The 72,089-nt window shown below is 38.2% G+C and overlaps 6 protein-coding genes across 6 annotated transcripts; 1 reads left to right on the top strand and 5 right to left on the bottom strand.

Moving 5' to 3' along the window:
- Positions 1-4,207: 4,207 nt before the first annotated feature.
- LOC110902095 (putative disease resistance RPP13-like protein 1) lies at positions 4,208-4,831 on the bottom strand. Its single transcript, XM_022148833.1, has one exon. The coding sequence runs from the start codon at positions 4,829-4,831 to the stop codon at positions 4,208-4,210; it is 624 nt and encodes a 207-aa protein (XP_022004525.1).
- Positions 4,832-33,387: 28,556 nt separating this feature from the next.
- On the bottom strand, positions 33,388-34,011 carry LOC110902094 (putative disease resistance RPP13-like protein 1). Its single transcript, XM_022148832.1, has one exon. It carries the CDS (start codon positions 34,009-34,011, stop codon positions 33,388-33,390), a length of 624 nt encoding a protein of 207 aa, XP_022004524.1.
- Positions 34,012-42,050: 8,039 nt separating this feature from the next.
- LOC110902093 (putative disease resistance RPP13-like protein 1) lies at positions 42,051-42,674 on the bottom strand. The gene has a single exon (XM_022148831.1). The coding sequence runs from the start codon at positions 42,672-42,674 to the stop codon at positions 42,051-42,053; it is 624 nt and encodes a 207-aa protein (XP_022004523.1).
- Positions 42,675-49,181: 6,507 nt separating this feature from the next.
- Positions 49,182-54,275, bottom strand: LOC110899940 (putative disease resistance RPP13-like protein 1). The gene is made up of 2 exons (XM_022146839.2): positions 50,092-54,275; positions 49,182-49,488 (listed from the first exon to the last, which is right to left on the bottom strand). The coding sequence occupies exon 1, from the start codon at positions 54,139-54,141 to the stop codon at positions 50,122-50,124; it is 4,020 nt and encodes a 1,339-aa protein (XP_022002531.1). The 5' UTR covers positions 54,142-54,275; the 3' UTR covers positions 49,182-49,488; positions 50,092-50,121.
- Positions 54,276-57,648: 3,373 nt separating this feature from the next.
- LOC110899941 (G2/mitotic-specific cyclin S13-7) lies at positions 57,649-59,723 on the bottom strand. Its single transcript, XM_022146840.2, has 5 exons — positions 59,436-59,723; positions 59,018-59,232; positions 58,386-58,928; positions 58,109-58,290; positions 57,649-58,012 (listed from the first exon to the last, which is right to left on the bottom strand). The coding sequence occupies exons 1-5, from the start codon at positions 59,479-59,481 to the stop codon at positions 57,859-57,861; spliced, it is 1,140 nt and encodes a 379-aa protein (XP_022002532.1). The 5' UTR covers positions 59,482-59,723; the 3' UTR covers positions 57,649-57,858.
- A 6,178-nt stretch (positions 59,724-65,901) lies between these two features.
- LOC110899939 (cysteine proteinase inhibitor A-like) lies at positions 65,902-67,719 on the top strand. Its single transcript, XM_022146838.2, has 2 exons — positions 65,902-66,003; positions 67,537-67,719. The coding sequence occupies exons 1-2, from the start codon at positions 65,902-65,904 to the stop codon at positions 67,711-67,713; spliced, it is 279 nt and encodes a 92-aa protein (XP_022002530.1). The 3' UTR covers positions 67,714-67,719.
- The last annotated feature ends 4,370 nt before the right edge of the window (positions 67,720-72,089 follow it).

The raw sequence follows: 72,089 nt of genomic DNA, 5'->3' as shown, positions 1-72,089 counted from the left end.
CCTTCTAACCGCACTAGCAAAAGCCCATTTAATATCCATCAACTCCATTTCTTCCTTGTCGATCTGATCATAATCTTCATTGGTCATGTTGATGTTTCCAAGCTGACCAGCTACCAAACCACAGTAAGCACTGACCATGGTGTTGATAATTTCCATATGTTCCTTAGCAACTTCAATGCTAAGGTGTGAAAGATTTAAGTTGTCGACTCGGATCGTGTGATGACTTTGGGATTGAGGTTGAGGATTGCTTGTATAGTGAGCTTGCTGTTGTTGTTGTTGAGGTTGTGGTTGTGGCTGTGTTGGAACAGGAATGTAAGACCTCGGATCGAATTGAGGTTGTGGTGGAGCAGCTATTGATTGAGGAAATGGAAAGGAACTTGAACTTGTATTGGACACAAATGCAGTCTGCAGCTTAGGTTGCTGTTGCTGAGCTGCAGCGGATCTTGCCAAAGCATCGAATCCCGGAAGATACATTTCTGTATTCTGAGGAGCTGGAGCACGCCTTGCTTTCCTAATTTCTTCATCATTTTTATGTTCCAGCTTCTGAATGAACTCATAGATGTTAATCGTTTCTAGAGCTTTAGTATGCTTCAACAGCTCAATAAACGAACTCCATTTTGGGGGTAGGGCGTCAGCAAACCTATTCACCATGTCTTGTTGAGTAGCTGCCACTCCATAAGCACACATTTCACTAATCAAATGATAGAAACGTGTGGTCATATCATTCAGAGTCTCGTTTTCCAAAAACTGAAAGGATTCAAACTCTTTCTTCAACAAATCATGCCGAGATTTTCGAGCAGCTGCATTGCCTTCTCCTCTAGCAACTAAGGCATCCCACAATGCTTTCGTGGTCTTGCAATATGAAAACTGATGGTAGATGTCTTTGTTGAGTGCTTGAGTAAGTGTGGCATAGGCCTTTTTCTCCAATTCATAAGCCTTCTTGTCATTTTCAAGCATGTTGGCGTAACCTTCTGAAGTGGATGCTCTACTTTCAAGACTTTCATTGAATGCATTGACAAAACACATCCAAAGGTCGGTGCTTTGTCCTTGAACATATGTGTGAAAGCGGCCTTTCCATGACGGAAAATCGTTCATGTGGTTCAGCTTTGGTGGACGATTGTTACTGCCTGTTTCACTCTCACTAATCAGAAGATTCTGAAGACTTTGACTTTGATTGGATACCAAAGCCCATTGACATGAACTTATTGACTGTTGTTGTTTAGGTATGGCACTCGTCATATATTCAGCCATCGACATCTGTTTCAGATCTGGTTGTGGATCCGTACTCCAATCCCAAGGACTTGTGCAACTCATTTTGATCAAAAATTAACAAATAACCTACACACCACAAACTGTTAACAACAAACAGACAACAATTGAAAGATACAATCTGATCGAAAGATCAAGACTTGTTCGAAGGATCAACAGTGATCGAAAGATTACTGTTGAGTTTCGAGCAAAGTCTTCGAAAGGTTCTCAATGAAAGATCCTTATCTTTCGACTGATTATCACGAAAGATTCACAGTTCGAAAGATCTATATCTTTCGAATACTGATCTCGAAAGATTCACAATGAAAGATCCTTATCTTTCGAGATGTATCCTTATCTTTCGGACAACCAACTTTCGAAAAGATTCCAACTACGAAGGATAACCCTTAGACTTCGAAAGACTACTCGAAGGATGCTAATCTTTCGAGCTGTCTCCAATCGAAAGATGATCTTTCGAAATCGAAAGATATCCTTCGAAAGCTTACTGACACACTGACACGAAAGGACAGGTTGGTGAGAAAGGTGATAGGTTGGTGAGGTACTTTCGGCTGAAAGGATGGTCTGCCAACAACTTTTCACCAAACAATTTGACTTTCGAAAATTTTACCAAAATAGGCAACCTTATCTTCAAGTTCAGTCACCGGAGACAAACCGGAAGTATGGCCGGAAAGTTCAAAGTTTCACAAAAACGATTTTTATGTTACCCAAACCGACCCCGAACACTCCCGATAGGTTTAGTATCCGTTTTTCAGTTTCAAAATGCAAGGAAACTACCAAAAACGAGTGCTAAACCAAGTGTCCAAACACACCAAAGAACTCGAACAAACCGGTTTTAAACAAGGTAAAGAGCGAGGCTCTGATACCACTTGTAGGTCCCTTTTCTCGGAGGATCGAGAACAACCTAAACCTTGTTATACTAACCCACTAGCGAGTGCGGAATCCAAGCTAGTAGGCAAACCGGGATGAAGCAAGAACAAACACAAGAACACACAAAGTTCACCGATTAACACCACTGTATTAATACGTATGAAGGTTTACAGTTACAAGCACAATGTTTACAATCTGTTTGCAAACTCTCTAAAGTGTGTGTGTGTGTGTTTTTCAGCAGAGTTTCTCTAACTCTCTATGTGTGCATCTTTTTAACACTAACACACTGCATGAATATATATACCCATACACAGCAGGTCCTGTCCGAAGGATCCGATAGATGGTCCGAAGGATCATCTATCGATGACAACAAGCTCGAATGATCAACATGTACCTCGAAGGATCATCCTTCGAGGACTAATGGTCGAACCATATCTTTCGAGCACCTCGAAGGATCAACAGTATCCTTCGAGGCTATCCTTCGAGACAGACACTTATCTTTCTAACTGTTTGACCAAGTCAATCCGGAGGATGGTTGACTTAGTCATCTTACAGACTTAGGACATCGTTTATATACAGACCGAATACAGACAAAGTACAGACACAAGTGCACCAACATATTCTCATAGTTTTTACATGGTTAATGGTTAGTGTTATCTAACCTTCTCCGCCACAACACGGGTGGGCTTCTATCTAGCGTTTGTATACTTAAGCGTTAATTTGTAAGTCACCGGCCGCAACGCGGCAGGGGCTTCATCTAGTTTAATATTTTATTATTCAATCGGTGTAATACAAGTCTTCAACTCTTTTAGGACTGCTTTTTCAAGCATTTCATTTCGTGAATCATGTAGCTCATCACTCCATACAAGCTCTAACTCACTAAGCTTCTATTGTGAAAAGTTCGCCTCATGTACATAGGTTGCATTTTGCACTTTTTCCAAACCTACAACGGAAATTTTTTCATATAGATTCTTAAAGTCTTTAAGTCTGGCTATTTCACTTGTTAGAATATTATAAACATAATTTCGTATTTATATGTAACGATTTATTGGATATATAAACTTATATGTATGTATGTAAAATCAAGGAGGTTTGTCTTATGGATTGTGTCGGTTTCGAATGGTGGTTATTCCCGCCAAACTCAACCGTCCCTCCAACCGTTTCTCCTCCCAATGTATTTAAGTCTTTTGCCGGGAATTCTCTCGGCACCAAGACAATTATAACTGTTAGTAATTGTCCACATTTATCACATCATCGTTTGTCCAACTTTCAAGCCATTCTCAAACTGTTTATCGACATCATGAACACCAATTCTTGTGATGATTCCGCTGTGTCGAGTTAGGCCAACATCACTTCCGCTTAATCTTTCAATGTTGATTTTCGAGAGAGTAATTTGTAGGCTTTTCAACTTGCCAATCCCTGACAACATTTGAAACAAAAGCGGAGTGTCCCTAACATCAAGATGCCTCAGGTTTTTAAGCATTAGGAAGTTGTTAGGCAACTGAGTTAATTCATAACAACCAGATAGGATCAATGTTTGTAGATTGTAGAGATTGCAAACTTTTTCCGGAAGATGTGTGATACGAGTTCGAGATAGATTAAGATATCTCAAGTGACTCAAAGTACCAATGAACTCCGGTACCTCACTTATAACAAAGTGGCTCAAACATAAAACCCTTAACAACGATAACGAAGGAAGCAAATCAGTGAGAAACTTATTGGATAAGAAGAAATCTCTCCAGGTTTTTACTTCCCCAACGTACGTTGCCATGAATGTCCTCAAACTTTTCGCTTTTGTGAATGCCTCAAATTTCGTGTAAGCTACATATTCTTCACGAGCAAATGACATATGGCGGTATTTTTCCCACTGCTCCATCCTAATACTTTTCTCCGACTCATTGTCAAACCTTAAATAAAACTCGGTAGCAATTGATGTCGCCATGTCATTCATGAGGTCATGCATCACAAATAATGATTCATTATTAGGTGCATGTTGAAAAAATGATCTTGACAAGAGCTCGTCAAAGAATTCATGACCCAAGCGTTCTTCGGTTGATATGCTTGTAGTTGGCTAGTGCAAGAACCCTTCTGCCATCCATAATAAAACCAGCTCCTTCTTGTCAAACAGGAAGTCCTTGGGAAACAAGGAGCAGTAAGCAAACAACTGCTTCAAAGTTGCAGAAAGATCATGGTAGCTTAGTCTTAGGGCTGGGAGAATTCCACCTTCATCTTTTAATCTCCATATCTCACTGTTTAACACTTCCTTCCAGTGCTCTACTTCTTCTTTTTTGGTTCTCAACAGTCTACCAAGTGCTATTAAAGCCAAAGGTAACCCACCACATTTTTGCACAATACCTTCAGCATATGGTTTGAGTGACATATGTGAATCAAAGTTATTTACACCTAATGCATGTCGAGCAACTAAAGACAGAGCCTCGTCACCTAGAAGGCTGAGCAACTGCATGTTTAGAGGATTGTAAACCAACTGTTTGAGCAATTGATCCTTTCGTGTTGTTATGATGATTCTACTTCCAGGAGAACATGTATAAAACGGTCTAACAAGGGTTTCCCAATCTGCATAACTTTCAGTCCACACATCATCTAGTACCAAGAGAAATTTTTTACCCCTTAGGTGATCTCCAAGGGCTTCTTGAAGAAGGTTCAGATTTGTAAGATTCTCGTTTACCTTTGCCATAGCTTCAAAGATCTCTTTACTTATACGAAAGCTATCAAACTCATCCGAGACGCAAACCCACGCCTTGAGTTCGAAGTGATCCTTGACTTGTTTTTCATGATACAAAAGCCTAGCCAGCAGGGGCGGAACTAGCAATTAACGAGCCGTAGCACGGGCTACGGCTCAACTTCGTATCGGTAGTGTATTTTTTTGACAGAGGGCGGATTTATGTGGTGGTCAGGGGTTGCCCGGGATACCCAAACAAATATTAGGATACCCCTGAGTGTAAGTAAAGATAAAATAAAATGATATTAAGGAAACGAAAAGTTCCGGCGTACAGAAACTTGTAGCGGCTCCGGATAAAGAACGGAGAAGATGAAGTTTGTAATGAAAAGGAGAAGAATTATATTTAACTAGCAGGATGCCCGCGCGATGCGGCGGGGCGACACTTTACATTGCGGTACTCGTTATTATCCTGAACCAAAGTTCATAAGCGAAGTCATCGGTTAGTCTTTAACAAATGGAGTTGTATTAAGGTTACCAAAATATAATAAGCACCAGATAACACATGGTTTACATCAACAAATATTATTAAGTGTAAAGAATCATCAACCAACCTTACAAATTGTATCAAGTTCATAGAGTAGGACATGATAGAACTTCCCATCACTTGCACCATCCCTGCAAATTAAGAACCACAAGAGAACGTAGCTAAATGTTATCATTTTGATTTCTAAATAATCTACCAATATAAATAAAGATGTTCTTTTAACTATAGAAAATGATCCAATGCGGTTTTTCCCAGTCGCCTTCTCGAAAGATATTAAGAGCTCTCTACACTTAGCATTTCCAAGTTTTTGCATCAACTAATTTTATAATAGATATTTATAAAAACAAATCAATTTTTTTTTAAAAGTTGCATGAAGTTCACATGTGCACCTGATCATGCCTCTATTAACTTTTCAACGTTGAGGATCTTGCTAGGTTTTATACAACTCTTGTATAAAGTCTTGCCTGTGAGGTTATGCACTAACCAGTCCTGCATCCTTTGTAAGTTCTGGCCAATCTTGAAATGCAACAACCTTATTACAAGAACAGTGGTAAGTACAAGCTCAAAACTTCAAAGAAAGATTTGACGGTTTCAAACCAATAATCTAGGAGTTGGGGTTTACTTCTAACGATTCAAAGTGGTAAATTTTTTAAAACATAGACAACCTTTTATGGTTACCGCAACAATCGATGGGTTACTAACCTCCCCATCAACTCCAAATATTATCGTTGGGATATCACTAACGAGGGGTACTTTGGTGGCTTGTACTTATTAAGCATAATTAATCTCATAAACTAAGCTCACTGATATGAAGATGATAATTAAATGTCAAGGCCCATCAAGTATATAAGAGGCCCCATATACAAAAGGTTAACCAGCCGGAGACAGGACCGGGCTCACATGTTCCTGCATTTCATAAACTTTTAACACAATAACTACATATATATGAGTGTAAAATAACAACTACTTAAAAAATTATATTATTTCTTACCGAGTAAGAACTCCAAACTGTAAAGGAACCATGCCGTCTAAAAGTACTATTTAGGACCAGGTACTAATAGTGGCCTCACAACCCTATAGCCAGCTGCTGATAGACCAGCATACCGTTCCGGTGAAGGAGACTACACTGTTCGATAAAGTGGATTATCCCAAATGAGTTTGTAGTTGCCAACAGAGATTGCACAGATGTTACCCTACAAGTTATAATTCAACATTTGAGTATCTGAAATGCTACCCGGTGTTTAAAAAATAAAAAATTGAAACCTATAACAAATACATTACTTACTTGGTCTAAATTATACCATTGAGAAGGCAATATCAACAATGTAACATGTAATACATATAAAACCCAAATCAAAAACATAATAAGAATATCGCCAACCCACCTGTGCGAAAGGCAAAAAAAGTAACGTTGGAAGTTTAATACATTTGTAACTGAACTTATTGTTTTTGTCCCAGATAATTTGTATACTCTATGCCGAATCTAATGTCCTAAAAAAACAAGAAAGAAATATTAAATGGTATATATTTATTTGCACAAAAACAAAGGTATTCGTTACTCATTCAAAACAAACATATTATCATTTTGACCCGAACCCATTGAAATTGTTATCCAATCTACCCAACCCTTGTCTGTTTTACTCACGATTGATTATTCCATGACACGGTACGTATGACGTCTCTGTTTCTGTGCTTGGTTCACCTGAATGTTGAGATGTGAAGAGCATTCATATCGAACCCTTTGACCTACATGACAATTAAAAACAAACATAAACGTAACATGCTAATAAAAGATCTAAACTTATGTCATTATAGACCACCAGTTGAACCAAATGAAGGCATATGCTTAACATTTACATCATTGATAGTTTAACAGTTGAGAATCCACCTCTCAAACCATCAGCACCCGAGACATCTTTGACCATCTGTACAATACTCTTTTGCTTCTAGCCACACAAAAGCACTACACCACCATGACAAAATAGACCACAAATTGTAAGAGCATGTTACATGACCCAAAGTATAAAACATTACTAATGTAGTCAAACAAATTTACTTTCTAACTACACAGTGAATTTAAAATTGATTGTAAGCAATACATAACAGACATGTGTTTTGACTCAAAATAGCTCCACTCTGGATTCGAGTTTTCATAGACCACAATATCAATCAGGTGCATCACTCCTTCCCGAAAGCCACCGACAATGGCATTGGCTCCCCAAAAGAGCTATCTTCAAACTGAAACTATACACCACACCACACTCGGCATTATACAAATGAGAACTTTGCTTTTCTATGATCTCTGAAACAGATTACAGCAACGCACTTCAAATAATCATACACTTTTTATCCTTTGTTTAATAATAAGCGCCCTAACGTAAAACATGATTCCATCAACACAGATTGACTAAAATTTGTGTTGTCGAATTAAAAGTTGGGATTACCTGGACTCGTGATTGAAGACCAGATCAAGATGGGGAAGACCAGAATCAGCATTCGAAAACGACGGTGGGTGACTGCATCTGGTGATTTTCTTTCGTCTACATCACCACCGTCTCTGCTCTCTCTTCCGATGATGGTTTTCAGGCGGTTGGTAGACCGTCGTCGGCGACACGGAATTCCCGATCTGTCTCCTTCTCTCCTAGCCTATCTATCTATTTCTAATCAAGTTTATGGTGGTGAAAAATTGATATGTTTCCTTGTGAATGACAATCACAAACGAGATGGGCCGATTTGAGCGAGCAGAGGGAAGTCGGATATAGCCATTTAGTTGCAGATATATGGCTAAATCGGTTACAAATGGAGAGATAGTGTAGTGGGGAGAAGGAAGAGACGAAAAGCAATATGATTTTACAAATGGAGAGTGGTGGGTACGTAGAAACCATTTTGTTCTTACTGACTTCATTTTAAAAATCAAATTGTTTCTAGTTGGTTTTTTGCCACCCTTTTTCATGGAAGGTTTGTTAATATCTATAATAACATCTGAATATTAAGTCAAAGTGGTGCAAATAAAAATAGCATACATATCTAGTCATTTTTACTTTTTCAAATAAAATATCTATACAAAAATTAAATCTATACTATAATACATTTTATATTTTCTATTATAATCAAATCAAATACAAATATGACACAATTATTCGAAAATAGAACCAATAAATTTAACTCGCCAAATGATCGTGACATCAAACAAGACTTTGTATTGATACCAACTTTGTGCTAATCTGAAACACTACACGAAGTCAGAATTTGATTCTCACGGTTAAAACCCACTAATCTTTTATTATCAAGGAAAATTTTCTTTTGCAGTGGGTTGTATTCTTATTTTCGTATTTCTCAACTGATGGATGTAGTTTTAATTTCAATTTTTATTGTTACATATGGCAAAAATATGTAAAATAATTATAAGTTTGTTGTGGAGGAGGAATAGTCAAAAACTAATTATCTATAATTTTGTTAAAACTCAAGGATTTAAGTGTAATAAGTTTAGGGGTTAAAAAATAAATGGTGTTTAAAAGTCTAAACTACCCTCATTTTAGGGGTCTTTCTATAAATAAAGGGGGGGGGAAAGTTCTTATTTTTTGGGTATCTTAAAATACCCCTCCCTCATGCATTATAATATAGTATAGATATTAGCATTGGGAATGAAAAAGGGAAAGCAACACGTGCAAAGAAGTCACAGTCAAACTTTAATTAATATTTATTATGTTCTATATTTAATTTATTGTAAACATTTACTTCACAGATAAAATCTTATTATTTTTTTTTTCAATTTCTTTATTTATCATAATACCCGCATGAAAAAGATTCCTTGAAAATGTTAGACACCTACAATTTTCATGAAATTAAATTTTAGTTCTTTTGGTTAAAAGTTAAATAATACATGAAAAAACATTAAAATGCTTGTTTTGAAAAATATGATTTAATAAATTGTGTTTTTTTAATGTAAATTAATACTATATAATAAAGATTCTACAGGTTTATTTAATAAATATTCAGATTTCTTATATTAGTTTTGATGCAGTATATTCAGTTGATGCTACTTGCTATGCTCAATATTAAGTATATTAATTCTCTTGAGTTTATGGATTTTTTTGTCATTTTGTTATCTAAATGCTTGATATGTTTTTATCTTACAAAATAATTAATCAAATCTCAATGAAAAGGATGCTACAAAGAGATATTTAGAGTCTTGAAGCCTGTTCATTCATTTTCTGCATATAAGTAAGTGAGAAGGTCAATAGTATTTTTATTCTCATAGTTTTTACATGGTTAATGGTTAGTGTTATCTAACCTTCTCCGCCACAACACGGGTGGGCTTCTATCTAGCGTTTGTATACTTAAGCGTTAATTTGTAAGTCACCGGCCGCAACGCGGCAGGGGCTTCATCTAGTTTAATATTTTATTATTCAATCGGTGTAATACAAGTCTTCAACTCTTTTAGGACTGCTTTTTCAAGCATTTCATTTCGTGAATCATGTAGCGCATCACTCCATACAAGCTCTAACTCACTAAGCTTCTATTGTGAAAAGTTCGCCTCATGTACATAGGTTGCATTTTGCACTTTTTCCAAACCTACAACGGAAATTTTTTCATATAGATTCTTAAAGTCTTTAAGTCTGGCTATTTCACTTGTTAGAATATTATAAACATAATTTCGTATTTATATGTAACGATTTATAGGATATATAAACTTATATGTATGTATGTAAAATCAAGGAGGTGTGTCTTATGGATTGTGTCGGTTTCGAATGGTGGTTATTCCCGCCAAACTCAACCGTCCCTCCAACCGTTTCTCCTCCCAATGTATTTAAGTCTTTTGCCGGGAATTCTCTCGGCACCAAGACAATTATAACTGTTAGTAATTGTCCACATTTATCACATCATCGTTTGTCCAACTTTCAAGCCATTCTCAAACTGTTTATCGACATCATGAACACCAATTCTTGTGATGATTCCGCTGTGTCGAGTTCTGGAGGCCAACATAGTGGTATCAGAGCGACAGGTTACTCCAATCTTAGGGCAACATCTACAACTATTCCGTGTCAACATTGTGCAGACGAAAAAAGGGGAAGAAGGTGGCTAGTAAAACGATGTTACTACTGCAATAATCCGGGCCATCAAGTTTCAAACTGTAAGAGGAAAGAAAGTGATGAAGAAACTCAATTAATACGTCTTGCAATCAACACCGGGGTACAACAACGTGATGTGAAGAATGAAGAACACAGAAGTAGTTGGGAACCAGAATTCATAGTGACCGGAACAGATGGTGGCTTATGGTCGGAAATTTGGTATGTCAGTAAATCTCTAAAAAATCATTTCTCTGGAAATTTAAACATGTTCAAACGTATTAAGAGTATGAAAGGGGTAGAGTCAAACACGGGTGAAAATCAGTTTTACTTCATAAGGGGTATCGGTGTTACGGAAGTAATTTCAGGAATCGAAAGAATTCGGATTCAAAGTGTGTTTTACTCGCAAGACATAGATAGGAATGTCTTAAGTTATGATCAACTAATCACACAAGGGTTTACTGTTAAATTCTCTGGGGATAAGTGTAAACTTTATCCTACATTTAGTGTTCCTCTAATAAATGGTATAGATGCAAAATCTGGGTTAACTAAGGAAGAAGAAATGGGGATTTTAGAGAAACAGAAAGTGATGAATAAAGAAGAAGAGTTTATGGCTTTCAAGAACGATTATTGTTGATGCACTTGTGTCTGTACTTTGTTTGTATTCCGTCACGATGTAAACGATGTCCTTGTTATTGTTGTAAGTTGACCAAGTCAACCATCCTCCGGTTTGACTTGGACAACAGTTTGTAAAATGTTGTAAGATGTTCTGTGTCGAAGGATAGCTAATCGAAGGATATTGTAGATCCTTCGATGACATCGAAAGATAGGCTACGAAGGATACTGTGAGACTTCGAAGGATATGCAATCCTTCGAAGTATTTGTGGATCCTTCGAACACCTTGTCATCGATAGATGATCCTTCGATCATCTATCGGATCCTTCGGACCAGACATCAGATGCTGGGTATATAAATACCCATGCAGTGTGTTGAGAACAGATAGATTCACACAGACACTTTCGAGAGAGCTTGAGAGCATTCTGTCCGAAAACACACACACATACTTGAGAGTTTGCAAGTTAGATTTGTAAACATTGTGCTTGTAACCGAAACCTTCATACGTATTAATACAGTGGTGTTAATCGGTGAACCTGGTGTGTTTGTGTTTATGCTTGTTTCATCCCGGTTTGCTTGCTAGCTTGGATTCCGCACTTGCCAGTGGGTTAGTATAACAAGGTTTAGGTTCGTCATCCTCCGGAAAGGGACCTACAAGTGGTATCAGAGCTAAGGCTCTTTACCTTGTTTAAAACCGGGTTTTATTCAAGTTCTTGGTGTGTTTGGACATTTGGTTTTGCACCCGTTTTTGGAGTTTTTATTGCACTTTTAAACTGGAAAACGAGTTCTAAACCTTCGGGAGTGTTCTGGGTTGGGTTGGGTAACTTAAAAACTTGTTTTTAAGTGACTTGGTAATTTCTGGCCATATCTCCGGTAAGTATTCCGGTGACTAGTTCTGGATAAGGGGTGTCTATTTTGGGTAACATTTTCAAAGTTGGTGGGAAAGTACAACCTGCACATCACTTCTGCCGAAAGTTGACTTACCAACCCATCACCTTTTCACCAACCTGTCACATCTGTGTCAGTGTGTCAGTGGATCTCGAAAGATATCTTTCAACATCGAAAGACCATCTTTCGATCAAGGAAGGCTCGATAGATCATCATCTTTCGACCCATCCTTCGAAGTCCGAAACATATCTTTCGATCAGGGAATCTATTCGAAAGACAGTTATTCGAAAGATAAGGATAAATACTCGAAAGATAGGGATCTTTCAAATAGTGAATCCTTCGAGTTTGTGAATCTTTCGAAATCATTGTTCGAAATTCAACAGTGATCTTTCGAGCACTGTTGATCCTTCGAACAAGATTTGATCTTTCGATTGTGGTCTTTCTATTATTAACAAGTTTATGTGATTTCAGATCTTTCAAACAGGATCCTTCGACTGTGTGATCTTTCGGAATATTAACTTAGCATTTATTTTGCTTATCAATCATGAATCCGAATTGGTGGAATCCTGCCCCAGACAGTGGAAAATATACCAGTTCTGGTGTCACTCCCTCATGGTGGGGTACACCGGCGCCAGACAGTGGAAAATACACGTCTACAAGTTTATCGCCTTCATGGGCCGAGTCTCCGGTATCGACATCAACTCAGGGAAATCAATGGGCATTGGTGTCGAATCAAACTCCGAGTATCCAAAGTATCTTACTGAGCGAAAGCGAAACAGGAAGTTTGAATCGTCCTCCAAAGCTGATGCATTTAAACGAGTATCTGGGTTGGGCTGATAGATTCCGTACATATGTTTTGGGTCAAAATACAGAGCTGTGGATACGTTTCACCACAGATTTTGATCAAGCTATCGAAGTCGCCGCTTCAACAACTGCTAGTTTTGCCGATCTTCCAGAAGATCAAAAGAAAATCTATGATCTGGAAAAGAAAGCCTACGCCATTCTCACTCAGGCGTTAAGCAAAGACATCTATCATCAGTTTGTCAGCTTCAAGACTACAAAGAAGTTGTGGGACGGTTTGAAAACCAGGGGAGTAGGGAATGAAGCAACACGTCAATTGCGTCATGATCTGCTCAAGAAAGAATTCGACTGTTTCACGTGTTTAGATAAGGAGTCTTTGGGAGACATGACAAGTCGGTTTTATCATTTGCGTACTGAGTTGAATAATTTTGGTGTGACAACGACTCAAGCGGAAGTGGTGAAAAAGTTTGCTGATGCTTTGCCTCCCCAATGGAGTAGTTTCTTGGAAATCCTGAAGTATAACGGAGTGTTGAAAACTACAAATATCAACGACTTCGTGCAGCTTTTGGAAAACAAGGATCAGGAGGAAACATTAAAGGCGAAGAGAGTTCCATTGCCACAAAATCCAGAAATGTATTGTGGAACTTCCAATACTTCGTCTGCAAGAACAGGTCCACATGCTCCTTTGCAAACGGCGTTTGTCACAAGTACAGATATGTATGGCAATCCGGTGCAAGTTCCTGTTAAGCCACCTCCCACCACAGACATGTATGGAAATCCAATACAGCCACCTCCTCCTCCTCCTGCTCAAACACAACGTGCATGTTATGGAGGAACATCATCTGCTGGTCAACAATCAAAGCCAAGTACTGTACAGCTCGACACTTCAAGCTTTTCTAAAGTCAGTGTAGAAGTAGCTAAGGAACACATGGAGCTGCTTAACACTGTAGTGAGCGCGTACTGTGGGTTGATAGAAGGTCAGATTGGCAATATTAATCTGACACAAGAAGACTACCGGCAGATTGATAAAGAAGAGATGGACTTGATGGATATCAAGTGGGCCTTTGCGAGTGCTGTGAGAAGGGCAAAGGATTGGATGGAGAGTACTGGAAGAACCAGCTTGGAAAGTAAGAGAGACACCAAGTATGGGTTCAATAAACAAGCTGTTAAGTGCTTCAACTGTGGTGAACGGGGTCACTTTAAAAGGGAGTGCACAAAGCCAGCTCAACACGGGAATCAAAACCCCTTCAGAAACCAAGGCAACCAGCAGAACAGAAACAATGAGCGTACATTGGTGCCTGTCAACAACCAAACCAACCGGGCACTTGCAGTTCAGGTGGATGAAGGTTGTGACTGGTCAATCCAGTTGGGTGGTGATGCTCCCGATGGAACAGCATGTTTTGCTCAGGTTGTGAAGGAGCTAGTTCACACCAGTGGTGGAGAATCTTCTGCCAGTGGTGGTGAATCATCTGAAGATGAAGAGTCTTCTGGGTACAGCAGGAGTGTTGATGAAGAATCATCCAATTCTGGTGATGATCATGTGGGTGATGATCATGTGGGTGAGACATCAAACGCAACAATCGATGCAGATATTGATGAACTTTTGGAGGAAGCTGCAGCAGAAGCTCAAAGAAGATCTATTCTGGTGGATCAAGCTGCTTATACTTCGTCTTCTCTCCATTCAGCCTTTATGGCTAATGTGGACGGTTCATCAAGTCAGGTATGTGTCGATGAACCCACTGCTATTAACTGTGATGAATGTGATAAATTGCATGCTAGGTGTGCTGACTTAGAAGGAAACATGTCTGAGTTGCAAGCCAAACATGATGCTTTACAAGCTAGTTTGTTTGACTTGCAAGACAAACATAGTTCCTTGAGTGCTGAGTGGTGTGACTTGCAAAGCAAGCATGAGGCTTTGCAAGAGAAATATGATGTGACATTCATTCACAATCAGAAATTGACTGTGGATCTCTCAAAATGCACAGAAGCCAACATGTTTTATGAAAACCATGAAAAAAAATTTAAGTCAGTAATTGAGACCTTAAAGAAAGATAAAACTGAACTGACAAAATGGTTTCAAGAAAACAAACTGATATTAATTTGTATATATCTCGCCTGGAGATTATGCAAAAAGAGATTGCTTGTGTGAAAACAGAAAGCGATGCAATCCAGCTTAAGCTAGACAGTTATTTGAGCTCTAGCTATGTGTTGGATCACATCATTGATGTTCAGAAGGAAAAGAAGGATGTCACATGCATTGGCTACAAGAAATGTCCACCACCAGTTAGACACAATTATGATGCCATGCCTGATGAAGAGGACAGGGTGTTCTTTGAACCATCTGTGCCTCTAGATGTGAAAGAGTTTGCTGCAGGACTCGGATACCAAAAGGAAGTATCCTCAGATTCAGATGTGTCAGCAGATACATTTGTAAGTGCTAAACAGAATCAAGATCCTCCAGTTGTGATTGAGGATGCTGATTCTTCTGATGATGAATCTGATGATACTGTCCCAGCAAAGTCTGATGCGGTAGCCAAAAATGAGGACATACCTCTCGAGAATCACATTCTATGTGATCCCACTGCAGAACCCGCTAAGACTGTTGCTATCGAGTCCTCATCTGCAGAAGAGCCGGAGAGTGTGAATTTGCTGTACACTCTAGTTGGTGATGATAAAATTTACTCAGACAAAGATTTTCCCATTAAGAATGTTAATCAATCCTTAATCTGTAAAGTCTTTGAAAATTTGACAAGTAAGTTCTTGGGAAAGACAGGACCACGTGTTACAGTTACACAGTGTCCTCCTATTCCAAAGGCTGAAATTCGAAAACAATTTGGCAACAAGAAATTACCAACAGTGCCAAAACAGCAAAATCACACCAAGCCCAAAGGAAAATCACCGGCTCAAGCCCAAAAGAAGCCGGATCAAAAGAAGAAGAAAAATGTTAACTTTGTGAAATCGACGGGAACGGATAAACTTGAGACTTTTGAAAACAAATCTAACTTAGATTTTGTCAAGAAAGCCATTATACAGAAAAGGAATGAACCAAGCAGTTCAAAACCTAGTACCTCGGGTTCACAAAGTTCAACATCATCGGCTAATCGATCACATGATACTTCGGGGTTTGTAGAACGAAGATCATGTTTTGAATGTGGAACAATTGGACATATAATTCGAAATTGTCCATATCTTCATAAGCAAAAAGAAAAGGTTGATGTTCCCCGTGACCACAATGACCGTAAGCGATCTGTTTCTGTAAAACAAGATCCCCGCCTTGCAAAAGAAAGGGAGAAGAAACAGAAACGCCAACAGGTCAAGAAGATTGAAAAAGCAATTAAAACTGATGTGGTTCAAAAACAATCTGTTGCTGTAAAACCAGACAATTCTAAAACTTCAAACAATCAAGAAGTTAAAGTTTTAAAGAAAGACACTGGTAAAACAAAACAGACCTGGAAACCAAAATCGGTTACTGAATCAGGGGGACCATCACAATTCACCAACCATCAAAGACAAGAAGTTATTGTCATTGATGAAAATGGAAGACCCAAGACCACAATGGCTTGGGTCCCCATCTCCAACTAATTCATTTGAGTTCATGTGCAGGGTGTTCCAGGAGGAACTGTCAGTAGTCATTGGATTGTTGATAGTGGGGCATCCAGGCACATGACAGGCGACATGAAGCTCCTCTACGACGTCAAATCTATTAGAGGAGGTTATGTTGCTTTTGCTGGAGATAAAGGTGGATATATAACGGGTGAAGGAATGATATCTAACGGGATTGTCAGCTTTGACAAGATCAATTTTGTGCAACAACTTGATCACAATCTTCTTAGTGTTTCTCAAATCTGTGACAAGCAATTTTCTGTACACTTTGATGCTAATGGATGTTATGTGCTGAAACCGGGCTTCAAAATTCCAAAAGAATGGATTCTCTTGTCAGCTCCAAGGATAAATGATTTGTACGTCCTTGACATGAGCCAAGCTATTACCACGTCTGCACAAGCAACTTGTTTCGTTTCCAAAGCCACAGAAAAAGACACTATCTCTTGGCATAGACGAATGGGCCACATTCACTTACGCAAAATGAATCATTTGGTTTCAAATGAATTGGTGAATGGTGTTCCCCTCAAAAATTTCCATCTTCAAGACGTCTGCGTTTCGTGCCAGAAAGGAAAGCAAGCGAAGAAGAAGCACCCTACAAAGAAAATCAACACGGTGGCAGTTCCTCTTGAACGTTTGCACATGGATTTGTTCGGTCCTGTCAAGCACAAGAGTATTCGGGGTGATCAATACTGCCTCATGATAACTGATGATTATTCAAGATTTTCTTGGGTAGCGTTCATGGCACACAAGAGTGAAACCTTTGGCATTATCAAAAACTTGATCATTCAGATTGAGAATTTGTATAAGTTGAAGGTTAGGCGGATACGTAGCGACAATGGTACTGAATTTAAAAATCATTCCATGATGGAGTTCTGCACTTCAAAGGGTATTCTTCATGAGTTTAGTGCAGCTTATACTCCTCAACAGAATGGTGTCGCTGAACGTAAGAACCGCACATTGATCGAGACTGCTAGGACAATGTTGGTAGAGTCACAGTTGCCCATTCCATTCTGGACTGAAGCTGTGGCCTCTGCATGTTATACATTGAACAGAGTCCTTACAGTCAAAAGGCACAACAAGACCTGCTTTGAGCTTCTTCAAAAACGGAAACCAGATTTGTCTTATCTCGAACCGTTTGGAGCTCCTTGTACAATCATCGATCCTAATGGAAAGTTTGGGGCAAAAGCAATTGATGGATACTTTCTTGGGTATGCCACCCCTAACTTACGAGTCTGGAATCTAGAGACTAAAAGGGTCGAGGAATGGTCTGAGGTCAGAGTACAAAGGCACACTTTGCCAGTCAAAAATCCGGGTCAACCTTGGATGTTTGAGTACGATGACTTCTTCAATTCGATCAATGTTGAAGCCGTTGAAGAAAATGCTGCGGCTAGGATGTTTTTCGAGAGTGACAATGCAATAGTTTCACCGGTGGTTCGTCCAATTCTTGTTAATCAAGAACCATCTTCTTCGGTGAACAATAATACTCTCAACAATGAGGATTTTCATGATGCAAACGAATTGAACGAATCTTCAGAGGATGATGAATTTCTAGATGCAGATCAGGAAGCTCCCACAATAGCAGTTCATGGTACTTCAGAGGGTACTCCTCCAGTGGATGCCCATAGAACAGCTGAGGCTACTGCATCATCCTCTTCGTCAATTCCGGGCCTTGATTTGGTTGTTGATCTTAATCTGAACAACCTGGGTATAAATGTTCCAGTTCCAGATAATCCAGAAACAAGGATTCATAATACCCATCCTCAACAAAACATCATTGGAAATGTGCAAAGTGGCGTTCAAACAAGAAACATGTTGCGAAATAACAACAATGCAGGCTTGTATGCAACTATTCGAGAATCCGGGCAACAAAACGATTGGTCCTTCGCGTGTTATGTCTCACAGGAAGAACCAAGAACGTGGAAAGAAGCCTTGAAAGACAACGCTTGGGTTGAAGCAATGCAGGAAGAACTGCAACAATTCCAGAAGCTGGGTGTCTGGAAACTCGTAGAGAAACCTGCTGGATACAAGAAGATTGGTACCCGTTGGGTGTTTAAATGCAAAAAGGATGACCGCGGAGTTGTTATCCGAAACAAAGCACGTTTAGTCGTTCAAGGTTTTCGTCAGATTGAAGGGATCGACTACAACGAAGTGTATGTGTAACACCCCCAAAATACCACCTGCGGGAAAACCCCCGCGAGGCGTGTTACACATCAGAGTCTGAGCCACCAATCACATTGAACCAATAGAAAATACTTAATAAAACATGTTATCAATTCAATAATGTTGAGTAGCGGAAGCATACAATAAATTGTTTTGTAATCGTTTCATAATAACTCAAAACCAAAGTGTCAATACTAGTAATCCCATAGCTTCAATCCATGACAACTCCAGCACTCCCAGATAGCAAGTCCACGCTCCAAAGTTAACGACCTACAAGCATGCAACAAGTGTGTCAGACTACGCTGGTGAGTTCAAGGTGTTATTACGCGTTGTGTTACCAGATATATGTTAATACGATTCCATGATATGTTACGATGTTGCTCAAGTTAGATTACCCTAGGGACTACGCCCTTACGTAACCGAGGAGTGTGCCTCTTAGCAACCCACTATGTTGTTCGGTTAGTTACCCTAGGGGAACCGCCCTTACGTAACCGAGGAGTGTGCCTCTAAACAACCATAGTGAAACCCAGATAATTAGTACCTAATAGCGCTATCAACTAATTACCCCCATTGCCCTCCAGGCAATGACCAAAACCGATTAAGTTGTTTACCCAATGTTTCCCGTCCAAATGTTTACTAGTTGTCCCAAACCACCGGGACGCATGCTTGAGAAAATGCAATGAACTCACCTGGGATTGCTCGGTATGATTCACACAGTTCAATTAAGTTACAAAGTGGTCAACCCCGTCCTACCAAAGTTATTATGCTAGTCAGATTCGTATACAAGTTGTACAAGTATTCGGCATCATAATCCACGTATAGGCATCGACGTAAACAGTCACGTAAACAAGCAAAGTCCAAGTGTTCAGCCCAATCAGTTGGGCTCGTATTGTGCAGGCCCAATATCAGCATGTACGGTTATATGGTCTCGAGTCGCAACCAGCGATCTCGAGTCGCAACGAGGGGTTTCGAGTCGCAACTGTGGTTTACGAGTCGCAACAGAGATTACGAGTCGCAACAGTGGTTTCGGTTTGTCATGGTCTGGTTACGAGTCGCAACTGGACTCGCAACCACGGTTTCGAGTTGTGCTCTGTGTGTACCAGTGTGGGGTCTCGAGTCGTAACTAGACCCGCAATTATGGTCTCGACTCGCAATCATGTGTCGCAACCAAGTGTGTAACAGTTTTCCTGATTTGTAGCATCTAAATTCCGTAACAGATTATGCATAATTTTGGCAATTCAATCAGAATCAATTAACAGTTTTGTTTACCATACAAACGAATCAAACAGGCAGTTTTAACATAATTCTCATGAACCCTAGTCATGATCAAAGCGTGAATATCAATTTTTTTACCAAACATAAATCGGTTTAGACCCTAAAGCATAACAATTTCCCAGCTAAATCATAATCAAACCCAAGATACCATTAACACCTCATACAATATATATCCGGTAATCACCTATAATAGCCGATTCATGAACATTAATAGTTAACATCAAAATCAAACATACTATCATGCAACAATACTCACAAGAACATTCATATAACAGCCGATTCCTCAACAATATTCAAACCAACAATAAACATATCAATTACTAACCGAATTAGAGAAGGGACAAGAGTGATCCTCGGTTGTAGGGTGTGGGTGTGTCGCCGGGTTCCAAGTAGCCGAGAGGGAGAGAGAGAGTCTTGTGTGTGTGTGTGTTGTAACTAACTAAGGGCAATAACCCCTAAAGAGATGTTTGTTTGTGGGCATGAGAGTGGGCCGAGCCCCACATCTCGAGTACAAATATTACGGCCCAAAGTTCATGTTGTGTGGTTCGGTTTGTTTATGACATACATACATGCACTCATATAACACAAAACACAAAATCATAACGTCATAACAATCGTAATAGTTCACATCAGCACATAATGTTACACAGAAGTGGGCTCGAATTACGAGTTGTCACAGTATCCCCAACTAAAAGGAAATTTCGTCCCGAAATTTAGTACGCACACACTGAGAAAGCTAAAAGCTAGCTAAGTTTAAGTTAGGTAAGTTATATCGTTTGCTGGTTTTCCTGGGGTGTCACATCCTCCCCAACTTGAATGGGAATTTCGTCCCGAAATTCGTTAGTTGCACCAACACTAGGTTCGCTAGGTTTTGACTGGTCTTCGGGGAACAAATGTGGATACTTAAGTTTCATCTGGTCCTCGCGTTCCCACGTGAACTCTGGACCACGTCTTGAGTTCCAACGAACTCTCACAATCGGTATACGGCTGTGTTTACTAACTTTAACTTCCCGATCCATGATTTCAATAGGTTCTTCGACAAACTGCAATTTGTCGTCTATCTTCAGCTCTTGAAATGGTACTACTAGTGTTTCATCAACCAAACACTTCTTTAGCTGCCATACGTGAAACACATCATGAACATTACCCAACTCAGCAGGTAATTCCAACCTGTAGGCCACCTTTCCAATCCGTTCTAAAATTTTGAATGGCCCTACATAACGAGGGTTTAGTTTGCCGCGTTTTCCAAAACACACCACACCCTTCCAGGGTGAAACCTTTAACATAACGCGGTCATTAACTTCAAATTCCAACGGTTTACTACGCTTGTCAGCGTAGCTCTTCTGTCGGTCACGAGCTGCGGCCATACGGTTTCTGATCTGCACAATGCTTTCCGATGCTTCAAGAACAAACTCAGGTCCTGTGATCTGGCTATCACCCACCTCATGCCAACAGAGAGGTGAACGACATTTCCGTCCGTACAGTGCTTCGAACGGAGCTGCCTTAATACTTGAATGGTAGCTGTTGTTGTAGGAGAATTCTATCAACGGTAGGTGCTTCTCCCATCCTTTTCCAAAGTCGAGTACGCATGCCCGAAGCATATCTTCGAGTGTTTGGATGGTGCGCTCGCTTTGACCATCCGTCTGCGGGTGATAAGCGGTACTCATGTCGAGTTGGGAACCAAACGATTTATGCATAGACTGCCATAACTCTGAAGTGAAACGCGGATCACGGTCCGAAATGATCGAAGTTGGCACTCCATGCCTAGAAACCACTTCCTTAAGGTAGATTGCTGCCAATTGAGAAAACTTGTCTGTTTCCTTGATTGCTAAGAAGTGTGCTGATTTCGTGAGGCGATCAACAATCACCCAAATAGTGTCGTTCCCAGCCTGAGTTCTGGGTAATCCTGTCACGAAATCCATAGCGATCTGTTCCCACTTCCATGTGGGTATCTCCGGTTGCTGCAGTAGACCCGAGGGCTTTTGATGTTCTGCTTTGACTTTAGCACAGGTCAGACATTTCCTTACCTAGGTTGCTATATGAGCCTTCATGCTGGGCCACCAGTAGGTAGTTTTCAGGTCGTGGTACATCTTATCTGATCCGGGATGTACAGAGTAGCGTGATTTGTGTGCCTCTTCCATTACAAGTTCCCGTAAGTTGCCAAAGAGTGGAACCCAAATGCGTCCAGTTACGTAGTAGGCGCCGTCTCCCTTTTGTTCTAGTCGTTGTCTCGAGCCACGTAAAGCTTCAGCTCGAACATTCTCTGGTTTCAATGCTTCTAACTGAGCATCCCGTATCTGGGAAGGGAGATTGGACTGAATCGTGAGTTGCAATGCTCGCACGCGCCTAGGTGCATTATCCTTTCTGCTGAGGGCGTCAGCTACAACGTTCGCCTTGCCCGGATGGTACTTGATGGCACATTCATAATCGTTCAATAATTCCACCCATCGTCGTTGTCGCATATTCAACTCTTTCTGGTCGAAGATGTGCTGGAGGCTTCTATGGTCGGTGTAGATGGTGCATTTGGTACCGTACAGATAGTGCCTCCAAATCTTCAACGCAAACACCACCGCTCCTAAATCCAAGTCGTGTGTCGTGTAGTTCTTCTCGTGCACCTTCAGCTGACGAGAAGCATAAGCTATTACTTTCTCGCGTTGCATCAACACACAACCGAGACCCTGAATCGAAGCATCACAATAAACCACAAAGTCTTCAGTACCCTCTGGTAACGACAAGATTGGTGCACTGCAAAGTTTCTGTTTTAACAACTGGAAGGCCTCTTCCTGCTTCGTTCCCCAAGAGTACGCCGTGTTCTTCTGTGTCAGTGAGGTGAGAGGTTGCGCGATTTTCGAGAAGTCTTTAATAAACCTTCGATAGTATCCAGCGAGACCAAGAAATTGACGCACCTCAGACGGAGTCTTTGGTGCCGCCCAATTCTTAACTGCGTCCACCTTCGCAGGGTCCACATGTATCCCTTTTTCGTTAACAACATGCCCAAGGAAATGCACTTCCCGAATCCAAAAGTCGCACTTAGAAAACTTCGCATACAGCTGTTCCCTTCTCAAGAGTTCCAAGATGAGACGTAGGTGACGCTCGTGATCTTCCTTGTTCTTGGAATAGACTAAGATGTCGTCAATAAACACTATAACAAACTCGTCGAGATATGGCTTGCATACGCGGTTCATGAGATCCATGAAAACTGCTGGTGCATTGGTCAATCCAAACGGCATGACCAAAAACTCATAGTGTCCGTAGCGCGTTCGAAAGGCTGTCTTGGGAACATCCTCATCCCTAACCCTTACCTGGTGATAACCCGACCTTAAGTCGATCTTTGAATAGAAGCTTGACCCTTGCAACTGGTCGAACAAGTCGTCAATGCGTGGTAACGGATAGCGGTTCTTAATGGTCACCTTGTTGAGCTCTCGATAGTCGATACACATACGGAATGACCCGTCCTTCTTCTTTACGAACAGAACTGGGGCTCCCCAAGGCGAAGAACTGGGTCGAATAAAGCCCCTGTCCAACAACTCCTGCAGTTGATTAGACAGTTCCTGTAACTCTCCTGGTGCTAACCGGTAAGGAGCTCGAGCAATTGGAGCCGCTCCCGGTGCAAGATCAATCTGAAATTCTACTTGACGGTGAGGAGGTAACCCTGGTAGCTCCTCTGGGAATACATCCGCGAATTCTCGCACCACTGGTAGATCCTCGATCTTACTTTCTTCAGACTGAGCGTTGGTAACTAGCGCTAACAGTGCAGGATACCCCTTTTGTAGATACTGTTGTGCACGCATGGCCGTGATAATCCCAGCCATCGTCCCACTACGATGCCCTTGAACTAACAGTGACTCTCCATCAGGGAGAGGAATACGTACAATCTTCTCCTTACATAGAATTTCTGCTTGGTGCTTAGACAACCAATCCATGCCTACCACTATGTCAAAACTACCGAGCGTAACGGGAAGGAGGTCAATATCAAACACCTGACCCACGAGATCTAGTTTGCACCCGAAAAGAACGTTCGAGGCTTCTATCGTTTTACCATCAGCTAATTCTACTACTTGTTTAACTTCTAGAGGTGTTGGGGTTATCCCTAATCGTTGACTAAACTCTAGGGACACATAACTCCAATCGGCGCCCGAATCAAATAATACAGAAGCAATACGATCATTAACAGGAAACGTACCAGTTACAACGTTGCCGTCATTCCTGGCATCCCCTGCTCCAAGCTGAAACACTCTGCCCCGAGCACCATTACCCCCGTTGTTGCCGTTGTTGTTATTGTTGTTGTTCCCAGCATTGTTATTATTCGGGCGGTTGTTGTCGTTAACGTTCTGGTTTAACTGAGGGCAATCCCGCTTAAAGTGACCCTCGTCACCGCACTGATAGCACCCCTTTCTGAAACCCTGGTTCTGCTGGGGTGGTTGCCCCTGTTGTCTCTGGTTCTGCTGGTTCTGTTGCTGCTGGTGTTTGGGTTGTGAGGTCCTACAATCCCTGGCCTCATGGCCTGGCTTACCACACTTGTTACACGTCCGACCACACGGCCCCCAATGATGATAGCCACATTTGTTACACCGTGGCTTCCTCCCTGCATATGAACCCTGGCTGTGGCCACTCCCCTGGCCTTGATTGACAGAAGACGACTGGCTGACGTTGCGGTTGCTGTTGTCTGGCCTTTTCTGAGTTTGACCAGCACTGGATGCTTTGTCGTAGTCGCTCCACTTTCGTTTGTTATCATTGGCAGATGTAGCAGCAGTGGGTGTCGCAGCAGCAGTGGCTGAAATGCGCGGAGGCAACGATTCACTTTCTACCTCTTGGTCCACAATCTTATGAGTCAGACGAACAATCTGTGTCAAATCATTGAGATGGGCTGCAGTGACCAAGCTCTTCACACGCGGAGGCAACCCTTTGATGAATAACTCAATCCTCCGAGACATAGGCCGGGACAAGTTCGGGCACATGTCGGCCAGTTCATACGATCGCTTCACATACGCTTCGACTTCAGATCCAACCATCTTCAAGTCGTAGTATTCATTTTCCAACTTCTGGACCTCGTCCCGAGGACAGTACTCCTCCCTGATCAGTTCTTTAAAATCTTCCCAAGTTGTGGCATTCGCTGCCTCAATTCGCAACAACTGCACTTGGGCGTTCCACCATGTTAGGGCACCATCAGCCAAGGTACCCGCAGCATATTTCACCCTGTCCCCAGCGGGACAGTTACAGATAGCGAACACAGACTCCGCTTTCTCGAACCATCTTAGAAGTCCCACAGCCCCTTCAGTCCCGGTGAAGGTCTGTGGCTTGCAGTCCATAAACATTTTGAACGTACACACAGGCTGGTTAGGTTGAGGTTGCGCTTGCTGACCTAAATGACGAAAGGGAACACATTATAGGGATGAAAAGACGTGTACGTGGTATAAGAGTAAAGAGTACTTGGTACATTCCGTACCAGCTTGATAGGCCGCTAAAGCCTCAGCCACGCGGGTATTGATTAGGTCATTCAACTCAGCCTGAGTCATGTTGATGTTGCCACGTCCGTGTCCTCGTGCACTCATGTTTCTATAGTTGGGAATAAACCGATTTAGAAATCAAAACGAGATGGAAGTCAGGTGTCATACAGATATCCATATACTACCAAGTTTGCACATAGTAAGGCAGAACCCTTCTCACGCTCGATAAGCCTCACTGGGACTTGCATGCACCCCGCGTTATTATTAAGTGTGCACCCATAATAATAAGGCGATTTGCATGTTCATCTCAGAGCCTCTTAGCTTACGCTCGAAGTTTCCCCCGTTCAAACAACACAACAGATGGTATCACAGGTCTATAGTTCGTGTGAGTCGAAGAGTAGTGTCACACTATCAGGTCACTACGGTGTTAAATGTTTTAGTCGATATATGTTATGAGTGTGTGGCTGCTAAGTAAATAATGTATAAAGTGAGAGAGACGAACCTTGCAATCTGGAGCTGAGTGTCATGATCGATGTTCGAAGGCGTTCGGTTATAGTCTGGTTTTACAAAACGTTTTAAAACCTAGTTCACTATAACCAGTGGCTCTGATACCAAACTGTAACACCCCCAAAATACCACCTGCGGGAAAACCCCCGCGAGGCGTGTTACACATCAGAGTCTGAGCCACCAATCACATTGAACCAATAGAAAATACTTAATAAAACATGTTATCAATTCAATAATGTTGAGTAGCGGAAGCATACAATAAATTGTTTTGTAATCGTTTCATAATAACTCAAAACCAAAGTGTCAATACTAGTAATCCCATAGCTTCGATCCATGACAACTCCAGCACTCCCAGATAGCAAGTCCACGCTCCAAAGTTAACGACCTACAAGCATGCAACAAGTGTGTCAGACTACGCTGGTGAGTTCAAGGTGTTATTACGCGTTGTGTTACCAGATATATGTTAATACGATTCCATGATATGTTACGATGTTGCTCAAGTTAGATTACCCTAGGGACTACGCCCTTACGTAACCGAGGAGTGTGCCTCTTAGCAACCCACTATGTTGTTCGGTTAGTTACCCTAGGGGAACCGCCCTTACGTAACCGAGGAGTGTGCCTCTAAACAACCATAGTGAAACCCAGATAATTAGTACCTAATAGCGCTATCAACTAATTACCCCCATTGCCCTCCAGGTAATGACCAAAACCGATTAAGTTGTTTACCCAATGTTTCCCGTCCAAATGTTTACTAGTTGTCCCAAACCACCGGGACGCATGCTTGAGAAAATGCAATGAACTCACCTGGGATTGCTCGGTATGATTCACACAGTTCAATTAAGTTACAAAGTGGTCAACCCCGTCCTACCAAAGTTATTATGCTAGTCAGATTCGTATACAAGTTGTACAAGTATTCGGCATCATAATCCACGTATAGGCATCGACGTAAACAGTCACGTAAACAAGCAAAGTCCAAGTGTTCAGCCCAATCAGTTGGGCTCGTATTGTGCAGGCCCAATATCAGCATGTACGGTTATATGGTCTCGAGTCGCAACCAGCGATCTCGAGTCGCAACGAGGGGTTTCGAGTCGCAACTGTGGTTTACGAGTCGCAACAGAGATTACGAGTCGCAACAGTGGTTTCGGTTTGTCATGGTCTGGTTACGAGTCGCAACTGGACTCGCAACCACGGTTTCGAGTTGTGCTCTGTGTGTACCAGTGTGGGGTCTCGAGTCGTAACTAGACCCGCAATTATGGTCTCGACTCGCAATCATGTGTCGCAACCAAGTGTGTAACAGTTTTCCTGATTTGTAGCATCTAAATTCCGTAACAGATTATGCATAATTTTGGCAATTCAATCAGAATCAATTAACAGTTTTGTTTACCATACAAACGAATCAAACAGGCAGTTTTAACATAATTCTCATGAACCCTAGTCATGATCAAAGCGTGAACATCAATTTTTTTACCAAACATAAATCGGTTTAGACCCTAAAGCATAACAATTTCCCAGCTAAATCATAATCAAACCCAAGATACCATTAACACCTCATACAATATATATCCGGTAATCACCTATAATAGCCGATTCATGAACATTAATAGTTAACATCAAAATCAAACATACTATCATGCAACAATACTCACAAGAACATTCATATAACAACCGATTCCTCAACAATATTCAAACCAACAATAAACATATCAATTACTAACCGAATTAGAGAAGGGACAAGAGTGATCCTCGGTTGTAGGGTGTGGGTGTGTCGCCGGGTTCCAAGTAGCCGAGAGGGAGAGAGAGAGTCTTGTGTGTGTGTGTGTTGTAACTAACTAAGGGCAATAACCCCTAAAGAGATGTTTGTTTGTGGGCATGAGAGTGGGCCGAGCCCCACATCTCGAGTACAAATATTACGGCCCAAAGTTCATGTTGTGTGGTTCGGTTTGTTTATGACATACATACATGCACTCAAATAACACAAAACACAAAATCATAACGTCATAACAATCGTAATAGTTCACATCAGCACATAATGTTACACAGAAGTGGGCTCGAATTACGAGTTGTCACAGTATGCACCAGTGGCACGTCTCAAAGCAATTCGAATCTTTCTAGCCTATGCGTCCTTCAAAGGATTCAAGGTTTATCAGATGGACGTGAAAAGTGCATTTCTACATGGTGTGGTTGAAGAAGAGGTATACGTCGAACAGCCTCCAGGTTTTGAAGATCCTATCCATCCCGATCGGGTTTGGTTGCTCAACAAAGCTCTCTATGGTCTTCATCAAGCACCGCGAGCTTGGTATGCAACCTTATCTCACTATCTGCTGGAGAACGGTTTTCGTAGAGGTCTTATCGACTGTACTCTTTTCATCAAAGAACAAGATGGAGATCTTCTTCTGGTACAGGTATACGTTGATGATATTATTTTTGGTTCTACTAATGATGTCTTGTGTAGGAATTTCGAGCGCATAATGCAGGATAAATTCGAGATGAGTGCTATGGGGGAAATGACCTTCTTCTTGGGCCTACAAGTACAACAAACAGAGTCTGGGATATTCATCCATCAGACTAAATATGTTGGTGATATCTTGAGCCGGTTCCAGATGTCTGATGCAACGCCCATTGGTACCCCATTGCCAACAAATCACGGAATTACTCCTGACTTGAAGGGAGAAGCTGTTAGCCCCTCAAACTATCGCGCAATGATCGGATCTCTTATGTACCTCACAGCATCAAGGCCAGACATAATGTACCCAACGTGTCTGCTTGCCAGATATCAAGTTAACCCGAAGGCCTCACATCTTGCAGCTGTCAAAAGGATTTTTCGTTATTTGAAGGCGTACCCTGACACCGGTCTGTGGTACCCTAGGGATAATAACTTTGAATTGGTAGCTTTCAGTGATTCTGATTTTGGCGGATGCAAAATCGACGGTAAATCCACAACGGCTGGATGTCAGTTTTTAGGAAATCGCCTAGTCACATGGCAGTGCAAGAAGCAGACATGCGTCGCTACATCAACATGCGAAGCTGAATACATTGCTGCCTCAAGTTGTTGCTCCCAAGTTCTTTGGATCCAACAACAAATGCGGGACTACGGTTTTGAATTCCTAACTACTCCTATTTACGTTGATAATTCTGCTGCTTTAGATATCACTAGAAATCCTGTGCAGCACTCAAAGACCAAACACATCGAAATCAAATATCACTTCATACGTGATTGCTTTGAGAAAAGGCTAATCGATGTTGTTAAGGTCCACACCGATGACCAACGTGCCGACTTATTTACCAAAGCATTTGACAAATCAAGATTTGACTTTTTATTATTGGTAAACGGCATTAAGGTCAAGCAAGAGTAAAACCAACATCGGAAAATCATTTTTGTAAATATCTTTGTGTTTTCAATTTGTCTTAGTTTATTGATTTTAGGGGGAGTAAATCCAAAATCTGAAAATCCAAAAACATCGAAAAATTTCAAAAACACAAAAACAATAGAAAAACAAAAATGAGTTTCCTGGCGAGTAAAAGAGAAAGTGATAGTACATCAGTGGTCTATCCAAACCTCTTTAAACCTTAAATGAAAAACGATGAGCAGCTCTATATAAGATGTATCGGTAGGCTCACAATCATTTTAAAGTGTGCAGGGTGATATAAATCTTAATCGACTGAAGACCAGGTGGGAACCATTCATTGGCATATGGTCTTAGTACCGAAATTTCGTTTGATAGATTGCCGAGGTTCTGAGATATTCGGTCTTTATGCTGCTTATCATCTGGGAATCATGGTTGTATCTTTTACCGAACGGGGACGCAAGTCTAGATCTTCCATGATACTATACATACCGTGAACATATTACATACTGCATTCGACCTCAATAAGTGATAAACAATCACATGTCCAAAACAAATAAGTGATAAAATATCACATTTATCCGGGTGTCAAGTTCGTCTCTCTGCTGTACGGAAGTACTGACCTGTTCACGGACTTGCACCTGTGCCCTCATGCATATGAAAATCAAGTTCCTCATCAATAAGTGATTCTATCACATAGGGCTTGTTTTCAAATCAAAATAAGTGAGAATCTCACATCATATACGGTCAAACAGATGATAATCGGTATACTCACCGGTAAGATGAACTCTCGTGCATACCTTGATACGGGAATGTGTCGTGATGTGGATGAACACCGGTCGGTAAGTATAAATCATACCTTAACGTATCCCCTCGCCATGATTACATCTGATAAGTTGAGTTTAAGTGGACAACAATACCGATAATTGTTATAGGATGCTTATCTTAATGTTAATTAACTGAACAACAAGAGTGTTTTGGCATGACCGTACACTGATATGATTCTCTTACCCTCGAAACTCCCAAAAAGAATGTCTGTATATATTTATTTACTGTTTAATTTTTATTGTTTTTCTTTTAAACAGTTTCGTCGTTTGGTGCATATCAGCACGACATTAGCGGTGATGTCGTTTGATAACACTCAAAAGATATTAAAATTGTTGTCTTTTGAGAAATTCAAAAATACCAAAAAGATTTTATTTCTGCTTTATTTTCGATCGTACAATGTTTGAACTCGAGTCTTCGTTACCTGAAACCTGAACGAAAACCGAATTGACTAAATCTTCTTAAACGGTCGAAATTTGCAAGTTTTGAAAGTTAAACTAAAATTGACAAATTTATTAAACTTTCAAACTGTCGGACGGTGTTTGATTGTGACATGGTCATATGTGTGTCATTTGTTTATGTTTACTATATTCCAAGCAGTTGTTCTCATTACGCGTTTAGATTTCTTGCATGTGCAGATTCTAAAGGCAAGGAGAACATGGTCGATGACAAGCTTCGGAATGAAGACACGACGTGAAGGCACTCAAGTGATGAAGATGATCGAGTTGCCGCTGGCCATCATCAACACCACAAGGATCTCACTTCATAAAGATCAAGTTTTTCACGAGCATAACTCAAGGGGGAGCTTATGTTAAGGGGGAGTTTGTCATCACACTTCCTACATGATACGGGTAGTTTGTTGATACACTCTCGGCTTTCAAGACGTGAAGACTTTGAAGATCCTCCGACATTGAAGACTTGAAAGGACATCAGAGTTTTGAGAACTCGAAGACCAAAGACCATCGAAGTTCGAGACGAGTCTACAACTATAGAAGATAAAGATAAAGCTACAGCCAAGGGGGAGTTTGTTGATGCACTTGTGTCTGTACTTTGTCTGTATTCGGTCACGATGTAAACGATGTCCTTGTTATTGTTGTAAGTTGACCAAGTCAACCATCCTCCGGTTTGACTTGGACAACAGTTTGTAAAATGTTGTAAGATGTTCTGTGTCGAAGGATAGCTAATCGAAGGATATTGTAGATCCTTCGATGACATCGAAAGATAGGCTACGAAGGATACTGTGAGACTTCGAAGGATATGCAATCCTTCGAAGTATTTGTGGATCCTTCGAACACCTTGTCATCGATAGATGATCCTTCGATCATCTATCGGATCCTTCGGACCAGACATCAGATGCTGGGTATATAAATACCCATGCAGTGTGTTGAGAACAGATAGATTCACACAGACACTTTCGAGAGAGCTTGAGAGCATTTTGTCCGAAAACACACACACATACTTGAGAGTTTGCAAGTTAGATTTGTAAACATTGTGCTTGTAACCGAAACCTTCATACGTATTAATACAGTGGTGTTAATCGGTGAACCTGGTGTGTTTGTGTTTATGCTTGTTTCATCCCGGTTTGCTTGCTAGCTTGGATTCCGCACTTGCCAGTGGGTTAGTATAACAAGGTTTAGGTTCGTCATCCTCCGGAAAGGGACCTACAATTATTTAAACAGTTATTTCGAAAAACTTGAAATATCATCAAACGAACCGGATTGGAACGTGATGATACTTCAAACTTTGAAATTTAAAGATTTCTTAGATTGCAAGGCTTTACTCGACATGATGGACGATGAAGAGTATATCGGAAAGTATAAGTATATTCTTCAAACAAAATTTGAAGAAATGGTAGAATGGTTTATGATAAAGAAACTGGGAATAACCACGAGACCATTACCGGCCTATGCGTCGAATAATCGGAAGGTGTTTTTGCTGGATCTGTATCTAGAAATAGAAAAGGAAGGAGGACACAGAAGTGTGACTGAGAATAATCTGTGGCCTAAGGTGGCCAAAGATATGGGATTCGAATACAGTGATGGTGAGTTAATGCGTCTCATATATGTGATGTATCTGGACGTCCTTGTCTACTACTATAAGTTTAAGATCGTTCAGTCAGGAGTCAGTGAAAGGGATAATTCAGATGATAAGGAAGTGCTGGAATCCAAGATGGATATGCGGAGCAGCCGCAGTGAAGGAGAAGACATCAAGAATGACATAGAAGAAGATGACTGTCGAGATGGTGCAGGAAGTCCAAAGAAGCACTATGCATTTTTCACAAATGATGGCTGGAACGAGATCAAGAGACGAAGACAAGCCAGGAGAATCTTCGATTTCAACAAGGCAAAGGCAGCTGTGGATGCGGCTAATGAAAGTGTTCTTCAACATTCTCGTAGACTCAATTATGTTTAGGGGAGAGTGTTAGAATATTATAAACATAATTTCGTATTTATATGTAACGATTTATAGGATATATAAACTTATATGTATGTATGTAAAATCGAGGAGGTGTGTCTTATGGATTGTATCGGTTTCGAATGGTGGTTATTCCCGCCAAACTCAACCGTCCCTCCAACCGTTTCTCCTCCCAATGTATTTAAGTCTTTTGCCGGGAATTCTCTCGGCACCAAGACAATTATAACTGTTAGTAATTGTCCACATTTATCACATCATCGTTTGTCCAACTTTCAAGCCATTCTCAAACTGTTTATCGACATCATGAACACCAATTCTTGTGATGATTCCGCTGTGTCGAGTTCTGGAGGCCAACATCACTTCCGCTTAATCTTTCAATGTTGATTTTCGAGAGAGTAATTTGTACGCTTTTCAACTTGCCAATCCCTGACAGCATTTGAAACAAAAGCGGAGTGTCCCTAACATCAAGATGCCTCAGGTTTTTAAGCATTAGGAAGTTGTTAGACAACTGAGTTAATTCATAACAACCAGATAGGATCAATGTTTGTAGATTGTAGAGATTGCAAACTTTTTCCGGAAGATGTGTGATACGAGTTCGAGATAGATTAAGATATCTCAAGTGACTCAAAGTACCAATGAACTCCGGTACCTCACTTATAACAAAGTGGCTCAAACATAAAACCCTTAACAACGATAACGAAGGAAGCAAATCAGTGAGAAACTTATTGGATAAGAAGAAATCTCTCCAGGTTTTTACTTCCCCAACGTACGTTGCCATGAATGTCCTCAAACTTTTCGCTTTTGTGAATGCCTCAAATTTCGTGTAAGCTACATATTCTTCACGAGCAAATGACATATGGCGGTATTTTTCCCACTGCTCCATCCTAATACTTTTCTCCGACTCATTGTCAAACCTTAAATAAAACTCGGTAGCAATTGATGTCGCCATGTCATTCATGAGGTCATGCATCACAAATAATGATTCATTATTAGGTGCATGTTGAAAAAATGATCTTGACAAGAGCTCGTCAAAGAATTCATGACCCAAGCGTTCTTCGGTTGATATGCTTGTAGTTGGCTAGTGCAAGAACCCTTCTGCCATCCATAATAAAACCAGCTCCTTCTTGTCAAACAGGAAGTCCTTGGGAAACAAGGAGCAGTAAGCAAACAACTGCTTCAAAGTTGCAGAAAGATCATGGTAGCTTAGTCTTAGGGCTGGGAGAATTCCACCTTCATCTTTTAATCTCCATATCTCACTGTTTAACACTTCCTTCCAGTGCTCTACTTCTTCTTTTTTGGTTCTCAACAGTCTACCAAGTGCTATTAAAGCCAAAGGTAACCCACCACATTTTTGCACAATACCTTCAGCATATGGTTTGAGTGACATATGTGAATCAAAGTTATTTACACCTAATGCATGTCGAGCAACTAAAGACAGAGCCTCGTCACCTAGAAGGCTGAGCAACTGCATGTTTAGAGGATTGTAAACCAACTGTTTGAGCAATTGATCCTTTCGTGTTGTTATGATGATTCTACTTCCAGGAGAACATGTATAAAACGGTCTAACAAGGGTTTCCCAATCTGCATAACTTTCAGTCCACACATCATCTAGTACCAAGAGAAATTTTTTACCCCTTAGGTGATCTCCAAGGGCTTCTTGAAGAAGGTTCAGATTTGTAAGATTCTCGTTTACCTTTGCCATAGCTTCAAAGATCTCTTTACTTATACGAAAGCTATCAAACTCATCCGAGACGCAAACCCACGCCTTGAGTTCGAAGTGATCCTTGACTTGTTTTTCATGATACAAAAGCCTAGCCAGCAGGGGCGGAACTAGCAATTAACGAGCCGTAGCACGGGCTACGGCTCAACTTCGTATCGGTAGTGTATTTTTTTGACAGAGGGCGGATTTATGTGGTGGTCAGGGGTTGCCCAGGATACCCAAACAAATATTAGGATACCCCTGAGTGTAAGTAAAGATAAAATAAAATGATATTAAGGAAACGAAAAGTTCCGGCGTACAGAAACTTGTAGCGGCTCCGGATAAAGAACGGAGAAGATGAAGTTTGTAATGAAAAGGAGAAGAATTATATTTAACTAGCAGGATGCCCGCGCGATGCGGCGGGGGCGACACTTTACATTGCGGTACTCGTTATTATCCTGAACCAAAGTTCATAAGCGAAGTCATCGGTTAGTCTTTAACAAATGGAGTTGTATTAAGGTTACCAAAATATAATAAGCACCAGATAACACATGGTTTACATCAACAAATATTATTAAGTGTAAAGAATCATCACCCAACCTTACAAATTGTATCAAGTTCAAAGAGTAGGACATGATAGAACTTCCCATCACTTGCACCATCCCTGCAAATTAAGAACCACAAGAGAACGTAGCTAAATGTTATCATTTTGATTTCTAAATAATCTACCAATATAAATAAAGATGTTCTTTTAACTATAGAAAATGATCCAAAGCGGTTTTTCCCAGTCGCCTTCTCGAAAGATATTAAGAGCTCTCTACACTTAGCATTTCCAAGTGTTTGCATCAACTAATTTTATAATAGATATTTATAAAAACAAATCAATTTTTTTTTAAAAGTTGCATGAAGTTCACATGTGCACCTGATCATGCCTCTATTAACTTTTCAACGTTGAGGATCTTGCTAGGTTTTATACAACTCTTGTATAAAGTCTTGCCTGTGAGGTTATGCACTAACCAGTCCTGCATCCTTTGTAAGTTCTGGCCAATCTTGAAATGCAACAACCTTATTACAAGAACAGTGGTAAGTACAAGCTCAAAACTTCAAAGAAAGATTTGACGGTTTCAAACCAATAATCTAGGAGTTGGGGTTTACTTCTAACGATTCAAAGTGTTAAATTTTTTAAAACATAGACAACCTTTTATGGTTACCGCAACAATCGATGGGTTACTAACCTCCCCATCAACTCCAAATATTATCGTTGGGATATCACTAACGAGGGGTACTTTGGTGGCTTGTACTTATTAAGCATAATTAATCTCATAAACTAAGCTCACTGATATGAAGATGATAATTAAATGTCAAGGCCCATCAAGTATATAAGAGGCCCCATATACAAAAGGTTGACCAGCCGGAGACAGGACCGGGCTCACATGTTCCTGCATTTTCATAAACTTTTAACACAATAACTACATATATATGAGTGTAAAATAACAACTACTTAAAAAATTATATTATTTCTTACCGAGTAAGAACTCCAAACTGTAAAGGAACCATGCCGTCTAAAAGTACTATTTAGGACCAGGTACTAATAGTGGCCTCACAACCCTATAGCCAGCTGCTGATAGACCAGCATACCGTTCCGGTGAAGGAGACTACACTGTTCGATAAAGTGGATTATCCCAAATGAGTTTGTAGTTGCCAACAGAGATTGCACAGATGTTACCCTACAAGTTATAATTCAACATTTGAGTATCTGAAATGCTACCCGGTGTTTAAAAAATAAAAAATTGAAACCTATAACAAATACATTACTTACTTGGTCTAAATTATACCATTGAGAAGGCAATATCAACAATGTAACATGTAATACATATAAAACCCAAATCAAAAACATAATAAGAATATCGCCAACCCACCTGTGCGAAAGGCAAAAAAAGTAACGTTGGAAGTTTAATACATTTGTAACTGAACTTATTGTTTTTGTCCCAGATAATTTGTATACTCTATGCCGAATCTAATGTCCTAAAAAAACAAGAAAGAAATATTAAATGGTATATATTTATTTGCACAAAAACAAAGGTATTCGTTACTCATTCAAAACAAACATATTATCATTTTGACCCGAACCCATTGAAATTGTTATCCAATCTACCCAACCCTTGTCTGTTTTACTCACGATTGATTATTCCATGACACGGTACGTATGACGTCTCTGTTTCTGTGCTTGGTTCACCTGAATGTTGAGATGTGAAGAGCATTCATATCGAACCCTTTGACCTACATGACAATTAAAAACAAACATAAACGTAACATGCTAATAAAAGATCTAAACTTATGTCATTATAGACCACCAGTTGAACCAAATGAAGGCATATGCTTAACATTTACATCATTGATAGTTTAACAGTTGAGAATCCACCTCTCAAACCATCAGCACCCGAGACATCTTTGACCATCTGTACAATACTCTTTTGCTTCTAGCCACACAAAAGCACTACACCACCATGACAAAATAGACCACAAATTGTAAGAGCATGTTACATGACCCAAAGTATAAAACATTACTAATGTAGTCAAACAAATTTACTTTCTAACTACACAGTGAATTTAAAATTGATTGTAAGCAATACATAACAGACATGTGTTTTGACTCAAAATAGCTCCACTCTGGATTCGAGTTTTCATAGACCACAATATCAATCAGGTGCATCACTCCTTCCCGAAAGCCACCGACAATGGCATTGGCTCCCCAAAAGAGCTATCTTCAAACTGAAACTATACACCACACCACACTCGGCATTATACAAATGAGAACTTTGCTTTTCTATGATCTCTGAAACAGATTACAGCAACGCACTTCAAATAATCATACACTTTTTATCCTTTGTTTAATAATAAGCGCCCTAACGTAAAACATGATTCCATCAACACAGATTGACTAAAATTTGTGTTGTCGAATTAAAAGTTGGGATTACCTGGACTCGTGATTGAAGACCAGATCAAGATGGGGAAGACCAGAATCAGCATTCGAAAACGACGGTGGGTGACTGCATCTGGTGATTTTCTTTCGTCTACATCACCACCGTCTCTGCTCTCTCTTCCGATGATGGTTTTCAGGCGGTTGGTAGACCGTCGTCGGCGACACGGAATTCCCGATCTGTCTCCTTCTCTCCTAGCCTATCTATCTATTTCTAATCAAGTTTATGGTGGTGAAAAATTGATATGTTTCCTTGTGAATGACAATCACAAACGAGATGGGCCGATTTGAGCGAGCAGAGGGAAGTCGGATATAGCCATTTAGTTGCAGATATATGGCTAAATCGGTTACAAATGGAGAGATAGTGTAGTGGGGAGAAGGAAGAGACGAAAAGCAATATGATTTTACAAATGGAGAGTGGTGGGTACGTAGAAACCATTTTGTTCTTACTGACTTCATTTTAAAAATCAAATTGTTTCTAGTTGGTTTTTTGCCACCCTTTTTCATGGAAGGTTTGTTAATATCTATAATAACATCTGAATATTAAGTCAAAGTGGTGCAAATAAAAATAGCATACATATCTAGTCATTTTTACTTTTTCAAATAAAATATCTATACAAAAATTAAATCTATACTATAATACATTTTATATTTTCTATTATAATCAAATCAAATACAAATATGACACAATTATTCGAAAATAGAACCAATAAATTTAACTCGCCAAATGATCGTGACATCAAACAAGACTTTGTATTGATACCAACTTTGTGCTAATCTGAAACACTACACGAAGTCAGAATTTGATTCTCACGGTTAAAACCCACTAATCTTTTATTATCAAGGAAAATTTTCTTTTGCAGTGGGTTGTATTCTTATTTTCGTATTTCTCAACTGATGGATGTAGTTTTAATTTCAATTTTTATTGTTACATATGGCAAAAATATGTAAAATAATTATAAGTTTGTTGTGGAGGAGGAATAGTCAAAAGTGTAACTAATTATCTATAATTTTGTTAAAACTCAAGGATTTAAGTGTAATAAGTTTAGGGGTTAAAAAATAAATGGTGTTTAAGAGTCTAAACTACCCTCATTTTAGGGGTCTTTCTATAAATAAAGGGGGGGAAAAGTTCTTATTTTTTGGGTATCTTAAAATACCCCTCTCTCATGCATTATAATATAGTATAGATATTAGCATTGGGAATGAAAAAGGGAAAGCAACACGTGCAAAGAAGTCACAGTCAAACTTTAATTAATATTTATTATGTTCTATATTTAATTTATTGTAAACATTTACTTCACAGATAAAATCTTATTATTTTTTTTTTCAATTTCTTTATTTATCATAATACCCGCATGAAAAAGATTCCTTGAAAATGTTAGACACCTATAATTTTCATGAAATTAAATTTTAGTTCTTTTGGTTAAAAGTTAAATAATACATGAAAAAACATTAAAATGCTTGTTTTGAAAAATATGATTTAATAAATTGTGTTTTTTTAATGTAAATTAATACTATATAATAAAGATTCTACAGGTTTATTTAATAAATATTCAGATTTCTTATATTAGTTTTGATGCAGTATATTCAGTTGATGCTACTTGCTATGCTCAATATTAAGTATATTAATTCTCTTGAGTTTATGGATTTTTTGTCATTTTGTTATCTAAATGCTTGATATGTTTTTATCTTACAAAATAATTAATCAAATCTCAATGAAAAGGATGCTACAAAGAGATATTTAGAGTCTTGAAGCCTGTTCATTCATTTTCTGCATATAAGTAAGTGAGAAGGTCAATACTATTTTTATTCTCATAGTTTTTACATGGTTAATGGTTAGTGTTATCTAACCTTCTCCGCCACAACACGGGTGGGCTTCTATCTAGCGTTTGTATACTTAAGCGTTAATTTGTAAGTCACCGGCCGCAACGCGGCAGGGGCTTCATCTAGTTTAATATTTTATTATTCAATCGGTGTAATACAAGTCTTCAACTCTTTTAGGACTGCTTTTTCAAGCATTTCATTTCGTGAATCATGTAGCTCATCACTCCATACAAGCTCTAACTCACTAAGCTTCTATTGTGAAAAGTTCGCCTCATGTACATAGGTTGCATTTTGCACTTTTTCCAAACCTACAACGGAAATTTTTTCATATAGATTCTTAAAGTCTTTAAGTCTGGCTATTTCACTTGTTAGAATATTATAAACATAATTTCGTATTTATATGTAACGATTTATAGGATATATAAACTTATATGTATGTATGTAAAATCGAGGAGGTGTGTCTTATGGATTGTGTCGGTTTCGAATGGTGGTTATTCCCGCCAAACTCAACCGTCCCTCCAACCGTTTCTCCTCCCAATGTATTTAAGTCTTTTGCCGGGAATTCTCTCGGCACCAAGACAATTATAACTGTTAGTAATTGTCCACATTTATCACATCATCGTTTGTCCAACTTTCAAGCCATTCTCAAACTGTTTATCGACATCATGAACACCAATTCTTGTGATGATTCCGCTGTGTCGAGTTCTGGAGGCCAACATAGTGGTATCAGAGCGACAGGTTACTCCAATCTTAGGGCAACATCTACAACTATTCCGTGTCAACATTGTGCAGACGAAAAAAGGGGAAGAAGGTGGCTAGTAAAACGATGTTACTACTGCAATAATCCGGGCCATCAAGTTTCAAACTGTAAGAGGAAAGAAAGTGATGAAGAAACTCAATTAATACGTCTTGCAATCAACACCGGGGTACAACAACGTGATGTGAAGAATGAAGAACACAGAAGTAGTTGGGAACCAGAATTCATAGTGACCGGAACAGATGGTGGCTTATGGTCGGAAATCTCTAAAAAATCATTTCTCTGGAAATTTAAACATGTTCAAACGTATTAAGAGTATGAAAGGGGTAGAGTCAAACACGGGTGAAAATCAGTTTTACTTCATAAGGGGTATCGGTGTTACGGAAGTAATTTCAGGAATCGAAAGAATTCGGATTCAAAGTGTGTTTTACTCGCAAGACATAGATAGGAATGTCTTAAGTTATGATCAACTAATCACACAAGGGTTTACTGTTAAATTCTCTGGGGATAAGTGTAAACTTTATCCTACATTTAGTGTTCCTCTAATAAATGGTATAGATGCAAAATCTGGGTTAACTAAGGAAGAAGAAATGGGGATTTTAGAGAAACAGAAAGTGATGAATAAAGAAGAAGAGTTTATGGCTTTCAAGAACGATTATTTAAACAGTTATTTCGAAAAACTTGAAATATCATCAAACGAACCGGGTTGGAACGTGATGATACTTCAAACTTTGAAATTTAAAGATTTCTTAGATTGCAAGGCTTTACTCGACATGATGGACGATGAAGAGTATATCGGAAAGTATAAGTATATTCTTCAAACAAAATTTGAAGAAATGGTAGAATGGTTTATGATAAAGAAACTGGGAATAACCACCAGACCATTACCGGCCTATGCGTCGAATAATCGGAAGGTGTTTTTGCTGGATCTGTATCTAGAAATAGAAAAGGAAGGAGGACACAGAAGTGTGACTGAGAATAATCTGTGGCCTAAGGTGGCCAAAGATATGGGATTCGAATACAGTGATGGTGAGTTAATGCGTCTCATATATGTGATGTATCTGGACGTCCTTGTCTACTACTATAAGTTTAAGATCGTTCAGTCAGGAGTCAGTGAAAGGGATAATTCAGATGATAAGGAAGTGCTGGAATCCAAGATGGATATGCGGAGCAGCCGCAGTGAAGGAGAAGACATCAAGAATGACATAGAAGAAGATGATTGTCGAGATGGTGCAGGAAGTCCAAAGAAGCACTATGCATTTTTCACAAATGATGGCTGGAACGAGATCAAGAGACGAAGACAAGCCAGGAGAATCTTCGATTTCAACAGGGCAAAGGCAGCTGTGGATGCGGCTAATGAAAGTGTTCTGCAACATTCTCGTAGACTCAATTATGTTTAGGGGAGAGTGTTAGAATATTATAAACATAATTTCGTATTTATATGTAACGATTTATAGGATATATAAACTTATATGTATGTATGTAAAATCGAGGAGGTGTGTCTTATGGATTGTGTCGGTTTCGAATGGTGGTTATTCCCGCCAAACTCAACCGTCCCTCCAACCGTTTCTCCTCCCAATGTATTTAAGTCTTTTGCCGGGAATTCTCTCGGCACCAAGACAATTATAACTGTTAGTAATTGTCCACATTTATCACATCATCGTTTGTCCAACTTTCAAGCCATTCTCAAACTGTTTATCGACATCATCAACACCAATTCTTGTGATGATTCCGCTGTGTCGAGTTCTGGAGGCCAACATCACTTCCGCTTAATCTTTCAATGTTGATTTTCGAGAGAGTAATTTGTAGGCTTTTCAACTTGCCAATCCCTGACAACATTTGAAACAAAAGCGGAGTGTCCCTAACATCAAGATGCCTCAGGTTTTTAAGCATTAGGAAGTTGTTAGGCAACTGAGTTAATTCATAACAACCAGATAGGATCAATGTTTGTAGATTGTAGAGATTGCAAACTTTTTCCGGAAGATGTGTGATACGAGTTCGAGATAGATTAAGATATCTCAAGTGACTCAAAGTACCAATGAACTCCGGTACCTCACTTATAACAAAGTGGCTCAAACATAAAACCCTTAACAACGATAACGAAGGAAGCAAATCAGTGAGAAACTTATTGGATAAGAAGAAATCTCTCCAGGTTTTTACTTCCCCAACGTACGTTGCCATGAATGTCCTCAAACTTTTCGCTTTTGTGAATGCCTCAAATTTCGTGTAAGCTACATATTCTTCACGAGCAAATGACATATGGAGGTATTTTTCCCACTGCTCCATCCTAATACTTTTCTCCGACTCATTGTCAAACCTTAAATAAAACTCGGTAGCAATTGATGTCGCCATGTCATTCATGAGGTCATGCATCACAAATAATGATTCATTATTAGGTGCATGTTGAAAAAATGATCTTGACAAGAGCTCGTCAAAGAATTCATGACCCAAGCGTTCTTCGGTTGATATGCTTGTAGTTGGCTAGTGCAAGAACCCTTCTGCCATCCATAATAAAACCAGCTCCTTCTTGTCAAACAGGAAGTCCTTGGGAAACAAGGAGCAGTAAGCAAACAACTGCTTCAAAGTTGCAGAAAGATCATGGTAGCTTAGTCTTAGGGCTGGGAGAATTCCACCTTCATCTTTTAATCTCCATATCTCACTGTTTAACACTTCCTTCCAGTGCTCTACTTCTTCTTTTTTGGTTCTCAACAGTCTACCAAGTGCTATTAAAGCCAAAGGTAACCCACCACATTTTTGCACAATACCTTCAGCATATGGTTTGAGTGACATATGTGAATCAAAGTTATTTACACCTAATGCATGTCGAGCAACTAAAGACAGAGCCTCGTCACCTAGAAGGCTGAGCAACTGCATGTTTAGAGGATTGTAAACCAACTGTTTGAGCAATTGATCCTTTCGTGTTGTTATGATGATTCTACTTCCAGGAGAACATGTATAAAACGGTCTAACAAGGGTTTCCCAATCTGCATAACTTTCAGTCCACACATCATCTAGTACCAAGAGAAATTTTTTACCCCTTAGGTGATCTCCAAGGGCTTCTTGAAGAAGGTTCAGATTTGTAAGATTCTCGTTTACCTTTGCCATAGCTTCAAAGATCTCTTTACTTATACGAAAGCTATCAAACTCATCCGAGACGCAAACCCACGCCTTGAGTTCGAAGTGATCCTTGACTTGTTTTTCATGATACAAAAGCCTAGCCAGCAGGGGCGGAACTAGCAATTAACGAGCCGTAGCACGGGCTACGGCTCAACTTCGTATCGGTAGTGTATTTTTTTGACAGAGGGCGGATTTATGTGGTGGTCAGGGGTTGCCCGGGATACCCAAACAAATATTAGGATACCCCTGAGTGTAAGTAAAGATAAAATAAAATGATATTAAGGAAACGAAAAGTTCCGGCGTACAGAAACTTGTAGCGGCTCCGGATAAAGAACGGAGAAGATGAAGTTTGTAATGAAAAGGAGAAGAATTATATTTAACTAGCAGGATGCCCGCGCGATGCGGCGGGGGCGACACTTTACATTGCGGTACTCGTTATTATCCTGAACCAAAGTTCATAAGCGAAGTCATCGGTTAGTCTTTAACAAATGGAGTTGTATTAAGGTTACCAAAATATAATAAGCACCAGATAACACATGGTTTACATCAACAAATATTATTAAGTGTAAAGAATCATCAACCAACCTTACAAATTGTATCAAGTTCATAGAGTAGGACATGATAGAACTTCCCATCACTTGCACCATCCCTGCAAATTAAGAACCACAAGAGAACGTAGCTAAATGTTATCATTTTGATTTCTAAATAATCTACCAATATAAATAAAGATGTTCTTTTAACTATAGAAAATGATCCAAAGCGGTTTTTCCCAGTCGCCTTCTCGAAAGATATTAAGAGCTCTCTACACTTAGCATTTCCAAGTTTTTGCATCAACTAATTTTATAATAGATATTTATAAAAACAAATCAATTTTTTTTTAAAAGTTGCATGAAGTTCACATGTGCACCTGATCATGCCTCTATTAACTTTTCAACGTTGAGGATCTTGCTAGGTTTTATACAACTCTTGTATAAAGTCTTGCCTGTGAGGTTATGCACTAACCAGTCCTGCATCCTTTGTAAGTTCTGGCCAATCTTGAAATGCAACAACCTTATTACAAGAACAGTGGTAAGTACAAGCTCAAAACTTCAAAGAAAGATTTGACGGTTTCAAACCAATAATCTAGGAGTTGGGGTTTACTTCTAACGATTCAAAGTGTTAAATTTTTTAAAACATAGACAACCTTTTATGGTTACCGCAACAATCGATGGGTTACTAACCTCCCCATCAACTCCAAATATTATCGTTGGGATATCACTAACGAGGGGTACTTTGGTGGCTTGTACTTATTAAGCATAATTAATCTCATAAACTAAGCTCACTGATATGAAGATGATAATTAAATGTCAAGGCCCATCAAGTATATAAGAGGCCCCATATACAAAAGGTTGACCAGCCGGAGACAGGACCGGGCTCACATGTTCCTGCATTTCATAAACTTTTAACACAATAACTACATATATATGAGTGTAAAATAACAACTACTTAAAAAATTATATTATTTCTTACCGAGTAAGAACTCCAAACTGTAAAGGAACCATGCCGTCTAAAAGTACTATTTAGGACCAGGTACTAATAGTGGCCTCACAACCCTATAGCCAGCTGCTGATAGACCAGCATACCGTTCCGGTGAAGGAGACTACACTGTTCGATAAAGTGGATTATCCCAAATGAGTTTGTAGTTGCCAACAGAGATTGCACAGATGTTACCCTACAAGTTATAATTCAACATTTGAGTATCTGAAATGCTACCCGGTGTTTAAAAAATAAAAAATTGAAACCTATAACAAATACATTACTTACTTGGTCTAAATTATACCATTGAGAAGGCAATATCAACAATGTAACATGTAATACATATAAAACCCAAATCAAAAACATAATAAGAATATCGCCAACCCACCTGTGCGAAAGGCAAAAAAAGTAACGTTGGAAGTTTAATACATTTGTAACTGAACTTATTGTTTTTGTCCCAGATAATTTGTATACTCTATGCCGAATCTAATGTCCTAAAAAAACAAGAAAGAAATATTAAATGGTATATATTTATTTGCACAAAAACAAAGGTATTCGTTACTCATTCAAAACAAACATATTATCATTTTGACCCGAACCCATTGAAATTGTTATCCAATCTACCCAACCCTTGTCTGTTTTACTCACGATTGATTATTCCATGACACGGTACGTATGACGTCTCTGTTTCTGTGCTTGGTTCACCTGAATGTTGAGATGTGAAGAGCATTCATATCGAACCCTTTGACCTACATGACAATTAAAAACAAACATAAACGTAACATGCTAATAAAAGATCTAAACTTATGTCATTATAGACCACCAGTTGAACCAAATGAAGGCATATGCTTAACATTTACATCATTGATAGTTTAACAGTTGAGAATCCACCTCTCAAACCATCAGCACCCGAGACATCTTTGACCATCTGTACAATACTCTTTTGCTTCTAGCCACACAAAAGCACTACACCACCATGACAAAATAGACCACAAATTGTAAGAGCATGTTACATGACCCAAAGTATAAAACATTACTAATGTAGTCAAACAAATTTACTTTCTAACTACACAGTGAATTTAAAATTGATTGTAAGCAATACATAACAGACATGTGTTTTGACTCAAAATAGCTCCACTCTGGATTCGAGTTTTCATAGACCACAATATCAATCAGGTGCATCACTCCTTCCCGAAAGCCACCGACAATGGCATTGGCTCCCCAAAAGAGCTATCTTCAAACTGAAACTATACACCACACCACACTCGGCATTATACAAATGAGAACTTTGCTTTTCTATGATCTCTGAAACAGATTACAGCAACGCACTTCAAATAATCATACACTTTTTATCCTTTGTTTAATAATAAGCGCCCTAACGTAAAACATGATTCCATCAACACAGATTGACTAAAATTTGTGTTGTCGAATTAAAAGTTGGGATTACCTGGACTCGTGATTGAAGACCAGATCAAGATGGGGAAGACCAGAATCAGCATTCAAAAACGACGGTGGGTGACTGCATCTGGTGATTTTCTTTCGTCTACATCACCACCGTCTCTGCTCTCTCTTCCGATGATGGTTTTCAGGCGGTTGGTAGACCGTCGTCGGCGACACGGAATTCCCGATCTGTCTCCTTCTCTCCTAGCCTATCTATCTATTTCTAATCAAGTTTATGGTGGTGAAAAATTGATATGTTTCCTTGTGAATGACAATCACAAACGAGATGGGCCGATTTGAGCGAGCAGAGGGAAGTCGGATATAGCCATTTAGTTGCAGATATATGGCTAAATCGGTTACAAATGGAGAGATAGTGTAGTGGGGAGAAGGAAGAGACGAAAAGCAATATGATTTTACAAATGGAGAGTGGTGGGTAGAAACTATTTTGTTCTTACTGACTTCATTTTAAAAATCAAATTGTTTCTAGTTGGTTTTTTGCCACCCTTTTTCATGGAAGGTTTGTTAATATCTATAATAACATGTGGCTGAATATTAAGTCAAAGTGGTGCAAATAAAAATAGCATACATATCTAGTCATTTTTACTTTTTCAAATAAAATATCTATACAAAAATTAAATCTATACTATAATACATTTTATATTTTCTATTATAATCAAATCAAATACAAATATGACACAATTATTCGAAAATAGAACCAATAAATTTAACTCGCCAAATGATCGTGACATCAAACGAGACTTTGTATTGATACCAACTTTGTGCTAATCTGAAACACTACACGAAGTCAGAATTTGATTCTCACGGTTAAAACCCACTAATCTTTTATTATCAAGGAAAATTTTCTTTTGCAGTGGGTTGTATTCTTATTTTCGTATTTCTCAACTGATGGATGTAGTTTTAATTTCAATTTTTATTGTTACATATGGCAAAAATATGTAAAATAATTATAAGTTTGTTGTGGAGGAGGAATAGTCAAAAGTGTAACTAATTATCTATAATTTTGTTAAAACTCAAGGATTTAAGTGTAATAAGTTTAGGGGTTAAAAAATAAATGGTGTTTAAAAGTCTAAACTACCCTCATTTTAGGGGTCTTTCTATAAATAAAGGGGGGGGGGGAAGTTCTTATTTTTTGGGTATCTTAAAATACCCCTCCCTCATGCATTATAATATAGTATAGATAAAGATATTTTATTATATATCGATTTTGGACTTTTGTTTGGTTTGATTCAATTTATTAATTTATGACTTGGAGAAAAACTTAATTGAGAAATTAATTTTGACATAAAATAATGGAGTGGAGAAGAGATTGAAAGTGTATTTGAGAAAACATTCCAAGCGAATGTGGTAGGCTTATATACCTATCCCATCAACTTTGTGATTAAAGGATTAATTCTAATCGGAGTTGAAGTAGGTTCAAGATAACTTAAAAGGTTAAAGTTAAAGTTTGGTTTATTTTGTTATTATTTAGTTAATGGTCTCGATGAATATTAGAGTTGGCAATTGAGTACCTGTTAAGATACGATTAGACCTGTTTCAGTGAAAAATACATCCTTAGACTTTTTTAATTTTTAAAATAATTAAAATTACAATGTTAGGATCTATCATTTATTCATCTTTGTACATAAAACATAAAACTGTTTTATAAACATGAGATAGAAAGTAGTTAAACGAGTCGTAATCATGTTTGAAACTTATGTTGTGCGCGCCGTCAGAAACTTGTTAAACCTGTTAAAACACGATTTGCTAGCCTTAATGAATATTAGTATATTATTTAATGAGATATATTTATCTAGTCTGGGTCTAATAATTATTTAATTGGCTTTTGAGTTATAGTAGGTTTAGGTTTAGTATAGTATAAAGAGTAATTTACAAGTTTTGTCCTTTATGTTTGTCCCTAATTTCAGGCGTTGTCATTTACCTTTAAAATTGATTAGTTTTGTACTTAATGTTTCAAAATTCTGTAAGTTATGTCCTTTAGGGCAAACCCGTTTAATTTTTTTGTTAAATCTTATCATGTACAAGGCACATGAGGGCATTTTTATAATTTTGATTTTTAGGGAAATTTATGTAATTAATTTAAAATAAATACCCCACCATCTTCCAAAGTTGCTGACCCACCACTTGCCATCACCTGCCGCCACCACCTCCCACCCTCACCTGCCGCCGACCACCACCACCACCACCTTCCACCCTCACCTGCCGACGACGAAATCATCTGTCTCTCTACCCCCCTCTGAATCATCATAATCCCAATTATAACATAAGAGCCTAGTTTCAGTCATCATCTTCCCCAAATATGAACCCTAATTTGCGCATCCTGTTTCACGTCAAATTCGAGTTATATGATCACAATTAACGAATAAAACCTTAGGGCTTTTGAATGGAAAATGAAAATGAGTAGGATGGTGGCTAAGAGAAGAACCTACAACAAAAATCCAAAACCTGCAACACTAGAATGTTACAGGTGGTGGTTGAGAGACGAACCACCAACGTCGATCATAAGTATCAACCCCACAAAAACCCTAATTGTTGAAACCCTGACCGCCTAGAAGCTCGACGTTGGAGGACTCAAAACAAGCATGATGACGGAGGACATGGAACGAGCACGACGGCGTTTCCGAAATCAGGTGGTTTTGGCGAATATGGATATGGTTTTGGTGGTGGATGATGCGGTGGTAGGTGGTTATGGTGTGGTTTCAACGGTGGTGGGTTGGCGGTTATGGTGGCGATGGTGGAAGGAGGTTGTGGTGGCGGCATTGGTGGACGGAGGTGGTGGCGGCAGTGGTAGAAGGAGGTGGAGATGGTGGTGTAAGTAGGTTGTGGAGGTTGTATGGTTGAAGAAAAGGGGGAAAGAGATGAACAGAGGGAAAGAAATGAGCAGAGAAGGAAAAGAAATGAGCAGAGAAGGAAAATTGTTAATATATATTATTTTTATTTTTTCTTTTAAGATTTTTTTTAAATAATAGGGTAAAACGTCAAAAATATCCTCATGTGCCTTGCACATGACCTTTTTAATAGAAAAAAATTAACTGGGTTTGCCCTAAAGGACATAACGTGCAGGATTTTGAAACATTAAGTACAAAACTCATCAATTTTAAACGTAAAGGCCAGCAGCACCTGAAATTTGGGACAAACATAAAGGACAAAACTTGTAATTTACTCTAGTATAAATAAATGGATAAGTTTATTGTAATTTGTGTGCTTTTGGTTTATGATGAAAAGAGTCGAGCGGTGTTCGTTCAATTTCGTGTTCATTGTGTTCGTTCAAGGACCTGATTTTCCAACAGTGATTTGCCTTATATTGGCAATGAAGGAATAGATGCGTCAATTTTCATTCTAAACAGTTTCTAAATTCCATTATGTACACAAAGTGAAAGACCCTTGGATTAAATATAAATACAAAATTGCCTCTAAAAACTTAACTTTCTATAGTAATTACAATTTTGACCCATAACTTCACCCAAACTTTGATCACACAATTATAGGCCTACAAAACTTAAAAAAAAAAAAAAAAAAAAAAAAAAAAAGCTAAAAATCTTCAGATTGTTATTGTAATAAGAGGCTGACAAGACATATACATGGAACCACATCATCATTTGTACATGTAGATAAACACCATTTAGAGCTAGAATAAACATAGGTAAATTTCTGTTTTTAGTAATCGGAGTTCAACAAAAAACTTCCAATCAACTCCAAGGTTTTGCTCCCTGCTGGATTCATCACTGAACGAACTGGAACAATCGAAGTCAGTACTCACCACTGCTTGATTTTGTGTTCTCCATTCTATGTTCTTGACTCGAACGATTCTTGGTCTCGACTCAAGTGCCTGCTTCATCTTAGTTGATTAGAAAGAAATATGATAATGTTTTGGGGTATTCTAATCGAATACCATGATTTTTTTTTGTCATCTAACCGTTCCATTGAGATGGTGAAGGAAAGCTAAATTCCGATAAGTTAGTGAATTCATTGGAAATTCCTTCCGTAACCAACCAAACAGATTTTTGAATGGAATACATTCAAATTCCATGTTCACAAACTTGATACTACAAGCCATCTATATATTACCTACTTTTTTATGCCACTTAACTAGTTATAGGAAAGTTATTTAGTCTTTGATACATTGGCTAAACAGGACAAGAATCTGTTGTAAACATGGTATAAATATTAATTGCATGACATACTGGATTAACAAAACTACATTAAAAAAATGGTATTCTGTGCAAATAAAACCCAAGAGATGACATATGAATTTGATTAGTAACACATGGTTTAAAAAATATTAAAAAAAAGGGGGAATAATCAGTAAGCATGTCCATAGTAACAACCAGATATTGAGATTATTTTTAGAACTGTTTGTAAAAAAAAAAAAAAAAAAGGTCTGCTATTTATTTATAGATCACTAAAGGGAGTAAGGGAGAAAGATAGAGACCTTCGTATTAACTTCATGATCTAGGGACCTTCATATGCGGATATAGGGGATATGCCAGATGAGGGGCCAGTAGCAGCCTCGTTTACTGCATCTTTCTTTCAGTTTTGGGCAATCACCCAAGATCGTTAAACTCAAAAGTGACGGCAACAACGTTTCTGGTAGATCCATCATTTTTGGGCAATCGTAAAAGCTAAGATGAGTGAGAGACGTGAGCCGTTGGGGATGGGACAAGTTATTCAGATTAGGACAATTGTCAAAAGAGAGATGTCGGAGGGAGGTGAGGTGTTGGAGATTGGACACTTTGTTCAGATTAGGACAATCGTCAAAATGAAGATGTTTGAGGGTGGTGAGGTGTTGGAGTCCCGTTGAAACTGATTCCAGTTTGTTAAATTCATCTATTTTGAGATAAGTAAGAGATGGCGGAAGAAGATGAGAAAATTGACTACAACTACTCCCTCCATCGTCACCACCGTATAAGTACAGTTTCACGAGTGAGGTTGGAAAATTCTGTGGGCCCCACTCTGAGATGGGCTTATTCAACTTCCCGATTTCTAGAGTATCCAGATTGGGAGGCCAAACACCACGAGGAAAACACGCATCCATACTTGGACAATTTCTTATTTCCAATTTCTGTAGCGATGTCATATTAGCCAACTCATTATCAGGAAACGACTCCAGAGTTTCACAATTTATTATTCTCAGCTCAGTGAGGTGAACCAAATATTTCAGCTCGATGATTGATTTCAGATTTGGCCAACCACTTATATGTACATATTCAAGCATGCTGCTCTCGTTGTTGTTGTTGTTGTTCATTTTTTGTCCTCCCCACTCTGTTTCCGATAGTTTATTACAATACAAAATGTTAAGCGACTTGAGCTTCTGCCCTCCTGATGGTAAGGAGATAGTTGTAATTGAACTACAAGCAACCACACCCAACGTCTCAATGTTATCTGGACAACTACAACGCTTCATATTGTCACAATAAGATACCAGCAGCAACCTAAGAGATGTCAGGAGGTTGCTCCTATAATCATCCTCCTCTTTCTCTCCTAAACTCACCAAATTATTACAATATGACACTATCAATATCCTTAAATTCACAAGAATCTTACTCACCATTGCTTCTGATTCCCACAAATATCTTATTTCATTACACTCACATATGCTTAAGTCTTCAATTGCACCAAGATACTCTATAGCACCTCTCCACATCACATCATTAAGCCCTGATATACATTGTATTTCCAACTTGGTAAGCGCATTAGCTATTTCAACCACCCTTCTAAGCACACAATTATCACATCTAACTATTTTTAGAACATTCAATGAAGGTAGTGCTTGAAGTGTGACGTCAACCAGATTAGGGCAACCATATATTTCTAAAACATTCAATGAAGGTAATGCTTCAAGCTTGACTTGAACCAAATTATGGCAATCTCTTATTAGAAGTTGTTTCAAGCATGGAAACACATCACTAGTATTGTTTGCCCATTTCTCCCATCCAGGCATTTGTTTAAAACTTAAAATTTCAAGTGAAGGGAATGCACGACCTGTCCCTAGGAACTCCATACCCACAACTCTCACCCCATCCAATCCTTTGATAAACAACTGTTTAAGTGATGGTAGTTGCCCAAACGCCGGTAGTGACGTACACTTTTTACAACCAAGTATTGACACATGCCTCAAATGACGAAACGAGGGATTCCCAACCCAATTTGGAAACTCTAATCCCCCGTATGACTTAATTTTGAGTTGGATTAACTTGTCATTACGGGGCTTAAGCTCATTTAGGACCTCCGTTTCAAGAATTTCGTTTCTTGAATTATCCGACACATTAGTCCATACAACCTCTAACTCACTAAGCCTCTTTTGTGAAAAGTTTGCCACCCTTGCATCTCTTGCATTTTGAACTTTATCCAAACCAACAATGGAAACTTTCCCACATAAATTCTCTAAGCCTTCGAGTTTGGTTACTTCAAACCCGCTTTTACCTCCGATGATGATCTTCGAAAGAGTTCGTAGGCTTTTCAACTCACTAATCCCCAAGGGCATCTTATCCAAGAGCGGAGTGTCCCTAATATCAAGATGTCGCAGGTTTTTAAGCTTTAAGAAGTTGTTTGGCAACTTAGCTAAATTACGACAACCAACTACAATCAATGTCTGTAAATTATAGAGGTTGCATAAATTTTCCGGTAAATGTGTGATTCTAGTTCGGGATAGATTAAGATACCGCAAGTGCCTCAAAGTACCAATGGTACTTGGTACCTCACTTATTTCAAAATTACTCAAACATAGAACCCTTAACAAGGGTAACTCATGAAGTAAGTCAACTAGAACCCTATTTGATAAGTAGAAATGTTGCCAGCTCTCTATCACCCCAACAGACGTTGCCAAGAACGTTCTCAAACTTTTAGATATTTTTAATTCCTCAAACTTCTTGTAAGTTACATACGGCTCACGAACAAATGACATATGACGGTACTTTTCCAGCATCTCCTTCCTAATATTCTTCTCCGTCTCATTGTCTAACCTTACAAAAAACTCGGTAGCAACTGATGTCGCCAAGTCATTCATCAAGTCATGCATGACAAAAAACGATTCGTGATCAGGTGCATGTTGAAAAAATGACCTTGAAAACAACTCGTCAAAATATTCATGACCCAGGCTCTCTTCTGTTGAATCGCTTGGAGTTGGCTGCTGCAAAAACCCTTCTGCCATCCATAATAAAACCAGTTGCTCCTTGTCAAACAGAAAGTCCTTGGGAAACAAGGAGCAATATACAAATAACCGCTTCAAAGGTGCAGAGAGGTCATGGTAGCTTAGTTTAAGGGCTGGGATGATTTCACCTTCAACCGGTAATTTCCATATCTCACTTTCTAATACTTTCTTCCACAAGTCTTCATCTTCTTTTGTCCTCAGTGATGTCCCAAGTGTGATCAAAGCCAAAGGCAATCCATCACATTTTTTCACAATAGCTTCACCATGAGGTTTGAGTGACACATGTGAATCAAAATTATCTACACCTAACGCATGTAGAGCAAACAAAGACAAAGCATCGTCATGTGACAAGCTCCGTAGCTGGTTTAGATGACCGTAACCCAGTCTTCTGAGCAATTGCTCCTTCCGTGTTGTTATGATGACTTTACTTCCAGGAGCACATGCATGAAATGGGCCCACCAGGGTTTTCCAATCCTCAGGACTCTCACTCCACACATCATCTAACACCAAGAGAAATCTTTTCCCCCTCAAGTGTTTAACAAGATCTACTTGTAGCAGATTTAAATCAGCAAATTCCTTGTGTACCCCAGCTACAGATTGATAGATAACTTCGCTTATAGCAAAGCTATCAAACTCACCTGACACACATGCCCAAGCCTTGAGTTCAAACCGATCCTTGACTTGCTTTTCATTGTACAATAGTCTTGCTAGAGTAGTTTTACCCACCCCGCCCATACCAACTATGGGAAGAATGCTCAAATTTTGATCACAGGGTTCATCCTCCAATAAGCGGTGGACCAACGCCTCTTTCTCAACTTGCCGCCCGATAATACTAGATGCATCTACCATAGAGGTTTGTAATCTTCTACTTATAACTTTTGGCCTAGTTTCCTCTCCCACCGTCAAACCAAGCGCAGCTTTCTCCTCAACTAGATCTCTTAGTTTGGCAGTAATACTATCTAACTTGTCATGCATGCTAGCACTTCGTGAGAAATTTGTGCAACAACTTGGGATTAGCCTTCTTACCTTGCTGGCGATAGCTTCTGGCTCGTGGTTGAACTCACGGTGCATAGCTTCAGTTGCCAAATCGTCGAGGACATCGTCTATGTCATAAGCCAGATGCTGGAGATCATTCAGCCATTCTTTCACAGCATCATCAGTTATCTCCTTCCGAGAAGCATCAGCAAGCACACGTTGGATCTGCTTTAACGATCTGTGCCATTTCTTGATCTCGGCATCAATTCCCTTGTAGCTGGCAATGGTTTTCAAAGCTGCAGAGGCCAGCTTCTCAAAGAGCACATTGAGGAAGGCAGAAAGCACGATTTCAGCCATTGATTATTATTGGTGAGGTTGTACAAGAAACTTGATTATTATTGGTGAGGTTGTACAAGAAACAGGTGATATATGTCCAAGGTTTCAATTATTGTTTTGCATAGTCAATAGATATGAGATCACCATCCTGTGGTGGCACCTATCTTGCCGGCCTGCCTACTTCCTCTAGATATTTTATTAAGTTGACTTTGAATTCTGTTAAGAGGGGTCGTTTTTATTGAAAGGGTATCTTTGACAAACAAAAAAAAAGCTATATCTTTATAAGAATGATTGTGATGTATAAAAATTATTTTAAGATGTACATATATCTCACATCTTGATCAAAATATTTTCATTATAAAACGATTGTAACACACGATCCAAATAATAGAATTGAAAGGTCACAAGTCACAACCATGGTTGTAAATATCACTAGGCGCTAGTTGGACGCTAGGTACGTCTAGCGATTAAACAGGATTGATCGGGACTAATTGGATTGAGATTTTTATATGTAATTTTTAGTTTTATATATACATATACACATTTTTATAGGTAAAAATTTTAAGTTGACAAGTTTTAACCCATCTTCGACCCATTTTTTTAAGTATACATGATTAATTGCCAAAATCTACATGGTTTGGTTGAAACCTGGCCGGAATTTACAGGTGTTTGTCCAGGCCGGAATTGCCAATTAGGCCCGACTAGGGCCGACTACCGATTAATGAAAAATTACTCATGGCCGACTAGCGATCAATCCTCATCTGTCATCTAGTCCTGATTTTTAGAACACTAAGACTACTGACAAGTTACTTTTTTAACTTAAACAATTTATTAAGGCACATTCTATACACACCCCCCCTTCTTCCTGATTACACCCCCCCCTTGTGAGAGGAAAACTGTCGGTCCCACGCAGGCCCCACCTGTAAGTATGTGAGAGGAGGGGGGTGAAAAAAGTAAATAGGGGGGGTGTAGAAAGTAGCACCCTTTATTAATTATTAATTTTTGGGCCAAAGCAAGAAAAATGTGGGTTACTTAAGTAGTTAAGTTCGTGGGCCAAGAATCCAATGAGCGTGGCTAATGTTACCAAAGAAGTTCGGCCCAACACTGGTTGTAAAAAATTTCTACATTTCTTCGTCAGGCTGTGGATTTTGTTAAAGTTTTACACTTTTGGCTTCGTATCATCATGTGTATTTAACTCTACTCTTTTACAAAAAAAAAATAATAAATTTTAATAAATAGGATAGGATCGGATCAGTAAAATTATTTTTAAAGCACTCATTTTGGTATAATTTATTTTGAAATCGCACTCTTTTTTAAGAAAATAAAATTTAAAAAAAAAATCTCTCCAAGTAAAGGTTAACGAGTTAATAAATTACAGGTTTGGACTTAAAACGGGTTGATTGATTCTTAAAAGATTGGTTATATTAAGTGATGGTCCAATAGACTAATAGGTTTATAACGATATTTGTTAATTTACTTATAAGTTGTTGGTTCAGTTTTATTAATATCTTTTTAATTTGTTTTACAATAAGTATTTGTAAAATTAAAAAAAAGTATATCTTCTCTTTAAGTTATTAGTCAAAAAATTTCATGTGTGTCATTCGGATTTCGGTTTCACCAAATAATCATGGGCGTAGGGTGTCTCACCCATACACCGTTTTTCTCTCCGTCCCTAGGTCATGTTGTTTAATACAAAATTGATAGTAATATTCCTATCTGAGTTCCTTAACTTTTTTTTTAAACAAGAAAGATAGGGACCAAAATTATTACAACTGACATTATCCTTTCTTGAGTTGCTAATAGATTTTAAGTACAATCCAAACTACTACAACTAACAAACGCCAACTACTTTTGAGATGTTTGTTAGCATAATTCATAACAACCAAAACGTCCCAATCCAATACTACCTATTTAAAAAAAGAAAAAAATATGTGGCTGGATCACGTACGAGACTAAAGTTAAGTACAAAGCATAGCGATTAAGAGGGGAGGACAAGTGTCATTTAGAGGAAGGGTAATTAGATCTTTTCTCACTTGAACAACCTTCCATCTTGATTTTCAAACGGCTATAATTTTTTCATACATTGATATTCTTTTTTAAAAGTTATATTGTATTAATGAACATTTCATTCTCGTTAATTCGAGCAATCTATTGCTAAAGTTTTTTTTTAAAAAGATTAAAGGTTTTTGAATACCCATTAGTCCATTACGTGATTTTGAATACCTACCCAGCACACAACTACGTGATTTTGAATATACATTACGTGAAATGCCTCAAGATGTGTGTAACTGAAACTTTATGCGAGTACCTAGTTATTCCACACCTCTTATTCTAGGATGTCTTTACCTCTCTTAGCATGTTAAAATATTTATGAAAAATAACATGCCTTTCTGTGAATGGAGCTCGGCAGTTGAATACTGCAGAGTGACTGGAGCCTCATCTGCCCTTTGTAACTTTCCACCTTTCGTCTCCAACAACTTCCCCACCAAAAACCCAAAACCGCAACCATATGTACTCATCTTGGGGCCCACCATTCGAGTCATCTCGTTCGCAAACCGATCATTCCAAATCCCAGATCCTGAACTCATGGAAAAGTTGACTTTTTTCCTCACCCGTTCAAACTTGATTACACAGTTGACTTTTTTCTCCTAGACATAAAAGTCAACTGTGGAATCAAGTTTGACCAGGTCAAAGAAAAAAGTTAACTTTTACCGGAACCATGTCATGATCCTACACCCTTGTGTTAAGAAACAATAATCTCCTTCCCGAATTTATTTGATTTGTGTTCGTTCCTTCAAGCTGTTAAGAAACAAATCCACATTAACCAGGGCCCACAAAGATATAGTTCCTAACGTCGAGTCTTGCAAAATGACACTATAAGTTTCGGGGTAAACATCTTTGATGTATGATCTATGTTCACAAGAACTAAAGCATTCGCCTTTTGGGCCGATTTCAAAACAGGCTTGAGTTCACTGACACATGTCACAATTCTACCAGAAGAATCATACCATTTAAGATTTCTCAAAGGAATTTGAAAACCGGTCCTGCTGTTTTCCCATAGCTAACACCCGTGCATGATTAAATTTGAAAACCACGTTCTCGGTAAACACTGAGTGCTGACTCTCGGTAAACACTTAGTCCACCAAAACCGAAATGACTCTCAGTTATGCCTATGTCGGGTTAATCCATTTGTGATGGTTCGCTTGTGATTAGTTTCGGTTAATCCATAATGTTTCTTTTTGTGTTCTAGGCACAAGTTATCGTCTTTGATCTGTTACACAAATTGTGCAAACTGTTCCAGGCTATTCCATTGTTAAACTAAGCTCTGGAATCGGTTTCAGTCATGGCAGTTAATCAAAGCTTTAAAAACAATACCATAACCAATTGGTCGGTTAACCAATGCATATAAACCATAACAAACGGTTATAACGATTGTTTTGCTCATCCCTAGACATCATATCTATATTATAATCGTGGTCGATATCATTTAAAACAATACAAAAGAAGTTAAAGATTTTGGCCACACTATTTTAACATCTACTTATATATTCGACAAAACCAACGAATAATAATAATACGCATTCGCCAGTAACAAATCAATCAAGTCAGCAACAAAATACTTCCTAATCAGTCTATAATAACGATTCATAAAAACAAGATCATAATAAAACCAAATGATCTTAATCAAACTATCCACACACAACCACACGCCACCACACACCACCAGTCTTATCATATCTATTCGCCGCCACCAACCTCCGCCATAACATCTCTTGCCGGAGGAAAAAGAGCCACCGCGCCCTTCTCTGGATTCACATACTTCCTATACACAGCCTTTAACTTTGTTTCACTAGCACAGTCATGAAAAGTCACCAAAGTCTTTGCACATTCCCTGTTTCAAAACAAAAACGACGAATTTAACGAAGTTAATGACCAAAACTTGAAAAAAGTTTCAATACCCTTGTGATAAAATCACAAAAGAACTCACCTTAGTTCATCTTCATAGTACCCAGTGTGATGTTTAAGCGTTTCAGTCCAAGCTGGGGTCTTTTTAAGGGTGCACCGGGCTGCATAAACAGCCGAAGCAGCAAGCTTTGAAGGGCTGTTGGTTATGACAACTGAGTAGTGAATCAAACCGAGTTCAGTTAAGAAGAACACCATATTCTCCATCTAAATTATTCCACAATAAGAAGAAAAAAACTCAGTTTCAGTCTTGATTCTTTTATTAAAACGAGTAAAGATATAAAGAAATTTATATAATGTACCTCAGTGTCGAAAGGAACCGAAGCTTTGGTGTACCGAACGAGAAACACGTACGGTGTCGGAACCGTTAAAAACCAACCCAAATGACCAAGAATAGCTTTCTCCATGGTCAGAATCTGCTCTCTTGGGAACGCATTGTCCGAAATCGCAATCAAATCGGTGACTTCCGGAGGCCAGATTTCTTCGTATTTACACGCAATGAGCAGCGCGCTGATGCCGACCAGTTGAAGTTCCCTACGGGGAACTTTTCTCACCGAGAGATACCGGTCAACTACGTTGATGGTCAAGTAAAGACTCTCGGGCATCAGCTCGAACTTGCGGTGAACTTCAATCAACCAATCGATCAAAATAGCTCTCATTTTAGCATTGAGATCAGGCTGTGAGTTTGAATTCATGTAGTCTTGTAACCCGCCTTCGGTTTCTGAGAGCTTGTAGAACGTGTAAATATCTTCAACGTATTCAACTTCGGCTAGTTCGTTGTTGATGTCAGCTTCATCTATGTTAACCACTGGATCTTTAGGTCTTGTTGTGATTCCACAAGCAACCTGAAGAAAAATATTCAAATTTGGTCATAAGGGTATGGAAGAATCGATATAAAGATTATAAACATAAACAGTTTAACGAAGAAACTAACTTTACTACGGGCAGTGAGGACGGTTGTTAGCGACTTTGAAGGCTTTTTCGATCTTCTTCTAGGGGTTTCGTCTTGAGGTTTCAGTGACCTTGTAACGGGGCGAGATATCGGATTAGGTTTTCCGATTTCAACGACAGTGGGAGCAAGATTTCCTATATCAACCAGGGCTCGCCGATTCCTTCTTTCGATTTGTCCATCATTGTTCTGCTTCACATCTGCAACATGAATTTGGTGAGTTATAAAACCCTAATTCTCAAATCTCAATTCTAACGCTTTCATCAAGAACTATAAACAAAAAAAAAAAACTGCAATAAATCATATCACAGTGGTTAATTCATAACGCCCAAAAATCAATTTGGGGGTTTCTGAAACCCTAGATCTCAAATCCAACAAATAGCCAAAATTCAAAACCACAAACCTCTATTCGGCGGTGGAACCGGAACAACACACTCATTCGAAGTCATATCAACCACTTCTTGTTCTTGAGTATGCCCGAAAACACCTCCAATACTCGTCAAAAGCGACGAAAAGAACGACTGGAGACGGCTGTTGTTTGCCTCCCCTTCTTCTTCTGTGTTTCGGTCCGCCACCGTGATCGGTTTCGCTCTTCAAATCTGTTTCGATCGTGTGATATTGTTAGCAGTTTTGTACAGTGATCAAGTTTAGGGTTTCAGAGGGTTTTAATTTGGTTATGAAGAGTAAAGAATAAAGATGACGCGCCTTACCGTTTTATAACGGTCGAGTTTTTTGATTTTGAATAATAACCGTTAGATGTATGCGCGTGTGGGGATGTAATTTCGAACTTTAACGGTCATATTTTTACTTGAGATGCTTTTTTTTCATATTCTATCTTGAAGGGGAAGTATTAATTCTACCGTTTTGAGTTTAGAAAACGGAATATGCCATATTGATGAATGATGTTAATAGATTTATTAATTGTAATTATACAAGAAAAAGCATGAATACATACATTTATATGTATGTTATTTTTGTAAGCTTATACAAGTCTTTTTCATGTGTATTTTTATTGAATTAAAAATCAAGAGAAGATTTATAAATACACATAGATGTACAAACCTTACATTGTACTTTTCGAGATTAGGATCAAATACAAAGAATTCTAATTGTAAGAAGTGTAGGAAGGATTTATAGAGTGACAAGTATCCAATAACCTAAAAAAACCCACTACACAAAAAAAAACCCACTACAAAAAAAAAAAAAAAAAAAAAAACCCTTAAACATCCACCACCACAAAAAACCTAAACCCCCCCCCCCCACATCACTTTTTAGATTTTTTTTTTTTTTGGTTTTTTTTTTTTTTGGGGGGGGGGGGGTGGTGGTTTAGGTTTTTTGGGGGTGGGGTGGGGGGTTAGGTTTTTTTTAGATTTTTGGGGGGTGGGGAGGGGGGGTGGGGAGTTAGGTTTTTTGGTGGTTTTTTGGTGAGGTATAATTTTTTTTTTTTTTTTTTGCGGGGGGGGGGGGGGGGGGGGGTAGGTTTCTGGGTGGGGGGGGTTAGGTTTTTGGGTGGTGGTGGGGTGGGGGTGGGTGTTTAGGTTTTTGGTGGTGATGTAGTGGGTTTAGTTTTAGGTTATTGAACACTTGTCACTCTATAAATCCTTCTTACACTTCTTACAATTAGAAGCCTTTGTAGAATAACTTGACCCGTACTTTTCGGGGGATGTTGTACACTTTGTAATTATCTAACAATTATAACCTGATCACATCTTGGTGAGGTTTTGGGTTTGATTCTTACAAAGGGAGTTTTTCTCATATTTATTGGGTTTTGGGTTTTCTCCTGAATTGATGTATAGGCTAGTGGGGATGGATATGAATTGGTGGTTCAGCTCATAAGACGATGATACTCTAGTGGTCTGTCGGTGATCCAAATTTGTCGTTAGAAAAATCTAAGAATTAAGATTTTAAAACACATTCTATACATAAATAATAATTGTAGGGATAATTTTGATTTCAATGATTATTCAAAAAGTTTAAATGTGTTAAGGATAATTCAAGTGGTTTTATGATAAATATAGCTAGTTTATCTGATTCTTAAAATAAAGTTTAAATTGAGTTAGGATTAGATTGAGTATAACATAAATAGATTGTTAAAGTTATTGTATTTGTATGCTATGATTTATAATAAAATTGTATTTGTGTGCTTTGATTTATAATAACAAAATAGTCAAGAGAGTTCATTCATATCATGTGTTTAATAATGGCCCTATTTATTTATTTAAGTTATTGAATTGTTTTATTTTTGGAGACTCTAAACTCCTAATTCTTGTGTGATTCATTTTATTTTTCTTTTAACAAACAAGAACGTTCAAGACACATCATGATATTACTCTATGTCAAATGTACTTAACTGCGAATTGAAGTAATTATGCTCGTAGCCCCAAAATACGCCATGCTTTTATGTTCACGCGTTTAATATGGCATTTGTGTATGATATGTATCATACACCTTGCCCAAAGCTTGATGGCGGTCTTAGAGCATTCACATCCAATCCACTAAAAATATACATACATTCCACTAAAAAACAACTCCTATATCACAATATTTCCACTAAAAACAAATACTTTTTCTCTCTCCTTTTCAATATATATTACATTTTCTCTCTCCTCTACTCACAACCACTTTCAAAATATATTAAAAAATTATACAGGGTGAACAGTGTCCCCCCAAATATACAGATGAACAGTAACATTTTCTCTCTCCTCCACTCACAACCACTTAAACCACTTTTTATAATTTAAAAACCTATCTCTCAAGATTTGGTGGATAGAATGTGAATGCTCTTAGTTGGAGATAGTAATGCACAAAAGGTGTAACCCTCCAAGCTTCACCCTTTGGATAAGAGCGTGGTATATCATATCTAGGTGTGTGTATGAGTCGGTTTGACTCAAAACAATTAACTGAGATTGCAATTAATGGATAACCATAACCGATCGGTTATGGCATTTCAGTTAACTCGTTTTTTTTAACGGCCAACGAATCCTCCAAATGGGCTACTAGCAAAATTCACCACATCGGGATACACTCGTCTCCGAACTGCGGAAAACCCTCACCTAGGGTAGAAGCCCATGAACGCTCGCCCAAAGGTACGACAGTGCGGTGAGGTAAAACCCATTCAGTTCAAGGATCGAACTAGCGATCGCCGCCTACTCGCCTAGTCTCCCATCATCACCAGGTGCCACTGAAAACTAATGGGGAGAAGCAGGAATTGAACTCGGGTCTCTTGGAAACCCAAGTCTCTCCCTTACCACTCCACCAAAAGCTCATTGAGGTTAACTCGTTTTGAAGGTTATAATATGACAATTATTTGGGCTTAAAGTTTAAGCTCGAAACTTTTTGACCATGAAATAAATTGCTATTATACATTTGTATATGTTAGCATATTACATAGCATTAAAAATGCATATAATCTATTATATTAAAAAAATACATATAATAAATTTGGTTCGGTTTTGGCGGATATGAAGATCTTGTTCACCATAACACCGACCTGCAGTTGCCAGTTTTTTAGAAATATTAACCTGACCCACTGGTTTTTTGTATGATTCAATTTAGGGGTGTTCAGAATTCGTTTCGAATTCGAAAAATTCGAAATTCGATTAAATTCGATTCGATTATCAAGAATTCGTTTCGATTATAACAATTCGAATTCGAATTCGATTCAATTCGAGTCAAATAAATCGAATACGAATTTATAATTTCAAATTCGATTCGAAATTCGAATAAAAATTATACATTATATTTATTATTTTCATATATAATACATATATAACTTTATTGCGCTATGCTATAAATTATTTTCAAAATGTATTTCAAGTATTAAAATTACCCATTACCAAACTCGCTACATGGCCCATAACTAAAACCTAAGTAGCAAATCTATCAATAGATTTCTAACCATAAAAATATTAACTTGTAATGGTTATTCCCGAATTCTCGTTTTAAATGTTAGACTTAGGATACTTTATTTGGAAATTTTTAATGTGATATCTGATCGGTGCATTTAAGGTACATTTGTTGGGTAGTTAATTATGTTATAAATGCAACGGTATTGTTCTAAAATATATTACTTTTAGTGGTTTTTGTATTTTTGTGGGTTAGCAAGAGTTTGAGCTAAAATGATAAATTTAAAGTTCTAACAAAAAATAAATTATGTATATGTTTAGAGAGTGGTGTAATTAATTTGGAATTAATTGAGATTGTGGAGTTAATTAAGAGAATTACACATCTACGTAAGCTTGGAAGTGGATGAATTATAACATTATGGAATTAAATGCACTTTAGTATTATTGTGATTTAATTTTGTTTGTGTTCCTTTTGCAGCTTCGAACCAACTATGCCAGGAATTAAATAGGGCATCACGTGAATATTGGAGGGGGCCATTGGAAAAACGCAGACACTAGGACGAATTACAAACAATAACTCACGTGGAGGCTTTTGTTTCAAAAAGGGTAATTCACCAATTCTTATTACATATACACGTGCACTTGAGGGTTTAGCTGACTTGAGAGTGGGCCGCACATGCGCATGAACTTTGATCCAGTGGACTTGAGAGGGGGCTGAATTAATATAAGGGGATTCGCAAATAGGGACGCAGCCGTCAACAGAGAACATCAGGGACGAATTAGCATCATCGATCATCATTCTCTTGATCTCAAGCCAATCAATGACATCTAGCCAACTCGGGATGACAACCGAAGCGGCGAAGATCACCATGAGCGGCTAAATCTCTCGGTGACTTTCGCTCGGACGAACGTTTACGCGGTTTGATGTAATTATCTATTTTTCTGATTCGTACAAACTAGTATATCTTGACTACTTGTGTTGGATTATTGGTAAACGTTTCTTGTGTTTGAATTACTTGTCATTTATTAAGCGTATTGGCAACTTTCTTGTGTTGTTAGCGGGTTGGTAAATCGGTGGGTAGTTGATACAATCAAACGGGTTATTAGGTTGCATAGTGAATCTTAAAAACTATCCCTATTAACTAATCAAATTCATTAATTCCGAGGCCATGTTTATGTGGTGTTTTGAATCAGAAAACATATTTTTATATTAAAACGGATATTCGGGATTCCGGGTGGAGGTTACTTCTTCTCATCTTGATAACACTTTTCGTGACAAATCGTGTTTTCTTTTAAAACGACAAACAAACCCCCAATTTAGATAGTTTAGTTTTAATTAATTTTCTTTAACGCTAACCACAAATTCCCCGTGGATACGATACCCTACTTACGCTATCTACGTAGCTTATTTAGGTTTTTGATTGACCCTTACGACAGTCATCAATATCGTGTTTTATGGTTGTTTTAAAATGTATGTTTCACTTTAATAACTTTTTGTATGTTTTACAAAAAACTTCATCAAATCGAATTTATTCGAATTCGATTCGAAATTTAATTTTTAATCGAATACGAATCGAATACGAATTGGGTTTTTTATTCGAATACGAATTCGAATCGAATTGGGTAGGTTTTAATCGAATACGAAGCGAATTCGAATTCAAGGAAAAATTAAAATTATTCGAATAATTCGATTCGAATAATTCGAAAATTCGATATTCGATTCGATGAACACCCTTCATCAATTAATTCAGGTTTCTACACACCACCAATTATATCATATGAAGAAGTGCTATATCATATCACATTAAGAAAGCATAAAGTTTATATACACCAAGTTTTTAACAAGAGGGTTTTAGACACATTTTTTTAACAAAAATAACAAAATAAATCATTTATTTGTTCAATCAAAATTTTTGAAACAAATATTACAAAATAGTTTAAATTGAATCAGTATTCATCTCTCTTGAAATTTAAAAGAAAAATATGAATAACTTTTGTTTATTTATATAACCTAGACATGTGCACTTCATATATAGCTCATCTTACTTACCAAATTTTTTAAAAAAATATATGAATAACTTTTGTTTATTTATATAACCTAGACATTGGCACTTCATATATAGCTCATATTACTTACCTACACATAAGATACAAATCTTTAGCTAAAAAAATAAAAAGATGTTAGATTTTAATAACCTCAACTTTCAACAATTGGTTAATAACACTTTCAACTTTCGATTTGTACCACACCACTCTCAACTTTCAACTAGTTTTTTTCTGTCACTCCCAAACTAATTGAACCTTACTCCAGTTAGTTTTTTTTTTTGCTAATGTGGCACTTTGTTTAGTGACATGGAATCTGACATGACGTTTTTTGTTGATGTGGCACTTATTTTGTGACGTGACATCTGATGTGGCACATGTTTGATCACGTGGCATCTGGGTCAGCTAAATGGGTTAGGGTCAAGTTAATTTGGAAGTGTAAGAGGAAAATAAGTTGAAAGTTTGAAATGATGTGGTACAAATCAAAAGTTAAAAATGTTACTGGCTAATTGGTGAAACTGTGAAAGTAATGGTTATTTTTTTATTTTTTTATTTTTTTACTTTTTTGAACGGCTAATTTTTTCCATAAAAGTACGTACACCTCTCAAGAATTGAATCTTGATCTACCCACAAATACCATAAAAGTAATGATTATTTAAATATTCTAAAAACAAATAATTCTAGTTCAATCAAACATTAACAATAAATAATTCAAGGATTTACGTTTTTCATTTTTTCTCGCATTGCTATGAAATTGAACCTCACACTACTAACCAATTAATAATACGAAATGGGTAAACTGAAAGGAATTCAAAAAATAATTAAGAACACATGCAACATCTTTCTCACCACTCAAATCATCCGTTGATTCAGGACTTGCTTCTGGCCACGTGTAAACATCTCCTTGGCTCACGCTCTTTTGTCGATACCTTGTACCTCGTTAAGATGTTGAAGTCGTAGGTTTTTCCATGCAAAACAAAAATGGCGGTTGTTGGAGGAATTTCCGAATGTAAGGGCAATAGTAACGGTGTCGATTTCGATGACCTTGCTAAATTCGCCATCGCGGAACACAACAAGAAGGAGGTACATGTTCATATCCTCAATCCTCTCTAAATTGGTATCGATATTAGAGGAATCGAAATTATCCACTCCTAATTGAGCCTTGCACGCCAAGTTAGGCTAATCGAAATTTCCAACATCCTTTTCATTTCCAAGTCTAGGTTTCATTACGAGTTACATATCGATACATGTACGATGATCCACCTATTGCTTCTATAGACTTGATCTTCCCATTCTAATAATTCTGATAGAGCCAATGTGGGGTAGTCCATTCGGTAGAGGTATATAGGAGAGCTTCTAGGTTCAAACCTATACAAGGGGAAATAATTTAGAATTATTGGTGTAAATGGGGTAACATTAGCCGTTCAAAAAAAAATGATAGAGGCAGCTCAATTTATTTTGAGGCATACAATGAAATTCAAACTTGATGCTGTTGGCTTTTTTTCTCAGACCATGTGCAGTCATAAAGCCCTTTGTCGGGTGTTATGCGACAAGTGGCGAAACGCATAAGAGAGAGGCTTTATAGGGCTTTATATCACAAGAAGGTGTAGTGGGGTTATATATGTATCGGGCTTTGTATATAAGTATGTATGTATATATGTGTGTGTGAGTGGGGCTTTGAATCTTTCTTCCTTCACGCCGCTATACATATAACGGGAACAAGATTTTGCACCCCCCATAACGCCGCCCGTTTTGGTGTGCGCAAGCGCTATGGGGCGCCATGGAGGGAGGTGGTATACACCGCCCCACTACGTATATTCTCATAAATAAGAGTCAGATGTCAACCCTCCTTTATTCGAATTAGGTCGACAATGATAAATTAAAAAGTTTGCAGTGGTTAAAATTTATATTTTAATTTATATATATGTGTATATACAAATAAATGATAACAAATATATTTATCATTTTTGTTCTTTAAAACTTTGGGCCTAAAGTCCTAGCCTAATTTTTTTTCTTCATGAGTATGATGAGTATGTTTGAAGATTTGCAATTGATTGATTTTTGGACTTGAGACGTATTTGATGAAAACACTATAATTGACTCTTATCGCAGAAGCAATTGTATGTAGTGCTTTAGAAATTTCCGGGGAGATAGATAGAGAGACACTTACGAAATTACATAACCGATTTATATGCCAGGTTAACAAAACAATAGATATACGTGTTTATGCAATTATTGCAGTATTTTGCTTAAAATTGGTTTGGTATATATAGGATGGTTTTGAGAGACTTTTGTAGGGGAATAATTATTAGGATGTGACTGGTTCAAGTAAATATATATGTTCTAGGATGGGTGTTTGCAGTTTAGGATCATTTTATTGAAGACCAATTATGTAAGTATATATAATTGATTTATTAAAGGTAGTAAGATAATAACCGCCATTTTCGTCCCTGCGGTTTGGTGGAAAATGACACTTCAGTCCAAAAAACAAATTTGCGTGAGTTCCGTCCTCAACATTTTTTTTTTTGGACTGAAGTAGCATTTTCCACCAAACCACGGGGACGAAAATGTCTGTTAACTCTTATAACAATTAGTGATGGATGATGTTTTATGTAGAATGCTGCTCTGGAGTTTGTGAAAGTAATAGAAACAAAGGAGCAGGTGGTACAGGGTGCCATGTATTATATCAAATTGGAAGCAAATGATGGTGGTGAGAAGAAAACTTATGAAGCCAAGGTGTGGGTTAAGCCATGGGAGAATTTCAAGGAATTGCAGGAACTCAAACTTGTTTGATGCTGCCACCTCACCTTAACTCTATATGGTAACTGATAATATTTTTTTTTTTTTTGAAAAAGATGTAAAATCATAAATCAAATTATTATAGTAAGAGCACAAACAATTGTGTGGTTTTCGCTGTTTTTAAGGACAAAGGAGGTGAGAGAGTTAGTTGTAGTTTCCGGGGGAGAGAGATGGAGAAAGTGATATGAATGGGGTAAGAGAGACCAGGTGTCATGTGTGCACGTTTTTAGTCCCCTCAAAAACCAACTTATTGGTGATGATCTGACATATTATGTCGGTATAACCGTATAATCATCAAAAACACAGATACGCCCAGAAATCGTGAAAAGAATTCGTGATTTACTATTATGTTTGTCACCAAAAATTTACTTTCCTAAAAGGAGTTTTTGTATAGTTTTGAAGTAAAATGTGAGTCATGTATTTTATTCTTTTAAAAAATAATTCTAACAAATCGTGAAATAAAATATATAGGCATAAATATGTCTAGTACGGTTTAAGAACGCATAACATGTTACATATGACTACTTATAATATGTCTAGTACAGTTTAAGAACGCATAACATGCTACATATGACTAGTTATATTATTTCAAGAGGGTCTAAAATGTATATGAAACCTTTGTATTCAAGACAATTGGCATGACTTGCTAATGTTAGAAAAGCCCAATAATGTTCTGATCAAGTTGTATATTTCATGATGCAGGACGGGTGTGCTTGACAAAACAGCTTTAGGTGAAGCATAAATGTATAAATATTCTTTTGTTAATAATAAAAATTTCATGAGCTAGCTTGTATATATTTAATTTTAAAAAATGTTATATCTCTCGTATATATTTATTGAAAGATGAGCTAGCTAAAAAACGTTATATCTCTTGTATGTATTGAAAGATATAAAAAAGAAAAAAAAAAATTCCATACGAGTAAGCCCTCGAGTGACCTCGATGTGCCTGAAAATTATACGAGCCAACTTGACTTGAAAATTATACAAACTGACCTAGAACGAGTATTAGATGAACTACGAGACAAGCTAGTTTAATACTGTAAAATTACTTGATATTCCTTGCATCTAACCTTAGAATTTTGAAAAATCAAGTATTTACGTATGCAACAGTCCAATAATAAGATAAACATACACCACAAAATATATGTTTATCTTCAGTCTTTTCAACTGGGATGAAGTTCTATTTTGATTCAGCGTCTTCCAAAAAATCAAGAGATGCTTTTGGTTTTTGTTCGTCGGTGATATCGGGTTTAATCTCGTGTTTAACATAACCAAATGCTGCTACATCCGCTCCCGTTCCGGCTGGAATAATTTTACCACGGCTTCTACACATGGGCGAAGCTTTTAAGGGGCGACCAATCCCCCAAACTTTTTGCTCATTAGTGGAGAGTATGTAGTTTTGTGTATAGAAATTTTTGGGTGTATACGTTTTCGACCCCCGATTTTATAGAAATTTTTAGGTCCGGTAAATTCCGCCCCTCGTCAGAAATTGCAAGCTTCGCCTCTAAACATAGCCCTTCCGCTTTCTCTACCACCCCCATTGGTGTAAACACTCTCTGGCTGCAATTACAAAAATAGAGTTAAAATTAACCATTTCATTTAGTTATGAATTGATCAATTCAGGTTATTTTTTTAACGAGGCAAATGGATAACATAAGAAATGTAAGCTAAAAAGAAAACAAAAGGGATCAAAAGTCATCCAAAGTGTACTCTTATAAATGCATAAAACCTCTTAAACATTTTATTTAAAATATGAATTATTATTGAAATAATAGAACTTTAATTTCGTAATTGACACAATATATAAGTTTAATTAATTATTAAATTAAAATCATAATGTTTAGTAAACTGTATACAATAGCCCAAAAGGGAAAAGATCAAATAGGAAGATTAATTTCGCTAGGAAGGATAGGAAGCAATAAGAGGATGACATGTGGCAAAGATGAAAAAACCCAGCATCTGCAATTCATTTCTCTTACCCGTATACTCAAATCCACCATTTTCAAAACCAACACCACCACCACCACATCACAACCAACACCACCACCTCCACCACCACCACCACCACCTCCACCACCACCACCTCCACCACCACCACCACCACCACCACTACGACCTATGATCGCCACCATCTTGCCGGAAATTAGATCTTAAACCACCACCTTCAACCACCTGTTGGGTTTTTCAGATCCGACACCATCATTCCACCATCCACCACCACCGCTCCACCACCACCAGTTTCCCCACGGTGTATCAGAGTTTTTTTTCCGTCCACTATCGTTAATCAGAGTTCTTTTGTAAGTTATGTTATATTTTATTTTCATTGCGTTTTAGTTATCAAACCTCAATTACGTTTTTCACATCATTATGTTTTAGTTAGAGTTCTTTTCATTTTGTTCTTCTGGATGTTAAAACAGAGACATGACCATGCTAAAATAGAAGCATGATCATGTTGGAACAAAGGTATGACCACGTTAAAACTCATTGCGTTTTAGAACCTGCAGTGCAAAGAACAAGATGATGCTTGGACAGAGGCATGATCATGTTGGAACTAAGGCATACCCAAATATACATTGCTTTTTAGAACCTATGTTAAAACTCCATTGCTTTTTAGAACCTGTAGTACAAAATATTAATTTTGGTTTCATTGCGTCTTACAACTTGGAGTGTAAAGAACATGTAGAAACATGGTCATGTTGGAACAAAAGCATGGCCATGTTAAAACATAAACATGGCCATGTTAAAACTTCATTGATATTGATTTTTAGTTTTATTGCGTTTTACAAGCAAATAACATGATCATGCTAAAATAGAAGCATGGTCATGTTGGAACAAAAGCATGGCCATGTTAAAGCATAAACATGGCCATGTTAAAACTCCATTGCTTTTTAGAACCTATAGTGCAAAATATTGATTTTTGTTTTCATTGCGTTTTACAACATGAGGTGCAAAGAACATGATCATGCCAAAACAGAAGCATGTTCATGTTGGAACAAAAGCATGACCATGTTAAAACATAAACATGGCCATGTTAAAACTTCATTACTTTTTAGAACTACAGTGCAAAATATTGATTTTTGGTTTCATTGCGTTTTACAAGCAAAGAACATGATCATGCTAAAATAGAAGCATGGTCATGTTGGAACAAAAGCATGACCATGTTAAAACTTAAACATGGTCATGTTAAAATTCCATTGTGCAAAATATTGGTTTTTGGTTTCATTGCGTTTTTCAATCTGGAGTGCAAAGAACATGATCATGCCAAAATAAAAGCATGGTCATGTTGGAACAAAAGCATGACCATGTTAAAACATGAACATGGCCATGTTAAAACTTCATTGCTTTTTAGAATATGTATTGCAAAATATTGATTTTGGGTTTCATTGTGTTTTAGAACTGGAGTGTAAAATAACATCAAAGAACATGATCATGTTAAAAGGGAAGCAGGATCATGTTGGAACAAAGACATGACCATGTTAAAACATAAACATGACCATGTTAAAACCTATTGCATTTTAGAACCTTGATTTTGGATGTTGGAACAGAGGCATGACCATGTTAAAACAAAGGCATGACCATGTTAAAATAAAAACATGACCATGTTAAAAAAAAGGCATGGCCATGTTAAAAGAGAAACATGACCATGTGGAACCCATTGCGTTTTAGGTACGTTTTCTTCATAATTTGAGTGCAGAGAACATAATCATGCTAAAACATAAACATGATCATGTTAGAATAGAGGCATGACCATGTTAAAACATAATCACGACCATATGAAACTCGATTGCGTTTTATAACCTGGGTTATAGTGTGTTGTTCTATCCATTGCGTTTTACGCATCTGGGTTTTCGAATTTTTTTTTCAAAAGTATAGCAATAGTGTGCTCGTTTTAAAGATAAAAAAAACGCTCGTTTTTATGGTGTAATTTTTATAAAAAAATATTGCCGTATGAAAAAGTTATTAACGTTTTAAAAACGATGGGGAATTGGAGGAGAGAGAAACTATTGACTTGTCACACGCCAAATTTTACCACGTGTCACCGGTGGGCCCGGTGGGGAGTACGTGACGTAGTTGATATCATCATAGTCAAACCACACAATTTAAATGCACAGCGGAAGCAAAATATATTACAATCCGCTATGAAGTAATATCCAAGTATTACAAACGGAAAGTAAAAGATCCACAGGCGGATCACAAAATAAAATAAAACATTGTTCAACAGACTTTAGGCATCTGTCACAGCCCCCGATCCCTATCTCCCGGGAACGGGCGGCCGTGAGCCAGTTTCGGTGGTATCACATTTATTTATTCAATTTGGCAGCGGAAATTTTCATCAGGATCGTAGTTAGGAAATATTTTAATCAGAGTAA

This window comes from Helianthus annuus, chromosome 13, assembly GCF_002127325.2.
Source record: "Helianthus annuus cultivar XRQ/B chromosome 13, HanXRQr2.0-SUNRISE, whole genome shotgun sequence".
In the NCBI taxonomy this organism is placed as follows: domain Eukaryota; kingdom Viridiplantae; phylum Streptophyta; class Magnoliopsida; order Asterales; family Asteraceae; genus Helianthus; species Helianthus annuus.
This window is presented reverse-complemented; position numbering and strand designations above follow the sequence as displayed.

Excerpts from the sequence above, each read along its gene's own strand:
- LOC110899940 (XM_022146839.2), bottom strand. The coding sequence starts at position 54,141 with ATGGCTGAAATCGTGCTTTCTGCCTTCCTCAATGTGCTCTTTGAGAAG.
- LOC110899941 (XM_022146840.2), bottom strand. The coding sequence starts at position 59,481 with ATGACTTCGAATGAGTGTGTTGTTCCGGTTCCACCGCCGAATAGAG. Across the intron at positions 59,233-59,435 it reads GGTTCCACCGCCGAATAGAG|ATGTGAAGCAGAACAATGAT; the intron begins GTTTGTGGTTTT and ends TTCATGTTGCAG. Across the intron at positions 58,291-58,385 it reads CGGTTCCTTTCGACACTGAG|ATGGAGAATATGGTGTTCTT; the intron begins GTACATTATATA and ends GGAATAATTTAG.
- LOC110899939 (XM_022146838.2), top strand. The coding sequence starts at position 65,902 with ATGGCGGTTGTTGGAGGAATTTCCGAATGTAAGGGCAATAGTAACGGT. Across the intron at positions 66,004-67,536 it reads CGGAACACAACAAGAAGGAG|AATGCTGCTCTGGAGTTTGT; the intron begins GTACATGTTCAT and ends TGTTTTATGTAG.
- LOC110902094 (XM_022148832.1), bottom strand. The coding sequence starts at position 34,011 with ATGGCAAAGGTAAACGAGAATCTTACAAATCTGAACCTTCTTCAAGAA.
- LOC110902095 (XM_022148833.1), bottom strand. The coding sequence starts at position 4,831 with ATGGCAAAGGTAAACGAGAATCTTACAAATCTGAACCTTCTTCAAGAA.
- LOC110902093 (XM_022148831.1), bottom strand. The coding sequence starts at position 42,674 with ATGGCAAAGGTAAACGAGAATCTTACAAATCTGAACCTTCTTCAAGAA.